The 72,089-nt window shown below is 42.9% G+C and overlaps 1 protein-coding gene and 1 pseudogene across 2 annotated transcripts; both read left to right on the forward strand.

Moving 5' to 3' along the window:
- The first annotated feature begins 802 nt into the window (after window positions 1-802).
- Window positions 803-18,331, forward strand: LOC143651400 (large ribosomal subunit protein eL8 pseudogene; annotated as a pseudogene).
- Window positions 18,332-35,170: 16,839 nt separating this feature from the next.
- BATF (basic leucine zipper ATF-like transcription factor) lies at window positions 35,171-56,490 on the forward strand. Of its 2 annotated transcripts, XM_077123096.1 has the most exons (4): window positions 35,171-35,456; window positions 36,044-36,148; window positions 37,753-37,857; window positions 55,947-56,490. In XM_077123096.1, exons 1-4 carry the CDS (start codon window positions 35,394-35,396, stop codon window positions 56,154-56,156), a joined length of 483 nt encoding a protein of 160 aa, XP_076979211.1. In that variant the 5' UTR covers window positions 35,171-35,393; the 3' UTR covers window positions 56,157-56,490. The 2 variants fall into 2 exon arrangements, with proteins under 2 accessions (XP_076979211.1, XP_076979212.1); XM_077123097.1 differs by lacking the exon at window positions 36,044-36,148.
- Window positions 56,491-72,089: the final 15,599 nt, after the last annotated feature.

Genomic DNA, 72,089 nt, shown 5'->3' on the forward strand with positions numbered 1-72,089 from the left:
GGACACCACCGTCCAGCCAAGTTGACACATGAGGTTAACCATCACATTCAGAGAGGTTCAGTAACCGGCCCAAGAGCACACAGCTAAGCAGTGTTGGAGCCAGAGTTTAATCTAATTGGTGTGGTGCCAGAGCCTCTGTTCTTTCCCCCTCTAGTTGGGTTAGATTGTTTTTACTAGTATTTTCTCCTATAATACTTTATCCTCCCCCCATCCCAGGCCTATTTGGTTATGAGTTAATGTACTGCTAGCTGCTGTAACAGATAAACTCTATATTACCATCGCGTTACACAATAGGTATGCAATAACCTTTGTGAGGGCATTTCCATTTGGTGGCAAGCTCCTTCCCTCTTGTGGTTCTGCCCCACTCTGGGGTGCTAGAATCCTCTGCGTTTAGCTGGTGAGTGAGGAAAAGACACAGAGGCTTGACAGGCCAGGCCTGGAAATAGCACTTATCAAATCCATCCACATACCACTGGCTTAAAGCTCAGTCACATGGTCATAGCTAACTGCCCGGGAATACAGGAAACCTACTCCAGCTCTCTATCCGGGAGGCAGAGGGAACAGGATTCGCGAGCCAGCTGTCAGCCATACCTGCTTTATGTCTTACACAGCCTTGAGGTCTCGGTTTAAATTTCTGTTCCTCCAGGAAGAAATCTTGACCCCGCGCACCTGAATTGGGCCCTGCTCCTCTCAGCCACCTTCTCTGTGCACAGAACGGTGCCTTTTGACTCATCTGCCCCCCACCTAGAGCTCCATCGCGCAGGGCTGGGCAGGATGGGTTCTGTTGGAACTCCCAGCCCTCATGCCGGGTCTGGCACACAGTAGGTGCTCACTAATCGCTAAAACTGTTCAATGAAGGATGCCTGGGGCACGCGGCAGAGAAAGTGGTTGGGAGTGGTCTCTCCGCTCCCCCCACCAACCGTTGAGCGGTTTCAGGACCCTGGGACTGCCTCGGCCCGGGCAGCTGGGAGCCCTCTGAGGTTGAGGTTGGGGGCCTCGGTTCTCCAAGAGTGGAACTGAGACACCGTGTGCGGTCCCAGGTCGTCTGGGCCTCCACACCTGGGCCCCTGAAACCGACCCGGATGGATGTCTTCTCCCCGAAGTCTGTTCCCGCGGGTGTGCCCACCACAGGCCCAGCTTCGAGTTTAGGAACCAACGGCAACGCTAACCTGATAAATGGCATCTGCTTGTTTATGATTTATATCCTGTCCGGGGCCCCCCAAATACTTTGTGGTAACTTACAAAATGAGCCCCAATAAGAGAAAAAAAGTTGAATAAAAGAGAAAATCAAGTCAAGGTTTTTGATATTCAATCACTGGCAATCTGACAGCTCCTGGGAGAATAAAATAAGTGTTTTTCCTGCGCAAGTGAAATTTGTATTTTGGGACAATTTAACAATTTAAAGAGATCGATTTAAACCAAGCAATTAATTAATGAAATTTAAAACAATTTAAATTGTTAAATTGCCTTAAATTTCATTAATTAATTGCTTGGTTTAAATCGATTTTAGTTAAATTGTTTTAAATTTCATTAATTAATTGCTTGGTTTAAATCGATCTCTTTTAGTCTTCCTTTTCCCCACTTACTACCTCCGTGTGGCTGGTATTCATGGGTTTTGGCCTGTAATTAAGATTAAGATTGGGTGGGGGCTGGGATCAGCTCCGGGCCTCTCTTTTTGGGGTTCCAAGACCCTCTTTGGACCCAACCTCTCTGTGCTCATCTGCTGCTTTTCTTCCCTGGCTGCAAATTCCCTCCCACAACCTGATATAAAGACGAAAGTGTATCCAGGAACAAAAAGATGTCCCTCCCCCACCCTACTCCCATAGCTGCAATTGTCCTTCTCTGAAAAACCCAATTTAACAAGAAGGAAGGGAAACTGGCCCACGATGGTGATGGGCAAGAGTCTAGTCTGGCCCCTCCTGGGTGGCAGCCTGGGCACGCCCTCAAAGGTGCAAGAGCCCCCACCGTCTGTCTCTGAAGTATGGCAACTGTACCCAGATACCCTGGGTTGGTGTACAGGTCCCACCGCTCATAATACCCTGGAGGGACAGCACGTTAAGTCAGGAATAGCTCACCAGGGGCGAGTGTTTCAGGCTACTGCTTTCGGGACCAACTGGTGGGCGGAGGTGCCCTGGGCCCAGGGGAGGGTGGGGAAAGGGGGGAGGTTCTTTGTGGAGAGGAGGCAGAGTTGGTCCCACAATGCCCCAGGGAAACCGAGTATCTGGGGGAGGACCACAGGCTTGCCGCTACCTTCTCCCTTCACCATGGCATGTAGTTTGCAGGCACCCTCCATAGCACCTTTTAGGTTGAGGGAACTAGGAGCCTACACTCCTTGTTCCTGGAGTGCAGGAGGACAGGAGAAAGCTGGGAGGCAGCGCTGAAGCAAGCCCGGGTCTGTGCAGCCGATGCAGCCTGTGCATCCAGGGGAGGAAGGAGGAGGGGGATTCCAGGCCCAGGAACACTGGGGCTTCAGAGAGATTTGTATTCCAGAAGCTTCCCTGGTCCGCACAGGCCAATTTTGTGCTGATTCTTTAAAAGGAATACAAAAAATTCTAGCCTCCCAAGGAGCAAGTTTTCAGTGAGTTGAGAAAGGAACCAAAGCCAATCGTAACTGGAGAAGGGGTTTCCCCCAAACTCTCCCTCTGTACACTCAGCAATTAACAAAGATGCTGAGAAAGTGCTGAGAGCTTGGCCCCAGAGGGAAGATGGTGCAGGTGTGGGGAAGGGGCCAGCTGGGGAGGGCACGTTTCTTCTCAGGCATTTATCAGCAGGCTGACAAGTCCACGGCCCCCTGCTCTCCAAAGCCCACCACCCCCCCCCAGCTTTGTCACACCCTGGGCTGCAAAAACCTGTTTGAAATCAACTTCTATATCCTATAGTGCAGGGCATCCCACATGAAAACAACAGAGATGTTTACCAGCATGGGGAAAACCCCCCATAATCCTATCACACCATCAAATCAACTGATTTTATTCCTGTGGGCTTCCTTCCCTCAATCTTTATAGTTTAATCAGAACTCGACTATACCCACAGTATTTGCTTTTCTTTTCTTTCTTACTGTTGCGTGATGCTGGGCAAGTCTCAGTTTCCCCATCTGTAAAACGAGATCCCTTTAGCCCACACCCTACCAAGTGGCATGAGCCTCCAATGAGATGGTGATGACATGACCTGGCACTTAGTAGGCACTCATTTTAGTTTCCTAGGCTGCTTAAGTAAATATCATGAAAAGGTTTGGCTTAAACAATGGGAATTTATTAGCCTGGAGTTTAGACAGGAAAATGCCCAAATCAGGGCATCATCAAGGCGACGCTGTCTTCCTGGAGACCGTGGTGCCCAGTGGCCTTGGCTTCTCTGGTCACATCGTCATGCGCATGGCAGCCTCTCCGGCCTCTTCCTTCTCCTGCAGGTTTCCTTGAATTCAGCTTCTGGCCGCTCCCTCTGTGGCCCTTCCCCTCTTCTCTGTCTGAATTTAATTATCTCCTAAAAGACTCCAGTAATAGGATTAAAACCCATCCTAATTGAGGCATCCCACACCTTAACTGAAGGAACGGACTAGAGTCAAGAATGTTTTTCTGGGCTACATACAACTTCAAACCACCACACTGCACACAAATGTTAGCTGGGATTATTATTTCTAGAAGCATTTCTCTGGGTTTCATTCTAAGTTCTTCTGTGCTGAATATTTCAACTCTGTAGAGATATTGTGATAAAAAAATTAGAACTGTTAATTTTGTTTGCCATCTGGTCACAGTGAAATATTTTATATAGTTGCCCTTTAAAGACTCACATCAGCAGGAGCACATGTGGTCCATTTTTCTGTAGCTTGAGGACCCAGTCCCTTCACATTCTCATTTCGACCCAAGAGTACGCTGCTGGGGTGCAGTGCCCTTGTTATAGCCGAAGCTTTCTCCAGCCAGCACGGACGGCAGCAGAACATGCCGATGTCAGCTTTCTCCAAATAGGGGTCCCATCTCATCTCCCAATTTCTGTGACGCTCTAGGAATTAAAACCAGAGGGTCCTGGGGAATCTCAGCTCAATGGCCCACTCACCGTGTACCCTTGGAGAAGTGATCCTTAGACAAAGTGCTTGGCCCTTTCTCTACCACACTGCAGAGAAGGACAGTGTTAGAAAATTAATTAGGGCATCTCTGCATTGTTGAATGAGGCTGTGTTGGGACATTTTCTGTTTGAAAGTGTGGTTTTGGTGAGCCCGAGTCTCCCATGATTGATGGCTTAATACAAGTGTTTGGCTGCCATTTCTGGTCTACCTAAGGGTTATTGGGACAATAGGTATGTCTGGGAAGCAAGCAGGAAAAAGACAGCTGTATAGAAATTAGAATTTCAGACTCATGAACATCTAGACAAGGTCCTCAATTCGCTCATCAGTGAAGTGAAGTCTGTGAAAATGGCCAGTGGTGGAGTCCAGTTAGCCTTGGCTCTAGGGAAGGCCCTGGTGAGGTCATTGGACCTTTGCGCCAAGGCGGGCACATGATGGAACTGCTCTCTGCCCCTCACGTTCTAGGTCCACCATTCACCAAGGGCACCACACTCAGAAATTTACAGCATCCACCAAACAACTCCATGATGGATATATACTGGTGATATCCTCATTTTCCAGGTGGGAAAACAAAGATGCAGACAGATTGACTACATTTGTCCAAAGTCAAACAGCTAGTAAGTGGTGAAGCTGTGATTCTATTCAGTCTCTCTGACACTAGATATCAGCCTACACCACTCTTTTTTTGCTTATAGGAAAACTTTCCTGATTTCATTGAACACAATTTCACATTAGGTCTGTGCATAGATGGACATAATGTTTGGTTCAAATCTCTACGTAAAAGTGTTTCATTTCATACTGTTCTTCCAAGTAGAGTTTCAAGGCCCATTCAAATACTGACACCTGACATTTGACATCTTGAGATTTTATCTACAGGCACAGAAAGTAGAGGCGCCATCAGCATACGAAGGCCCAATGGTGTGAGGTGGCTGTAGGAGGTGCTGTGTTATAGTCACTGCCTAGAAATCCTGAGGGACTTAATGATTGGTTTATTTTCTTTGTCTCAAATTTCATTTCATTTCTTCCTCTCCTCCCCCCTCCCCCCTCTCCCCTTCTCTTTCCTTTTCTTTTCCTTCTCCTTCCTCCTTTTTTCTTTTTCTCCATCTTTCATTCCTACTCCTTCTCCTCTTCCTCCTTCAACGCATCAAGATATTTGAAAGTACTCAGGATTCTGCTCATTTATCATCATACATTAAAGTAATAAAAGTCCGTAGATCTTCAGTCCCACCCCAATACAGATGGTTACATGGTACCTCGATAGGATTTATTTTATCATGATCATTTTAAGTTGGGCAATCATCCTCATACCAGCAAGAGAGGCTGCAGGCTTCAATTTCCCAGAGTTGTAGAACTTTGTTCCTACAATGCCAGTCAAGAGCTCCAGATGTAGCTGGGAGAACAGATATCACTTGGACCATCACATGCTGATAAGCTCCCAGGTATGTGAAACCACTGAAGATGGGAGCCTTTCTACTTTTGCAAAGTCCATGATACTGCCGGAAGTAACCAGATAATCCACTCTAGATCATTCTGCCAATGAGGTCACGAGAAGAAGATACTGCAGTGTACAGGCAAGTCGTGTCCTCAGAAGCCAGGCTCTTCACCAGTCCACAAGAGTGCATTTTTCACCTTGAAACAATGCACAATAAGACAACCAGAAAAGGAATCATGTAGCACAGACTTTACCTTCAAGGAAGCTCCAAGAAACCGGAAGTTGAAAAAAATAGATTCTTCAAATTTTAAGGATCTTTGAAGGCTTCCCAACAGCAATGAGTCATCTTCAGCCTGTAGATGAGGCAACTGAGGCTGGAGGACTGGGATCCTCTGGGCCACACAGCTGGCTACCGGCAGAGTCAAGACCAGGTCTTTGGTGACAGACTCTTAGTTGCTGGCTCACCCCACCACAGCACACCATCGCCCTTTCTATGCCAAAGCATGTGTGGTCGAGAAAGGTCTCACGGAGAAGCAATGGGATCTAGGCTTGAGGGATGGATGGGGTGGCTATTGGGGGCAGGGAGGGGGCAGACTTCCTAATGCCACTTTAGGCTCCTTTGTAGCTTTTCCAATTGAACTATTACCTCTTCGCAGAAGACCTTTGGCCCCTCTGCCTCTTACCCTGTTTCAGGGCTCCTGGCATGGTGCTGGCACAACAGGACAGTTGGGAAAATGGATGAGATTCATTCTTCCACATCCTCTCCAGAGAGCTGACTCCTTGATTTTGAATCATTTGCTTAGGTTTCCTTTCTGCCTTCCTTCTTCATGGCCTACAGATGACGCTTTTTAGAGGGTGTGTCCGGCCCACAATCCCCCATCTCTGAGAACTCTGCAGCAGCCCCAAAGGAAGGGGCCTTGGTAGCCATGTTTGTAAGACCAGATCCCTCACCTCCCACTGTCCCCGTGTGGCTGAGAGGCTCAGGGGTGGAGCCCTGACCCAAACTGGACCCATTTGAGTCTCACTCCTAGGAATTTGGAATTGCTACTTGGAGGGGGCTTCTCAGGCTCCGCTGATGGTTTGAACTGAGGTGATGTTCACTCAGGAAATGAGCAGCCTCCTTTCTCAGAGACATGGAGGGGGCTTGTGTGCACAGTAAGGGGGAGATGGAGCAGATGCCAAAGGGCAGCAGCGACAAGGAACCCCGAGACCCCAGAGAGAAACCCTACGAAACCAGCTGCTGCTATTCCAGCTTTTGTGCCTGAGGGGGCCCCTGCCCAGATGAGGCCATCACCTCGTTCGAAGGCCCCTCCTCCAGTCCCACAAGAAGGACAGTCTGTTGCCTGGAACCCTTATCATACTCTGATGTTATCGGGTTTCTGCAGAAGGAGCTCACTCAGCCAAGTGTTTGACAGAGCTACCAGGGGAAGTCCTTGGTTAAGCTTTGTGCTGGAGGAACCACAGTCCGGAAGGTGGGGGATGTTGTTGAAAGGAACTTTCTTCTCTTTCTTGGAGACCCTTGGCCTGGTGGGGTCGCAGTTTGACCAAAGCTTCAAAAGAAATGGGACTCTGGGGAAGATATTAGTTTTTTTATGCAAAAACTTTTTGCTAGAAGTCTTCATAGCACTGAAGACTGAATTGGAGAGAAGAGACCCCAGGGGTCACTTCAGCCCCAGGAATTGTGCTAGGTTCTGGGTTACAGACACCAAATAAGATAGCCTTGCTTTACCGTTAGTAAGTGAGAAGGACAGGTGAATATGATTTTGCTGCAATGCACTGTAAATGCTGTGACAGAGAAATGTGCAAGCAATGAGGGGCTCCCAGGAAGGGGAACCTAATCCAACCTGGGGGTGTCAGAAAATGTTTCCCAGAAGGGATGACAACTGAACAAAACTTAAAGGACGAGTAGGAGTTGGACAGGCCAGATGGGGTAGGGGCAATCCAGAGGAAATAGCAAGAATAGAAGGGCAGAGTTGAGAAAGAGCCTGGTGGATTCCGAGAAACACCAGTGGCCGAGGTCCCTGGAGTGTGAAGTTTGCAGTCAAGAAAGAAGAGTGGCCTCATCAGGAAGTTGGAACTTGTTCCTACAGAGCTGTGAGCTCCAAACTTCTTTGACTGTGCACTCCATCTATTAAATTTTTTTGACTGTGCAAAAAAAAAAATCTTTGAATATGTCTATACACATTTATATTATATACAGTCTATGTATAATTCTTTACAAAGCAGTATATAAATATTTATTTGCAAAATAGATATGTGCTCTTACACTAATATGCTAGACATTGTCATAGATTTATATTCTCCTTGCCTTGTTTTGGATAAAAATAAATATACAAAGGAACTCTAAGATAGTCTCCAACCCCACAGCACCTACTGGAGAACTCTGTAGAGACGAGGAGGAGTCCCTGGAGAGTGTGGGGCACGATGTCCTTCCTCAGAGTCAGCCAGATGTGCAAATGTGGCTTGGACTGTCCCAGCCACAGCTGACAACCTCTCTGCTGGGTGATTCAGACCCAGAAACCTCAGTAGCAGGCTCTGTGTTGCCTCAACCGGGACTTCTAGAAGCCCCTATGCCTGGTGATTCCCACTCTGAATTCCTGGATATGCCTGCAAACATGACAGCACCCTTTTTTTTTCTAAGTTAACTGGAACATGGGCCTTATGATTTGAGGGTTTTCAACAGAAAAATGTAGAATTCACCTAGGTTGCTATCTTCCTGTCACTTTTTTTCGGGTAAAGTGAGCTGAACTCTATCTGGATCACTGCTTGTCCTAGACACGGAACACAGCAGGAAATGGTCAAACTTGGTCTGGGACCGGGACAACTGGACCAGTGAATGGCTGAGGCATCCCACTGTTCAGAGGGAACTAAATTTCTCCAGTCATGTCAGGGGAGCTTCCTGGGGCTTTGACTCTCAATTGATGTCGATAGAGACTCGTGTCTACTGCCATTTTCTTTGCCTCTGGCCTGAGAGGAGGGACTTTTTGAGGCTCTGGGGCCCTGACTTGTCCTTGGGGTTGAGCTCCTCACAGAGAAAATGCATAATGAGGACTTAGCAATGGTGTCTCCTTGGGGTTCTTCAGAGGAATCTAGGAACAACAGTGACAACTAAGCAGTAACGATGCAGCTGACATTTATACAGTAGTTACCCAAGCACTGTGCTAAGCTCTTTATGGTTATCTCATGTAACTCTCAACAAACCCATGAGGGAATACTCTTATTATTCCCACCGTACAGATGAGGGAATGGGCTTGGAAAGGTTTACTAAACTGTCAAGAGTCACATAATAAGTGTAGAAGTGGTGTAGTTGGGTTTCTCATCTCCCAGGCTCCAGAAGTTCCATAGTGGGAAACAAAGGATTGGGCTTTGAAAACTCATCTTCCAGGTCTTTGAAAGTTGGCATTCTTTTTGATTTCGCTAACCAAGCCAAGACTAAACCAAAGTCAGAGAACAAGAACACCGAAGATGGCCCTGTGATATCCACTCAAAACTGCAGGGCACCTTCAAAGCCTGGTCCTTCTATGCTTTCTTGGCAGTACTTGTCAGGCCAGGAATGAGGTGGGAGAAGTCAGTTACGACTGGTTTATTTTATCTGTCAAAAGATAGTAAAAGGAGAAACTTCCAGTTCTTCTTAAATTGGAGGTTTTTTGTTGTTGAAGCTACTGTTTTTAGCTAGTATAAAAATAGTTCATATAAATGGTAATGACATTTCAAACTGTTATAAAGAGGATAAAGAAAAAAGTAAAAGACTTCTGCAGCTCCAGGCCTACCCCTAGACCCACTCCATAGAGGCAAATATTTTTAATCATGTCTGGGTTTTGCTCTTCTGGTGATTATATTCAGAATTCTCAAATATGTCTACATTTCTCTTCTCAATTTATCTACTTTAGATATTACTTAAAGATTACCCCTCAGCTTTGAAGATTGAGGAATTTACTTCTCCCCAGTTTTCGTCTTTTAATATATGTTACTTATATTCTTGTTTATTGGTAAACTTTTACATTTTAAACAATACTCTTAAATCTCTAATTATCGGCCTGTTATGTTTTATGACATTTCTTGATCACACAACGTAAGTTGAGGAAACTAAACACAGGTATCCTTCCCTCTACTTTGTAGTGGATGCTGTGGTGTGCTGCCCAAATCCCCTTCAGAACTGACATCCTCATTCCACCAACAGCCAGGAGTGTGGGCAGCTAACAGCTCTCAACAGAGTCTCTCTAGAAATTGCCCTTGGCTGAAGGGAGCTACCCTAAGATTATGCCACTTGCGGGGGCAACCCATATCCAACGACTGGTCTATATGGAGCTTTGCGTTGTAAAGGCCCTACCAGCCCATTGCCTCAATGGGGCAACTCTGAAGGGCCATATCTAGCTTGTGACTATGTCCTTGACATTGGTCACTGCAGCCCAACTTCTCCTCTCCTTCAGGGGTGCTTCTTCACCCCTCATAGGTAGTGTTTCTGAGAACACTCCCTGATAAGCCTGCTGGATCCAAGTCCTAAAATCTCAGAGTCTGTTTTCTGGGGAACTTGACTTAATATATGCTTCTCCATATTTTCTATTTCTATTCTCGACTTTGGTCAGCTAGACAATCATTTTTACTGTGCACTAATTTAAATATACATGTAATAAAAGAAAATAAATAAAATAGAATAATAATATAATAAATAAAAGAAAATAAATAAAATAATAAAAATAAAATAAATTAACAAAAGAAAATAATAAAATCAATGTTCGTGAAAAAAAAAAATCAATGTTCATGGTCCCAGCACCCATCTTTATCCTTAATATTATCCCATATTTGATTCTACCATTACTTTGATATTGTTTTTGTAATATTGCTATCTTCACACTCTATTTAGTCTTTTAAACATTATTGATATGTTGTCTCTAAAAGCAGCAGACAGAAATTGCAATACTTTTATTTTGTAAATATTCTTCACTGAAGAACTAAATGGTGAGGTTTTACTTGTAGAGAAGGAAATACAAATTAAATCTGAGACTCCCAAAACGGACCGTCCCAAGACGGTCCCAAAAAAAATGGTTTTTTTTTTTCCTTACAGTCTACATTCTAATGATTGATTAAAATTTTATCTCATTGTGGTTTGCTTAAAATTAGGTCTTAACTTTCTATACAATTTTTTGTTTTACTGGAGTTTTAAGTTGTCTTTATTTTACCTTGGTAACACTAGAAAATATGCCTTTTCTACTAAGAACATCTAGCTTTTAAAACCTTTTTAATTTAGAAAGATTTTCAAACCTATAAAAATGTTGAAAAAATAGATCAATGTGGTGATCTGGAGCCAGATAATCCAGAAACACATGTAGACATGAGCTCTTATAAATGGGACCTTTTGATGAGATTTCTTTGGTTAAGCTATGGCCCAGCTGAGTCAGAAAAGGTCTTAACACTGTTACTGAAGGCCTTATAGGGAAGGTCACAGAGAGAGTGAAATGCAGAGAGAGCAGCCAGAAGCCAGAAGTCAGCAGGACCAGGAAGAGAAAAGAGAAGGGAAGAGAAGCCAGGAGAGGCAGTCATGTGCACCGTCATGTGACAGAAAAGTCAAAGGCCAAGTATCGCCAGCAGCCAGCCCTAGAACACCACAAATGTTTTAAGATACTAGAACCATAAGCAATATAAGACAGTGATCTCTGAGAGAAGGGATAGGAATGAGGTTAAGGCTTCAGAAACTCTGGTTTTCTGCCTGGAGGCAATTTTTCGATTATAGAGCAAAGAAGAAAAATCCAAGCAGTAGATAGTCCCTAGAGGAATTAAGAAGACAAAGATTGCATATGGAGAGGTTGAGAAAGATGGAATTTGTGGGGAGAGTCCTATGCAGAGAAAGAGATCCAGAAAGTTACATGGCAGTTATCTTGAGCCTTTGGATGAACATTCATCTGTGTATTCATAGATTCAAACTGCACAAGACCAGATAGAGAACAATTGCCAGAGAATTATAGTGTGAACAATTCCCACAACCCTCAGAGGGCTGGGGTAAATTCAAATTCTGTTCAGCCAGAGGAAGGGGACCTGTTGAACACCTGGGGTATTCAGTAGGGATCCTAGAAAGCTCACCTCTTAGTGGTAGGGCTAAACTGGCCTAGAGTAAAGGCTATTCTAGATCCATAAAAATTAAAAACAAACCTAGAAAGGCTCAACTTCTAGGCTTAACATGTAACTTAATTTCTTGCCCTAATAAACTTCAAAAGGCTTTTAAGGAAGACAACAAAATCCTGACATTTAGCAACATGACATTCGCAATGTCCAGCATCAAATAACACTTTACCGGAATGTGAAGACGCAGGAACATAGGGCCCATAACCAGAGAAAATCATTCAATAGAAACAGACACACAAGTGACAGAGATGATACAGACACCAATATTATACACGTTACAAGTACACGGCGTGCAAACTCACTGCTCTCCTAGTCTCTACGTGGACATGACTCCCAGGGGTGTAAGCCTCCCTGGCATCGTGGACAGAAATTCTAGAATAAGCTGGGACTCAGCATCAAGGGATTGAGAAAACCTCGATTGAAAGGGGGACGAGGGAAATGGGACAAAATAAAGTGTCAGTGGCTGAAAGATTTTAAATAGAGTTGAGAGGTTATCCTGAAGGTTATTCTTACGTATTATATAGATAACCACTTTTTAGTTTAAGGCGTATTAGAGAGGCTAGAGGAAGGTGCCTGAAACGGTCAGCTGTGTTCCAATAGCCATGTTTCTTTAAGATGATTGTATAGCTTTCACAAAGTGACTGCATGATTGTGAAAACCTTGTTCTGATGCTCCTTTTATCTACAATATAGACAGATGAGTAAAAAATATGGATTAAAAACAAATAAATAATAGGGGGAACAATGTTAAAATAAATTGAGTAGAGGGAATACTAGTGGTCAATGAGAGGGAGGGGAAAGGGGTGTGGTATGTATAAGTTTTTTCTTTTTATTTCTTTTTCTGGAGTGATGTAAATGTTCTGAGTAATGATCATGGTGATGAATATACAACTATGTGATGATATTGTGAGCCATTGATTGCACACCAAATATGGAATGTTGATCGATTTTATTAATAAAAATTTTTAAATGTTATAAATACACTCAAGGATTTAAAAGAAGCATCAAAATAAGAGAAATGGAAGATTAAAAATGAACCAAATGTCAGAATAGGCAAATCTATAGTGATAGAAAGTAGATTAATGTTTACAAGGGCCAGGGGAAAAGGGGAGTGGGAACTGACTGCTAATGGGTATAAGGGTTATTTTTGGAATCATGAAAATGTTCTGGAATTAGATTGTGGTGATGGTTGTACAACTTCGTGAATTTACTAAAGCACACTGAATTTTACAGTTTAAAAGGTAAGAGTTTCATGGTATGTTAATTATAACTCAAAGAGAAAGAAATGAAATAAAAAATTCACTAGATGAGGTAAAAAGAGATTAGACACAAGGAAGGATCAGTAAATGTGAAGAAATAGTAATATAAACTATCCAAACAGAGAGAAAAGAGACTGAGAAGTAAAATTTCAGAAACTTGTGAGATGATATCAAGCTTCCAGACATATGTGTAATTTGAGTTCTAGAAGGAGAGGAGAGGTCAGGGCAGAAAAAATATTCAAGAAAATAATTGCCCCCAAATGTCAAGATTTGGTGGACGTTTTAAATCCACAGATCCAAGGAGCTTTAAACATAAAGAAAGCTACAGCAAGGCACATTATAATTAAACTTCTGAAAACCAGTAACAACAGAACATTCCTAATGCAGCAAGAGGAAACGAAACATAATAACATATAGGAGAACAAGGATCATAGACTTTTCACCACAAAAATTTATGCCAGTAAATAGTAAAGTGACATTTTTAAAAGTACTGAAAGACAAACCAAAACAAAATTTAAAAACAACCAAAAAAATGAAAGTAACTCCCAACCTAGAATTTTACATTCTGCAAGAATGTTTCAAAAGTGAAAGCAAAATTAATAGTTTTAGTACCAACAAAAGCAGAGAGAGTTACGACTAGTAGACAAGCCCTACAAGAAATGTTAAAGGAAGTTGTTCAGATGCAGTAAAAATGACAGCTGATGGAAACTTAGATCTACAGAAAATAATGAAGAGTGTTAGAAATGGTAAATGGGTGGGTAAATATTAAAGATTTTTTCTTATCGTTTAATTTCTTAAATAACTGTTTAAAGCAAAAATAATAACAATAAATTGTGGGGTTTATAAAAAACGTAGAAGTAATCTGTAAGACAACAACAGCGCAAAATGGAGGGGGATAGAAGAAGTCTGTTGTGAGTTTCTTACATTACATGTTAAGTAGTGTTCTAGTTTGCTAGCTGCTGGAATGCAATATACCAGAAATGGAATGGCTTTTTAAAAGGGGAATTTAATAAGTTGCTAGTTTACAGTTCTAAGGCTGAGAAAATGTCCCAATTAAAACAAGTCAATAGAAATGTCCAATCAAAGGCATCCAGGGAAAGGTACCTTGGTTCAAGAAGGGCAGTGAAGTTCAGGGTCTCTCTCTCAAGTGAGAAGGCACATGGTGAACACAGTCAGGGCTTCTCTCTCAGCTGGAAGGGCACATGGCGAACACGGCGTCACCTGCTAGCTTTCTCTCCTGGCTTCCTGTTTCATGAAGCTCCCCGGGAGGCGTTTTCCTTCTTCTTCTCCAAAGGTTGCTGGCTCGTGGACTCTCTGCACCTCATAGCTACATCGTTCTGCTTTCTCTGAATCTCTCATTCTCCAAAATGCTTCCTCTTTTATAGGACTTCAGAAACTAATCAAGACCCACTCAAATGGGTGGAGACATGTCATCCCCTAATCCAGTTTAACAACCATTCTTAACTAAATCACATCAACCAGGGAGATGATCTCATTACAGTTTCAAATATACAGTATCGAATAGGGATTATTCCACCTTTAAGAAATGAGATTTATATTAAAACATGGCTTTTCTTAGGGGGCATACTTCCTTTCAAACCAGCACAAGTAGTATAATGATAGGTCTATCTGTGATATTGTAAACCCTGGAAAAACCACTAAAAATAAAACAAACAGGTGTAGCTAATAAACCAATAGTGGAGATAAAATGAAATATTAATGAATTTCACTCCAAAAGAAGGCATAAAAGAGGAAAGAAGGAATAAAGAACAGATGGGATGAATAAAAAATAAATAGCAATACATAGAATGAACCCAACTATTTTGAAGATCACACTAAAATTTAAAGTCTAAGCACTGTGATTAAAAGCAGAGGCTGTCAAACTAGATACAAAAACAAGACCCAATATATACTGCCTATAAGAAGTGCACTTTAAATATAAAGATGCAGAAATATTCAAATCAAAAGGAGGAAAAAAAGAAATATCATGCAAACACTAAAGAAATGAGAGTTGGAGTGGCTGTAGTAATATCAGAAGTAGATTTTATGACAAGAAATATTAAAAATAAAAGAGCTATGTTTTCTAATGATGAGAAGGGTCAATTCATAATTCTACATTTGTTTGCCTATGTGCTAGTTTGAAACTGTTGTGTACCCCAGAAAAAGATGTTCTTTTCCTAATCCAGCCTTGTGGGACAGACCTATTATTTGGGTGGGATCTTTTTTATTAAGTTGTTTCCATGGAGATGTGACCCACTCAGTTGTGGGTGGAGCCTTTTGATTAGGTGGTTCCATGGACATTCAAGGTGGGTCTTAATCCACTTACTGGAGTCCGTTAAGACAAAAGCATTTTGGAAAAAGCTCAGAGCCGACACAGACAGAGACCTTTGGAAATGCAGAAAGAAAATGCCCCCAGGGAAGTTGTTTGAAACCAGAAGCCAAAGGACCAGGAGATACCAGTCACATGCCTTCTGATAAAGGTGTTCCAGATGCCATTGGCCTTTCTTTACCCAAGGTATCTTTCTCTGGATGCCTTAGTTTGGATATATTAATGGCCTTAGAACTCTAAGCTTGTAACTTAATAAATCCCCGGCACAAAAGCCAAACCATATGTGGTATATTGCCTTCTGGAAGCATTAACAAACTAAAACAGCCTAAACAACAGGGCTTCCAAACACCCAAAGCAAAAATTGATAGCTTTAAAAGAAAAAAAAATAGAAACAAAAACATAATTATAGTTGGAGACGGCAAATCTCTTCTCTTAGTAATTGACAATACAATTAGAAAGAAAAACAGTGAGGTTATGAAGGACCTGAAAAATGCTTTCAATCAACTTGACCTAATTGACATTTTTAAAACCCTACACTAAAAAAAGAACAGCAAAACACATATTCTTTTTGAGCACATGTGAAACATTCACTAAGATAGACCATTGCTGGATCAGAAAATGAAGTCTTAACAAATTTGGTATTGAAAACATGCAGAGTATGTTTTGTCACCATTTATGGAATTAAATTAGAAATCAAGGCAGAAAGAAATCTCAGAAATGTTGATTATTTGGAAAGTAAACTACATATTTCTAAATAACCCATAGGTCAAAGAAGAAATTATAAGTGATATTATAAAATGTTTTGAACTAAATACAAATTAAAACACAATATATCATAATTTATGGAATCCAGCTAAAGCAACGCTTAGGTGAAAATGCAATAATTTGCAAGGTTACCACAGAATATAAGAAAAGGAGAAAAGTCTAAAATCAATGGTCTGATTTTCTACCTTGAGAACTTAAAAAAGAAGGAAAAGAAAGAAAACCCAAAAAGTAGAAGAAAGGGAGTATTAAAGATAAAAGCAGAAATTAATGACATAGAAAACAAAGAATAGAGAATATCAATGAAATCAAACATCAGTGCTTTAAAAACCAATTTAACTTCTTTATCTCTAATTAGACCAAAAAAACAAAACAAAAACAAAAACAAAAAGAGTAGGTACAAATTACCAATATTAAGAATGAAAGAGGAAACACCAATATATATTCTACAGACATCTAAAAGATAATGAAGGAATATAAGGAACAATTTTATACTAATTTTTGAAAGGCACTAATTCCAAAGTGTTCTAGTTTGCTAGCTGCTAGAATGCAATATACCAGAAATGAATGGCTTTTAAAAGGGGGAATTTAGTAAGTTGCTAGTGTACAGTTCTAAGGCTGAGAAAATGTCCCAATTAAACAAGCCTATAGAAATGTCCAAAGGCATTCAGGGAAAGATACCTTAGTTCAAGACGGCCGATGAAGTTCAGGGTTACTCTCTCATGTGAGAAGGTTCATGGCGAATACAGTCAGGGCTTCTCTCTTAGCTGGAAGGGCACATTGCAAACATGGTATCATCTCCTAGCTTTTTCTAATGGTTTCTGGTTTCATGAAGCTCCCTGGGAGGCATTTTCCTTCTTCATCTCTAAAGGTCGCTGGCTCATGGACTCAATGCTTCATGGTGCTGCAGCATTCTCTGCTCTCTCCGAATCTCCCATTCTCCAAAATGTTGCTTCTTTTACGGACTCCAGAAACTTCTCAAAACCCACCCAAATGGGTGGAGATATGTCATCACCTAATCCAGTTTGACAACCACTCTTGATTAAATCACATCTCCAGGGAGATGATCTGATTACAATTTCAAACATACGGTATAGAATAGAGATTATTCTCCCCTTACAAAGTGGGATTTTGATTAAAACATGGCTTTTCTAGGGGACATACTTCCTTTCAAACCAGCACACAAAGCTAATGAGAAAAAACAGAAAATGGCATAGCCCAATTTCTATTAAAGATAGTGAATAGTCCAGATGGCATCACTGCTAAATATTCTTAAATATTAAAATAGAAATGATACCAATTTTATACAAACTCTTTCAGAAAATATAAGATAAAGGAACCCTTCCCAAATTATTTTATGAAGTCAGCATTACCTTTTTAGCAAAGCAAGACAAACACAATACAAAGGAAATTGCAAACTGATACATGTTATGAACATGGCACAAAATAGCCTCAACAAAAATACGAAAAAGTTGGTGTCAGTGGGAATGGCAGAGTAACTGACTCTGAAAAGTCATTCCCGAGAAAAGTATGAGAACACTGCCAAAAAAACAGTTAAAATAAACTTTTTCGTCTCTTGCCCCACCACCCAAGATTCCAAAAGGAAAGAAGGTGAGGGGAAAATGGTGGCCCTAGCCCCTGCTGTTCTAAAGAAGCAGGAAGCCAAGAAAGTGGTAAATCCCATTTGAGAAAAGGCCCAAGAATTTTGGCATTGGTCAGGATATCCAGCCCAAAAGGTACCTCACCTGCTTTGTCAAATGGTCCCACTACATCTGGCTGCAGTGGCAAAGGGCCATCATCTACAAGTGCCTGAAAGTGCCCCCTGCCATCAATCAGTTCACCCAGGCCTTGGACTACCAAAGAGCAACTCAACTATTTAAGCTAGCTCACAATTACAAACCAGAGACAAAGCAAGAGAAGAATCAGAGGCTGTTAACCCAGGCTGAGAACAAAGCTGCCAGTTAAGGGGATACCCCACTAAGACTTTTCCTGTGCTTTGAGCAGGGGTGAATACTGTCACCATGTTGGTGGAAAACAAGAAGTCCCAGCTGGTGGTGATCACACATGACATGGACCCCTTCAAGCTGGTTATCTTCCTGCCTACTGCAAAATGGGGGTCCTCTACTGCATTAACAAGAGGAAGACCAGGCTGGTATGCCTTGTCCCTAGGAAGACCTGCACTACTGCTGCTTTTACACAGGTCAATTCAGAAGGTAAAGGAGCACTAGCTCAGGTGGTGGAAGCTGTTAGGACCAGTTACAATGACAGATATGATGAGACCCGCCATCCCTGGGGAGGCAATGTCTTGGGTCCAAAATCTGTGTCAAGCTGGAGAAAGCAAAAGCTAGAGAACGTGCCACTAAACTGGATTAAATGTACACAGTTGACTTTTCTGTACATAAAAATAAAAGTTCTTCTTCTTCAAAAAAATTGTTTTCTGAACTCTGGAAATTAACTGATGGCTTGTAACAAACCAAGGAGCATTTGTTCAAGAAAAATGGTTAAATCTTGGTAAGGACAGTGACTTTTGTGGCATTTTAACTTGCTCTACTTTTACTTCTCTTTCCCCAGCTCTGTGGTAACCTTGCAAACCAACAGAGTTAAAGACATGGTAGCCATGAAACCAGCAATCTAGCAAGCTCTACTTGCAGGACTTGTCTTTATTTAATCTAGTTCGGACCTCACTCAGTGCAAGCAGCTTCTCCCCCAGGGGTGTTTGTTGAAAACCATCAGTGGCAATTGTTTAAAATCATAGCTGCCTGAGGTGGTGATAAGAGTTGATAAAAATGAGAGCCTGGCCAAGAAACGTAAAAGGAAAAGTTTTAGAATGAGATATAAAGGGCCTTTGAAAGCTCCAGTATGTTTCTTGGAAATCAGAAGGCTGTATGCATGCATAGGATTGTGTGCATATCCAGGGGTGTGCCCATGTCCAAGAAAGACTTGAGAAGGCCCTAAGCTCTCACCTCTGGTTGACCTTGCTGCTCCAGGTAAGCAAGACATGAAAGCTGAAACAGAATTGTAAATTGCCTACCTGAGCATTGAAGGCATGCCCAACACACACACAGCACCATGGAAAAGATTGGGAGACTTGCTATTTCCAGAGGAAATAGCAAGGAAACCACTGGCCAATCATGAAGTGACCATTAGCTAACCAGAGATTTCAGTGGCAATGTCTGAGAAGGAACAGAGACTTTATAGAATTAGTTCAAGAAACTCACAAAACAAACAACAGCAACCACAAATCCTGGGGTGGGTTTCCAATTTCCAGAATCACCACATTTTGTTATTTAAAATATTCAGTTTTCAACAACAACAAAAATTACAAGACATGCAAAGAAGCAAGAAAGCATGGTCCATATACTGGAATAGAAGCGATCAACAGAAAGTGTTCTTAAAGAAACCCAGATATTGGACTTACTAGACAAAGACTGTAATGAGCTATTTTAAATATTTTCAAATAAGCAAAGGAAACCATGTCCAAAGTACAAATGAAAAATGTGAGTACAATGATTCCTCAAATGGAGAATATCAATGAAGTGACAGAAAGTATAAAAAGGAACCAAATAGAAATTCTGGAGTTGAAAGGTATAACTACAATGAAAAATTCACTAGTGGGACTCCATGGCAAATTTGAGCTGGCTGAAAAAAGTAATCAGTGAACTTGAACGTATGTCAGTTGAGATGTTGAGATTTTCCAGTCTGAGGAATAGAAATTAAAAAGAAAGATAAAAATTAACAGAGGCTCAGAGAACTGTAGGACACCAGCCAACAAATGTATAATGGGAGTTCCAGAAGGAGTGGTGAGAGAGAAAGAGAATGAAACAATATTTGAAGAAATAATGGCTCTAAAACTTCCCAAATTTGATTAAAAAAAAAAAAACTTTAATCTACACATCCAAGAATTTCAACAAACTCCAAGTAGGATAATCACAGAGACACACCATAATCAAACTGTGGAGAGGCGAAACAAAGGAAACAATCTTGAAAACCACAAAAGAGAAGTGTCTTATCATGTACAAATGACCTCAATATGATTAATAGCTGATTTCTCATCAGAAACCATGGAGGATGCCATCCTGACCAAAAGGGGGAAAAGAGGTGTAACAAATAAGTTATCGGTGGCTGAGAGAGTTCAAGTTAAGTCGAGAGGCTACTCTGTAGGTTGCTCTTACACAAACTTCAGTTGGACATTGCTACCTATCATAACTTGTCAAACCACAACCAGAAGCACTCCAGCCAATCCTAAAGAACACCTACGGCAATATATAAGATTCTAAAAAGGTTCCATGCCTTAGGGCAACTTTCCAGAAACCTACAGCCTCCATATGGGTCCCTGGACCAGATAAGTCCTGAAACCTCGAGGTGCCAGCCTTTCCAGAACATCAGCTAGTTCCATCTCTCTACCCCTTATTATCGACAGCCCTTCCAACATGAAAAAGGTAGAATGGTCATAGTGCAATAACTTCTGAAGAGTGGGAGAAAGATCAAAGGTGATGGTGGAGTTATACAGAGAAGGAAGGGTTTAACAAACAAGCATGACTGCTGAATCATTATGTTGATATTTATATTAGTCTCCAGTATCTTAGAGTAGCTAGAAGTGAAAACCTAAAATAATGGAATTATAACCCGTACCAAACTCTGAAATCTGTTCTACAGCTAATTATTGTGTTGTGCTCTGAAATTTATTGCTTTTTTATATACATGTTATTTTTTCACACACAAAAAAAGAAAAAAGTGATGATAAAAATATATATAATTTGTTCTAGACTCCAATGTTCTGGAACAGCTAGAAGGAAAAATCTGAGATGATAGTATGGTAGCCCATGACAAACTCTGGGATCTTCCCTGTAACTACTTTTTGAAGAGGGCTTTGAAAACTATTGTTTTTTTTTTCTTTCTTTACTTAGTATGTATGTTATATTATACAACTAAAAAGATTAAAATGTAAAAGAAAAAAATATATAGGAGAATGGCAAAATAAGCACAGGAAAAAATGTTCAACATCATTATTCACCAGGCTAATGGAAACAAAAAGCATATAAGGTACTATTACACACTCAGTAGAATGACTAAAATTTTTTTAAAACACAAAATTTAGATATTGTCAAGGATATGGAAAATTGGAATTCTCATACATTGTTGGTGAGAGTGCAGAATGGTACAACCAGTTTGGAAAACATTTTTCTTATAAAAGAAAATATGATACGATCCAACAATTCCACTTCTATTTATTGGCCCAGCAGGGGGGAAAACATGCTCATGACAAGACTTATATGTGACTGTTCATAGCCACTTTATTCATAATAGCCACAAACTGGAAGCACTTCAAATGTCCATCAACAACTGAATGGATAAACAAATTGCAGTACTTCTATACAGTGGAATACTACTCAGCACTAAAAAGAAACAAATTAGTGATGCATCCATAAACATAGACGAAGCTCAAAACCATTCCTATGCTGAGCAAAGGAAACGAGACACAAAAGAGTAACACTATAAATCCCATGTATGTAAGTTCTAGAACATGAAAAAGTAGTTTATGGTAATAGAAATCAAATTGGTGGCTGCCTGGAATGAAGAATGCAAGAGGATGGGGGACTTGACTGCCAAAAGGGCAAAAGGAAACTTTTTCGGGCAACGAAAATGCTCAATGTATTTATTAGGGTATGATCTGAAGCATAGTTGCACAGTATAGACATTTGTCAGAACTCATCAAACTGAACACTTCAAATGTTTCTACTTTATGTAAATTATATCTCAAAGTTGATTAAAAAAAAAAAGAAACCATGGAGGTCAGAAAAATGACCTATGCAGCGTACTGAAAGAAGAAATTGTCAGTCAAGAATCTATATCCTCCCCAGCAAAAAAAGAGAATATTAAACTGGTATAAAAGCCACCCCTTTGGGGATAAAAGGGGTGGGGGGCTAAGAGAATTTTTGGAGTATGTGATGTGATGACCTCAAGGTCTTTTGGGTTTTTATTTTTATAAAAACCAGTTTTATTTGGGTTACATAAAATAAATGTAATAGCTAACAGGCACTATATGTTTACAAGACTTCAACAATTTGAAGCAATTTAAATATGTTCAGTCTTATGAGGTGGGTACTATTACTTCCTTACATAGATGAAGAAAATGAGGCATAGACTTTTGAGTATGCGATTCACCCAAGATTATATAGATACTAAGTGGCAAAGCCAGAACGTTGGTTTTCACATTCAAACCCATATCTGAGATGCTGTTCTTTCTCATTTTCCTCCCAGACCATGTTTGTCTCCCTAACCTTAAAAAAAGTTGAGCAGGGAAGGGAGAGGTACAGAAAAGTCATTTGGTTCAGGCCTCACATTCCCAAAGCACTTGAAATGTGGGCATTTGACATTATCTTCAAATGAGGGCATATATCCCACCAGAAATACTGAGAGAAGAGAGGGTTCACCCAGATGTTAGGCATCCATCAATAATTTGTATAAATCCCTTAATTATCTGGGCCTGCCACAACACAATGAATTTCAAATACATGATAGTTTTTTTAAATTAATTTAAAAAAACAACAAACAAAAACATTCTTAACATATGATCATTCCGTTCTACATATATAACTAGGAATTCACAATATCATCACATAGTTGCATATTCATCATCATCATCATTTCTTATAATATTTGCATCAATTCAGAAAAAGAAATGAAAAGACAACAGAAAAAGAAATAAAATGAAACAGAAAAAAAAGATTATACATACCATACCCCTAACCCCTCCTTTTCATTGATCACTAGCATTTCAAACTAAATTTATTTTAACATTTGTTCCTCCTCTTATTTATTTTTATTCCATATGTTCTACTCATCTGTTGACAAGGTAGATAAAAGGAGTATCAGACACAAGGTTTTCACAATCACACAGTCGCATTGTGAAAGCTATATCATTATTGGATCATCATCAAGAAACATGGCTACTGGAACACAGCTCTACATTTTCAGGCAGTTCCCTCCCGTCTTTCCATTACATCTTGAATAACAAGGTGATATCTACTTAATGCATAAGAATAACCTCCAGGATAACCTCTCGACTCTGTTTGGAATCTCTCAGCCGTTGACACTTTGTCTCATTTCACTCTTCCCCCTTTTGGTGGAGAAGGTTTTCTCAATCCCTTGATGCTGAGTCTCAGCCCATTCTAGGATTTCTGTCCCACATTGCCAGGAAGGTCCACACCCCTGGGAATCATGTCCTATGTAGAAAGGGAGAGGATGGTGAGTTTGTTTGTTGTGTTGGCTGGAGAGAGAGGCCACATCTGAGCAACAAAAGAGGCTCTCTTGGGGGTGACCCTTAGTCCTAAATTTTAAGTAGACTTGACCTATCCTTTGTGAGGTTAAGTTTCATATGAACAAACCCCAAGATTGGGGGCTCAGCCTATAGCTTTGGTTGTCCGCACTGCTTGTGAGAATATCAAGAATTCAATTTGGGGAAGTTGAATTTTCCCCTGTTCTCACCATTCCCCGAAGGGGACTTTGCAAATACTTTTCCATTCACTGATCAAATCACTCTGGGCTTCATCGGGGCATCACTCTGGACAAACCAACAAAATCTCATGTCCTACCCAAGGTTCCATGTACTTATGGTGTTCGACCAAGCTATCTACATAAGTTATATTAGGAAATGCACTAATCAAAACATAAATTTTATACCAAATAAACATTTTATTATTGCTTTAGTCTCACACATAAGTTGAAATTTTAAAATATTAATTACCCTCTATAAAATGCATGATAGTTGCACATATATTACTTGTTTTGATATATCTTCATTTTTTAATCTGGTAGGAAATCAAAAAGTGGGAGTGGCCTTTCTCTAAACTGTTGAGAAGTTTTGCTTCCTTTTTTTGCTTTCTAAAAGGAGCAGTAAGAGTGGGTCAGAAGCCACTCTGAAGTCTACTCTAGGAGGGGCCGGTAGCTCACCTATCAGCAGGGCCACTTCCATAGGCTAAAGTAGATAGAAAATCCAGGACCCAGAAGGTTCATGGAGGAAAACAGAGATCCAGAGGTTTCCTGAGATTCAAAATGGTTTGTGATGAAGCCACCAGGCCCGTGTCGACCAGATGAAGAGCTTTTGGGTGCAAATTTTTAAACCCAGTGGTTTTTACCCACAATAGTTTTGTGCCCCCCTCTCTCAGGACATTTGGCAATGCAAGACGGCATCTAGTGGGCAGAGGCCAGGCGTGTTGCCACATACACTACAATGCACAGAGCAGACCCACATTAAAGAATTATCTGTCCCAGATGTCAATGTTGCCACAGTTGAGAAAACCTGCTCTAACCCCTGGGCCCTCCCTTATGCTAGACAGCCGTGGTCACTCTAGAAGCTTCCTGCTGGTCTGTATCTGGGCTGGACCACTGGCCTTGACCACAGGGGGATTTCCCTGTCATCACCTGGCCACCCCCTCTGGCCCCTTTGATAGAGAACTCTGCCCTCAGGTAAATGTTTTCCCTACTTGTTTGGGAAACTTTGAGAAGAAATCCCCTTAGGCCATCTTGTAAGCAGTGAAAATATACCATAATGTGCTTTTTCCACCCAAAAAGAAAAAAAAAATCAAGGCAGCTAGGGGATTTTTAAAATTTTAGCTCAAATAACTAAAAAGTAGCAGTCAACCCTAAGACTTCAAAGGTGGCACATCCTGCAACTGGCCCTCAAAAGGGCGCACAGATGGAGCTCGGAAAAAAAGAGTGGGTTTAGTATTAATGAATCATTAATGGACTAGACAGGAGAGGGGGTGACAACTCAGGAAATCTGGCCAGGGGTAGGGGGCTGGCTGGAGGACTGTGAACGGCAGCTAATGGGAGTGCACACCCCACTCCCTCCCCACACCCCTTCTGCCCCAGCCATGACCAGCTTAGTGTGGCCCCCTTGGGGAACCCCAGGACATTTGCCTGCACTCTCAGGAGATTCTTTTCTTCTCTTCTTTCTTCTCCCTGGGTTCCGTCTTATTAACTACAGAATGGACCATTAAGGAATGTAAGGCTCTAGAAAAGTGAAACTGCCTCTCACAGGGCAGGGCTGTGGCTGACCACCCGGGTGAGAGTGAGTTAGGGAGCTAGCCAGGAGAGGGGAGGGCGCCTAATACTTTTTGACCTTTAATCCCCTCAGAGGGCCCCACTCGCTCTTGCTTGGCTTGCTTTTGGCGAGTTGGGCTCTACAGTGACTCAAACAGCACAAGTCCTAGCTCAAAGCAGGCGATGAGAGAATAAACTGGGAGCCAGTTAACCCCTCCCAGGCGTTGGAGTCTAGTTGGTGCTAATGGCCTCCATCCACCCTCAACTCCTCAGTGTCCTTGGGCAGGTGGAAAAGAATGAACAGAAAGATGAAAGAGAGCCCAGTGGGGTCTATTCCTGGTGGACCGGGAAGCTGACGTCACACACTACCCTCTACCGGAGAAATGGGCGTGGTGATTTCCCATATACAGCTCACTGCGTTACCCCCACTCAAGCCCCACCCTAGACCAACTCAATTGGAATATTTGATGGGGTCGGTGGGGCCCAGGCATGGGTTACTTCCGAAGTTCCCCAGGTGATTCTAATGGGCAGTCATGACTGGCAGACAGAGGGCTGTTAATAACCGGGAATGCGTCCTTCCTTCTTTTTTGGTCTTGGGAGATTCTGCAGCTCTTTCCAGGGAAGGAAGCCTGATTTGTGACATAATTCTCACGAAGGTCAGATACCTGTTTCTGGAGTCCTCCTGAGCATGGAGGTACACCCAGAATGAGGAGGTCTCTCCTGTGCCTGGTACCTCTGCTTTAACACATTTTCTCTATGAATTGATCCTACCGCCCCTTCTCTTGTCAAGCATCGGTCAGTTAGATCGCAAAGTCTTGGAAATGGGGTGATTCGGCCAGGGCCGAACTGAAGTTTATATTTGTTCTGGCATTGAGAACAGCAAAGGAACTGGTATGAATATAGAAAACTTTTTTTTTTTACTTAAAAAAATGCACACATATCTATTTTCAATTACCTAAGAAGCCCATTTACATACAACATAGTCTGCTAATTTTAAGTAAAAAATAAGCAGTAGGCACTGGTATTATGATAACAGAAAGTAAAACACTGAAATATGGGTTGGAAAATAACTGCCATCCAAAACTGGAGTTTCCCCAATTCTTCACTGCCTCTTCCTCAGTTCTACCCATCTCCCATCTCTCCGTAATCCAGCAACTAAAAGTTTATTGCCTGGCACGGCAGGGACCAGAGCCTCTTTTGGCAGGTGGGTGTTATACAGGTTGCCAAGTATGTCACCCTGATTATAAACCATTTCGGTCTATTCAGGAGAGTGGCTTGCCCCGAGGATCTCTGCTTGTCATGTTTAGTTAGCACAGCACAAGTTCATTTTTAAAAATTTAACAAAAACTCTTACTGTTTTCACCATGTTCCAAGCACTGTTCGAAGCGCTTTACAAATACTAACTCATTTGATCCTTATGACAACCCTATAAAATTGGTGACAGTATATTTCTCGTTTTATAGGTGTGGAAATCAAGGCTCAGAGAGATTAAGTAACTTGTAAGGTAAACCAGCTAGTAAGTGGAGAGCTGGGCTTCCAGGATGGCTTGGTTGCTGTCTGTTCTCTCAACCATAGGAAAAGAACCATGAACTAATGGGGCCTTTTTCTTTCATTTTGCCTATCTTAGATTCACAGAGTAGTCTCTGGTGTCTTCCTCTGCTCTACCATTCACTCCCACCACGTTTCCAGCAGGGGAAGCGGAAGCCCAGAGAAGAAAGGGCCCTTCCCACGGTTACAAAGACAACTGGGTGCAAAGCCAGTTTCATAGTGTTGCTTCTCAACTCCCTTTTGATCCCGTCTCAGATTGCTGACATCCAGCTAAAATGTTTCCTTGGAAATCAGTTTGGGAAGTTTGGTGGCTTTCAGAAAGGCCCACAGATTCTTTATGGCTCCTCCCTTCAAGAGGCGGAGCCTGGTTCCCCTCCCCTGTGTGTGAGCTGGGCTTAGTGTCTCACTACTCAGGAATAGAAAATAGCAGAAGTGATGGGAGACTTGGTCATAAAAGTCACTGTGACGTCCTGTCTTTCTCGATGCTCGCTCTGGGGGAAGCCAGCTGCCGTGCCAGGAGGACACTCAGGAAGTCTGGGGAGAGGCCCAGGCGGTAGGAGCTGAGGCCACTCACCCACAGCTTGGAAGCAGATCCTCCAGCCCCAGTCAAACCTTCAGATGATTGTGTCCCCAGCCAATTACTGGACTGCAACTTCAGGAGAGACCTTGAGCCAAACCACTCAGCAAAGCTCCCCCTGGATTCCAGATCCTCAACAGCTGTGGGAGATAATAATGCTGTTTAAAGTCAACAAGTTTTAGGATAGTTTGTTATGCAGCAATAGATGATTCTAGTACAAGAGGTTCTGCAGTCTTCTTACAATACTGTAATCACATCACGCAGTTGGGGTTGTCTTGTCTCCAAAGGAATCCAGCTATATTTCGTTTAAAATGGTTGGCAATTCATGTATTTTAATTTGCTTAAATTCATTGTATCCCACCCTGCCCTTTGTTAGTCCCAACTGGATCAGTTTTTTGAAATTGTTCCTTTCCTGCAAATATTTCTCTAAAATCTATACCCAAGTAAAACAGCTATATCTAAGTTCCACTGAAATGATTGATTGATTGCTACAATCACAAGCCTTCCAAGCCTAACAAAATAATTTAGGAGCAGGAAATTTGGAGGTCTGGCAGCCTGGAGCTGGGCAGCAGCTTGGCAGTTCTATGATCAGAATGCCTGAGTTCAAATCCTGGCTTTCTCTGGCCTTGAGCAAATTATCAAACTCTCTGTCTCAGTTGCATTATTTATAAATTGGAGAATCCACTTGTAATACCTACCCTGTCAAATTATTGGGAAGGTTAAAATGAGAGGCAGTAGGGCATAGTGCTTGTGCTGGTTTGAAACTGCTAGTACCCCAGAAAAAGCCATGCTCTTTCAATCCAAACTGGGGGGGAGGCAATCCAATCGTATTGTGGGTGGGACCTTTTGATTAGATGATTTCCATGCAGATGTGGTCCCGCCCACTCAAGGTGGGTCTTAATTCGTTTACTGGAATCCTTAAAAACCCTCACAGAGAGAAAGAGAGCCCAGAGCCTGCACAGGAGCAGATGCCTAGACACAGGTGTCTGGAGATGTGGAAGGAAAGCCCACCTAGCAGAAGCCAGAAGGACACACAGTTGCTGAGAGAGCATTTTGAAACCAGCCCAGGAGAGAAGGGCCAGCAGACATTGTCCCGTGCCTTCCCATGTGACAGAGGAACCTGGGTGCAGCCTTTCCCCCGAGAAGGTGTCCTTTCATTGGTGCCTTAATTTGGACATCTTCACGGCCTTAGAATTGTAACTTGTAATTTAATAAATCCCCTTTATAAAAGCCAATTCATTTCTGATATATGCTGCATTCCAGCAGCTTTAGAAAAGCAAAACAGTGTTTAAAAAGCATGGGCTCCAGAGCTAGACATCCTGGGTTTGAGTCCTCCATCCACCCGCTTTACTAGCTGTATGCCTTGGGACACGTATTTACCTTTCTGGGTCTCAGTAGTCCACAAAATTCCATAAAATAGGGGAAGAAATAGAGCTTATCTCATATGACCATTGTGAGAAATAAACGAGTGAATTCATACTCCTGGCATGTAGTAAGTGATACATAGCAGGGATACTGGTACAGTTGTGCTCGCTGTTCTCTATTCAATGGCCCCCCGACGCTCTTTGACTTGGTGATGTTTTCTACTTTGCCCCAGGGCCCTCTATAACCAGCAGCTGTCCTAATACAAGTGCTCGTTGTCAACCTCAGGGATTTAAATGTCCAGAAAATGTTACTTTAGCATTGTCCTTAGGCTTTGGGCTGAAGGTAGCTGAACTGATCGCTGTAGGACAACTGTTACTTGGAGAATTTGGGGAGTTACCCATAATAACCGCAGTGGAAGGCCTGAATCCCCAGGCTTGCCACCACTATTCAGATACTATGTTGGAAGTTGAATAAAAATATCGACAATGTAAAAAGTTTAAAATCATGCACAGCAATACTATGTATTGCTTAGCCATACATACAGGTGTAGATCCTGTGTAGAGAAATGCATAGCAATAATAAACACTATATTCTGGACAATGATCATGTGGGGTGGGGAGAGAATAGGATTAGGAAGAGGTATCCAAAGGCCTTCAGCTCTATCAATAATTTATTTCTTAAGCTTAATGGTGGCTATATATAGTATTTATTATTCTTTAATCTTAAAAAAATTTTAAAAGCTAATAATTAATACTATTGAAAGAGATCCACCTTTCCATCTACGAGCTGATTTTTGCATCTTTCTCCTCATTAGTCTTCATTAAATGTTAGATCGGTATATCGGTTGGGGATCACAGAAGCAGCAATCATTAATTCGACAAGTACTTATTGTTGAATGACAGAGTGTTCAAAGAGTTCAGCAATTCATCTGCACATTATAGCACTCAGGATGCTAAATTCTGACTATTTGGTCCTTTGACTACTTTCCCTTCTTTCTATAAGGGCGGCATCTCTGTCATTCATATTTATGATTTCTGCTATTTACCATGTGCTAAATAAATGTGGATTTAAACTGAAGAAATATAGATATAACAGGTTTTACCCTCAAAGAGCTTTCAAGCTCCTAGGGGTGAGAGAAGGCACATGCTAATGCAGGTCGTGATGAGAAGAGTTCTATGGGAATTCATATATCTATTCATTTGTCAACTATTTATTAGCCGTCCACTGGGTGCTAGGCACTGGGCATGTAATTGTAATCCAGAGGGAAGCAGTCCCTGGCTTCTAGATGTCCCACTTCTGACCACCTTCACCACTGCCTCACAGGTGTGTGCCCCTAACATCTTTAGCGTGGGTATGTTTCTACCCATTGAGTCCAGCTGACCTCGTGACTTGCTTTGGTCAATACCATGTGGCAGAAGCAACATAGCATGAGTTTTGAGGCTGGGCCTCAAGAGGCCATGAGTGATTCTGTTTGTATACTCGGAACCCTGCAACCACTATGTGAACAAGCCCAGGCGAGACTGTTGAGGGATGAGAGACCCTGTGGAGGACAGCTTGTCCTAGGAAGCTCATTCTAGGCAGTCAGTTGTCAGCCTGCCTACCCGATGATCCAGGGTACATGACTGGGCCAAGCTGCGATTAGCCTAGCCCAGCTTATACCAAAGAACTGGACACAGACTTATGAGCCAAATAAATGGTTGTTATTTTAAGCCTTTTAGGTTTTGGGTGGTTTGTTAGACAGTAAAAGCTAACTGATATCCTGTCTCTTTCAGAGAAAAAAAAATCAAAATATCCCTGGAGCTTAGAACATTGCCTACCACAGGGTAGGTACTCAATAAAAATTTGTTGAATAAGTTAACAAATTCATCAATGGACTTAACATTCCAGTGAGGGAGTTAGGAAAAAAATAAGTAAATAAACTAGTAAATAATCACAAAATTTGACAAGTGCTGCGCAGAAAACAAACAAGTGGCTGAGGGAGAGAATAACATTGTGGAGGAGGGAGCACCCTCCAGTGGTTTCCCAATTTATTTTGGAATAAAAACCGAAATCCTTGTCGTTGTCTATAGGGCCCTATATGATCTAGCCCCCTCCTGTCCCTCAGACCTCATTTCCTCCCACTCTTGCTCCCGCTTTGATCCAACTACACTAGCCTCCTTGCTCTTTCTGGAGCTCCCACTTAATCCTTGCTGCTTCCTTGCCTGGAATATTCTTTCCTTAGACACACATACTGGATGTCACCCTTCCAATGAACTCTTTCCTGACTACCCTCTAGAAATAGCAATCCAGTGACCCTCAGAATTCCCCATCCCCCTATCCTGCTTTATTTTTCTCCATAGCACTGGTCACCACCTGATGTATCATATATTAATACCTTTGTTTACCATCTGTCTCCTTCATGAACATATAAATGCCATGAGGAAGGAGTTTTATTCTGTTCAATTTACCCTGAGGACACCATCTTAGGGCAGAAATTCAGCTAGTGTTTACAAAATCCTTTAGGGGGCCATAAGGTATGGTCAATCCTAAGAGTAAGCAAGGCAAGCATTTGGCTTTGAACCATACTGGGGATAATAAGACAAGGCCTTTTAAAAAAGGAAGCCAAAATGCCTACTTAGATGTTGGGTTGCTCACTGAGAACTCTACAAATATGCTCATGGCAAAGTGTTGGGGATTGAGTTGTGTCCCCCCCCAAAAGGCATGTTCAGTCCCAACCCCTCATCCTATGGGTGTGAATCCATTTGTAAATAGGACCTTTGAAGATATTATTAGTTAAGGCATGCCCAAACTGAATGGCAGTGGGCCTTAATCCAATATGGCAGGAGTCCTTATAAGCAAAGGAATTTGGACACAGGAAAGAAGACACAAAATCCAGAAATCAGCAGAACCTGGAAGAAAGAAGAGATGCCACCATGTGCATTGCCACGTGACAGAAAATTCAGGCCTTCTAGTCTCTGAAACCATGAGCTGATACTTTCCTATTGTTAAGCCAGCCCATCCAATGGCATTTGTTTTAGCAATTGAGAAACTTAAAACAGTTTTTGGTACCATAAAGTGGGATGCAGCTATAGTGAATACCTAAAAATGTGGAAGTAGCTCTGGAATTGGGCAACGGGTAGGAGCTAGAAGATTTGTGAGGCACTTGATAGAGAAAGCCTAGATTGCTTTGAAAAGAGTGTCAGTAAAAATATGGACATTAAAGACACTTCTGATGAAGACTTAGAAAGAAATGATGAATACACTATTGGAAACTGGAGGAAAGATGATCCTTGTTATAAAGTGACAGAGAATTTGGTGAAATTGTGCTATGATATCGGATTGAAGGCAGAAGTTGTAAGTGTAGATAGAATTTGAATATTTAGCTGGGAGATTTCCAAGCTAAGAATGAAAGGTGAAAGAGAAGCTTGGATTGTTTTTGCAGCTTATAGTAAATAGTTAGAGGAAAGGGATAAGTAGATAATTAAACTCTTAAACACAGAGGAACCAGCAACTGATGATTGAAAAAATCTCAGCCTATCCAAAGAGTATGCTCTGAGACAAGGGCCAGAAGCAGTTCTACCAGGGACCTCCCTGAATTTTCGGGAAGCAACTGCCCTGAGAACAGGGTACCATTGAGGGTTTAACTGAACAATCCTTCCCTAAAGCCAGGTGTGGCTGAGCATGGATCGAGTCAGCCCTGTTAGTGGACATCAGGATTGGAAATGCAGTTATCCAGGAAGTGATACCAAACAAATGCAAGTTTTTTTGTCCAATTTGTCTAAAAACCAATCCATGACTTGGGACTTCAAAAAGAAAAAGAGTTTATCGCTACACGTGAAGCAGATCAGATGGCCTATTGACCCAAAAATCTGTCTCCAGAGCCTAAGGAATTCGGGGTTTTTATGGATTCAAACTAGGGAAGATGAAGTTGTTACAATATCAAGTATAAACAAGACTATGACTAAGATAGAATAGCATTACAGTAGTAAAGTATACTCAGAACTGAGACTAGTTGAGATTCAGTAATTTCAGGTATTAACTTCTGCCTTGTATTAGTTAGGGTTCTCTAGAGAAACAGAATCAACAGGGAACACTAGCAAATATAAAATTTATAAAAGTGTCTCACGTGACCGTGAGAACACAGAGTCTAAAATCCGCAGGGCAGACTGTGAAGCCAATGATTCCGATGCAGGTTCTGGACGAACTCCACAGGAGAGGCTCACCAGCCCAGACGGGAAGAGCCTGTCTCTTCTGAATCCTTCTTAAAAGGCTTCCAGTGATCAGATTAAGCATTACTCATTGCAGAAGACACTCCCCTTTGGCTGATTACAAATGTAATAAGCTGTGGATGTAGCTGACATGATCATGATTTAATTCTGTGAAATGTTCTCATCACAACAGACAGGCCAGCACTTGCCCAACCAGACAAACAGATACCACCACCTGGCCAAGTTGACACATGGACCTAACCATGACATGCCTATTCTACCAAATACAAAGAAAAAACATCGATATATTGATTCAGAAATCATAATCCTTAATTAATTCTTAGTTTCTTGGTTACAGAAGGATCTGTGGAAAGGTCTATTGTCTGGTGGTTTGGATTCCCTGTAACTGCACACAAAACCAGCAAGGTTTTTGCAAAATTTGTATGAACAGGAGCAACGCCTGGAAGGCACAGAGAAGGAATGAACTGAAGGAAGAATGACTTTGAGAGCAGAATTATTCAAGCTGAGGTCTGGACTGAAGTCCTCCTGGGTCAAGAAAACAGGCCTGCCTGTTGTGTGGAAAGGGCAGGTCTTCCCTTGTGCTCGGAGGTGGGGCCCTCGTGCCCCATTGTTCAGAGAGAGTGACACCACCCAAAGATTCAAGATGGCGGCGCTCGTGCCTCAGCCTTCAGGGAAAGCTTAGCTGATACCACCATGCTGATACTCTGAGAGGGTGGGGTCTACACCCCAGTTTTGGGGAGATCATAGCCTCTGCTCAAGCACTGGAGGACAAAAAATTAAGTCACAGATGACTCTCGGATCTTGAGATCTATTGGAGTTTGCCCTGCTGGGTTTCAGACTTGTTTGGGACCTGTGATCCCTGTTCTCTTTCCAATTTCTCCCTTCTGAAACAGAAACATTTATACTCTGCCTTTCTCACCATTGTGTATTGGAAGTAGATACTTGCTTTCTAGTCCATCTAGGAATTTTGCCCTAGGACAGACCACACTCATAACTGATTTTGATGAGACTTTGTACTTAGTATTGTTCTAAAATGGCTTAAGACTTTTGGGATGTTGTGATGGAATTAATGTACTTTGCATGTGGGAAGAACATATCTTTTTGGGGTCCAGAGGGCAGACCCTTGGAGATTGAATCATGTCCCCGACAGAAGGCATGTTCATAATCCATCCCTTGGTCTTGTGGGTATGAGCCCATTTGTAAATGAGAACTTTGAAGATGGGGTTAAGGTACACCCAATCTGAATAACAGTGGGCCTTAATCCAAGACGGCTGAAGTCCTTATAAGCAAAGAGAATTGGATAGGGAAGGAAGTCATGGGGAACAGCCGGAAGTTTTAAGTCAACAGAACACAGGAAAAAAAGAAGATGCTGTCACGTACATTGCCATGTGATGGAAAAGCCAAGGAACCCCCAAAGATTGCCAGCCAGTTATCTTCTAGCTTCTGAAACCATAAGCCAATAAATTCCCTTTGTTAAGCCAACCCATTGTATGGTATTTGTTTTAGCATCTAAGAAACTAAAACACAAGGCTAGAGAGTAAGAGTCTTCTTCGATGCATACTTTGCTGTTTGCTTGGGGCATTCTAATCCATGTTACGATTTGTTTTGTTGTTACAAGATCCCTCAGAGGTAGATGAGATCAGCTTTATCATCCCCATTCACAGATGAAGATCATGAGGGTCAGAGAGCTTAAGTGAGTCGCCAAGACCACAGACAGTGTTAAGTGGTAGATCTAGAATTTAAATCCTGGTTGGTCTGACTCCAAGTACAGTGCTTGTTTCATTCATTGTTTTATTGTTTGATCGATCTGGCCTCCACCTGGTGACATTCTTGTATCATAAAGATTCAAGCCATTCTTGAGCTATTGAAAGAGCCTCAAGTACGAGGCATCTTTCCTCTAAAGGGTGGCACAGGTGACGGACAGGCTTTCAGAGCATCGATTCTAGAGCCTCCCCTGTGGTTTTCAGATCTGTCAAAGGCCTTTTCTGTTTGATAGTCAGGAAAGGACAGTGCCCTTGGGCCACTTTATCCCCAGACACCCCAAAGGCAGGCTGTACTGAAAGTGGGTAAGGCAGATGCTTTAGTTGAAAAACAGAAAGAAATCCTAGTCACTTTATTTTTCTTTATTTTGGTTTAAAAATCAAGTCGTGTGACAATGGAAACTCTTTCCCTGTTGTCCTCCCCTTTCTGCCCGTGTTGAGGAAAGTCTGACTTGCTAATTCTGGCTGGGGTTTTTCCCTCCCTGGCTGTTTTTCTCTTTTATCTTTATCAATTGAATAGGGCTGCACTACCTTTCAAACTGTCGGAAGGTATCTGGGGTTTTGTGTGTGCGTGTGTGTGTGTGTGTTTCTTTCACATAATTCTGTAGGTCTTTTCCCAGATATGTATTTTCTCTCAAATTAACTTCTAACTTGTTTGAGTTTCCGCCCATGTGACTTCCAGCGTGAGTTACCAGAAACCACAAGAGAGAGAGAGCAAGCGAGCCCCAAAGCAAGCGACATGTCACTGTGGGGAGCAGTGCCTCTGCACCCTCCAGTGAAGAGGACACAGGGGTCGGAGGTGGCTACAGGGCAGGCAGAGGGACCTTTGGAGGGTGGTGGGTTGGTGGCCTGGGAGCAGTCAGGAAGGGAGACCAGGTGGTGACAAGAGAACCGAGAGCGTCTGGGGCTGCTAGGGCCAGAAGATTACAGCCATGCCTCACAGCTCCGACAGCAGCGACTCCAGCTTCAGCCGTTCTCCTCCCCCTGGCAAACAGGTAGAGTCCTCCTTTCTCTCTCCTGCCTTCTCCTGGGGTTGGGAGGGGCAGGGAAAGTGGCAGTCTCCCTTGTCCTGAGCGAGGAGGGGGCTTGTTGCCAGAACACTCTATTAGACTTAAGATAGGGTGTTTGCAAATAAGCCATGCATATTGGCAGAGAGCCTTATCCTGCTGTCCACTGTGCCAAAGCCTCCTTACCTATTCCTTCCCCGATGGTGCCCATCACCTCCTCCTCACCGTGGTTCCTACCCCATGAGGCTTTCTAGGAAGCAAAGAGGAGAATGAGCATCAAAAAAACCCTGTTCTTTCAGATGAAAGAGTCTACCTTTCTCCAAATGAAAATCGATTCCTTAGTGAGAGGAGCAGACTTAAATGGGGCTGCTGGCATGCACAGCCCAAATCCTAGTTGAAGAGTTCCCAGGAGACAGCCCATAGGGGAAGAGAGAAGAGGTGGGGTGGGGGTGAAGGCCAGTTAGAAGGAGGAGGATCCTAGTCTAGCACAAAGGACCTGCTGGGGCACTGTCTTGTTGCTAGCACAGCCAAGGTGGAGGATTCTGGAGCCATGGTCAATGCCTCTTTCCCAGTAGCATCTGGAAAGGAGAAAGGAACTCAGTCAGGAGGTGGTTCTGGAGACTCCCTGGAGACAGTCACTAGCAGCTCAACTCAGCCATGGGGAAGCCAGAGAGATTGAGGTAGGGATTCTAGGTACAATGGAACCTAGATTGTGACTTATCAGTCTAAAGTTTTCTGCTAGAGGGTTTCCAACAGATGGGGCACCAGCTTGCCTCACAGCTTCTGGGGCTGTCTCTTCATCATACTCCTTGACGTCCTTCTCTATAGGAAGACCTCCTTTTTCTCATCCAATACATCAGTGGCTTAAAATCTTCTTCTTCACCTTTGCAGTTTAAAGACTATTCATTCCTTAGCATAGATATCTAAGAGGGCTTTCAAAATGCTGCAGCTAAAATAAAAGAATATAAACATCTGATACAGCATCTATCTAATGATAGAGTAGCAGGTTGAAAGAAATCCTAGTGGAGACCAGTAGAGGGCAGACAGTCCAGCCCTCCACTCAGATGGTATTAAAGTGGCTCTGACTGCCTGGTGGTCAGAACTCTTCCTAAGAAGGAAATTACTCATGGCTTTCATGGTAATCTGATTCCCCAGGCCCCTTAAAGGAAGAACCCTTCCTTCCTATCTAACCCAATGCTGTCCAAATGCAATGGCCTAGAAGTATTGGACAATCAGCCAGATGCATGCTCTGTGAGCATGGACTGTTTCCCCAGGAGTGATGCCCTCCAGCCTGTGGGGAGGATGCGAGAGGGAATGGGACAGGAAGGGTTTCTGTGCAGAAGGGTTTCACACAGACTTCCACACTTCTCCACCATCATCTGGGGGGAAGCTGGAGCTAACCTCTCTACATGTACAGAGGATATGCCCATTTATGGGGCGTAATTAGAGGAGCACCCCAAAGACCCCTTGTCCTCCCAAGTGCATATCTGCTACCTGCCATGGCTAGGAAATCTCCATCGTTAAACTCATCCTTCTTGGCACTGTACTCAGGGTCATGGGGAATGTAGAGGTCCTGGATATAACGCAGGGAAGGCAGATCTGGGATGGGGACCTCACCCCAGGGATGCAGGAGAAGGTCACATTGGGGACAAACCAGTGAAGCAGCCGGTGGGGGAATGGGTGTGTGTCTGGGAATGGTGCCAGGCTCAAAACAAGAAGATGTAATTCCCAAATTACTGTGAGCTCTTGGGTAAGCTTATTGAGCCTCAGTTTCCTCACATAAACTGGGAATAACAATACCAACTTTGCAGAACTGGAGAATTAAACCTGAACACCTCTGAAAAAGCAATTGCACAGAGGCTGGTGCATTGTAGCTACTCAAAAGATTTGAAAAAAAAAAAAAAAAGGCAACAAGGAGGTCCTGCATCAAAAAGTGAGAGGGTAGGGGTACAGCAGTTTCAAAGAGGAGGAGGTGATAAAAACACATTTTGTCACCTTAACTGTTTTTGCCTAAATGCAGCTCCATTGAAGCTTCAAGGTCTCTTGTGGTCTTCCTGTAGCTTTTGGCCAAAATAATTCATACAGACCAGAGGGAGCATAATGGGGTGTGGGGAAGAGTTCTCATTTGGGTGCATGTGTTTTTTTGTAAAAAGAGGTGGATGGATGGGTTGGAGAGATGAAGACATGGAAGGGTGGATGGACAGATATAAAATACCATGAGAACCTGCTTTAACACAGAAGAGAGGAATGAGCCCATCCAGTTCTCGTCATCTGTGCTTCCCAGGACCCTTCCGATGATGTGAGAAAAGTTCAGAGAAGGGAAAAAAATCGCATTGCTGCCCAGAAGAGCCGACAGAGGCAGACACAGAAAGCAGACACCCTGCACTTGGTGAGTGTTCAGACTTTTTCTTCAATCCTCTTGAGCCTTAGCCTTTGCTCCCCAACATCCACTGACTCTTGGGCCATAGTCTTGGTTCTGCCTGTGTGAGGCTGTGGAGGTGGGGAGGGTTTGTGGAGGATGAGGAGGGTTTGTGGAGTTGGAAAGGGGAGGGGAGACTCTCCTATGAGTGTATTGAGAAGTTTTTGCCACAAGGAGAGGACTTGGTGGCTGAACGGAGAGGAATGAACTATTCTGCTTGACCCTCAGGAAGGCGCAAAGGCTAGATGGGTTGAGCACGGGAAGCCCACAGGCTGGGTGCAAGATGGAACAAGCAGAGACCTTCTCGGAGATGGGGCAGCCAGAGAGGGCACCAGGCCTTTTAAGCCACAGAAAGCAGAAGACAAGACTTGTCTTTAGGAGAAGTTTAGAAGGCATTAAGTGCTCTGGGGGAGCCAGTCATCCTGCATTGCTGGGATCACACATCATCCTGTCCCTTGGGGGGCAGTGGGGCAGCCGCCGTGGGCTCTGCATTTGGAACAAGGTGGTCTACAGTGTGCTGCACATTATTCCTCCTTTTCTGAACATCATTAGAATTTTATTTTGAAGTTTCTACCTGTAATGATATCCCAAGGGGCCTATGAGAGTTGCAGTTTCAAGTCCACTTATCTAGGATGGCCACCAAACTTTCCAGAAAAGACCCAAACTTGTGGCTTGAGGAGGCCAGGGACCTGACCTGCATTCCACCAGCAGCCCAGGGCCGTAGTCAATGAATCTGAGCCCAGCTGTGGGCTCCATAAAGCAATGCTTCCCCCTAGTTTCCCTACCATCTCACCCTTCTCTTCACTCGGCCACCTAACATGGTTCTTGTTCAACAGACTCGCACTCCACTGGTTCCTTCTTCTTCCATCTCCTCATCCTTTCCTCTAGCAATGCCATTGTCCTTCCTCTTGAAATATTCCCCTCCCTCTAGGTCCTAGAGATTCATCTCAGTGGTAAAAATGCAACTCTGCTGTAAAAACAGCCAGTTAGAATAGCTATATTAACCTTATCAGGAACAAATGACATTTTAGAAAAAAAAGATGCTATCCTCTGAATGCCCTAGACTCTAACTCCTCTGAAGGAAACAGAGAGCACATTGCAGTGACATCTCTGGACGTTTGTGTTTATTTGAACTGTCCTCAGCATATGCTTCCTTGCACTCTAACATAGTTTTAAGTTCATAAATATTTGTGGAATTGAAAAAAGAATGAATGAACACCAATCTGAACCTCTCTTTGGTAACTTGCAATCAATAGTCTAAACGTTAAGTTCTTGGTGGCCCTGCTATTTATGTATTCTTGGTGATTTCGTTATGGCTTAGGATCGCACAACACTCTGGTTTTAATTTGTGGTTTGAAAATCTCTGATCACTAATATTGTCTCTGAGTCTGATCCAATATTCTTTAGAGCAAACAAAAAAATAAAATTTTAAAGGAAAATATTTCCTTTTACTTCAGGTACGGAATGCTTTGAGACTGGCAGACTAGCTTGAAAGCAGCCAGAATGAGATATACCAGAAACAGAACAGCTTTTAAAAAGGGGAATTTATTAAGTTGCAAGTTTACAGTTCTAAAGCTGTGAAAATGTCCAAATTAAAACAAAGCTAATGAAAATGTCCAATCTAAGGCATCCAGGTAAAGATATCTTGGTTCAAGAAGGCCGAAGATGTTCAGGGTTCCTCTCTCAGCTGGAAAGGCACATGGCGAGATCTGCTAGCTTTCTATTCAATGGCTTCCCTGGGGTTCTCTCAGTTCTGTTGGCTCTGTTGGTTCTGGCGGCTCTTGTGGCTCTTTCCAAATGGTTCTCTCTTAAAGGACTCCAGTAAGTGACCCCACTTTGAATGGGTGGAGACACACCTCCATGGGAACCATCTAATCAAAAGTTACCGTCCACAATTGGGTGGGTCACATCTCCATGGAAACAATCAAAAAGCTCCCACCCAGCAATACTGAATAAAGATCAAAGTACTTGGCTTTTCTGGGGTCCACAACAGATTCTAACTGGCACAGTGACCAACCTCAGAGATGCTCTTGATCTCTCTTAGACTCAGTTTCTATCTATAAAATGGGAAATGACAGTGACTGCATCAAAGAGATAGTGCATCTGAAGAACTCGATGCAGTGTTTGGTACATAACCAACATTCAGAGAACTTTAAGTATAATAATTGTTATTATTATTTAAGAAGCAAGATAAATCATCACAACTGAGAGTGCACCTATTTTCTTTCTTAATCACAGAATATCAGGGTTGAAAGATTCTTAAAGTCTGGAAAGTTCAGAAACACTTGATGCTTGCGATTCCTCCAGAACATCACCAGCATAAAATAGTCCCTAACTTCTGTCTGGTCACTTCCCGTGATGACGACCTCCCTCCTTCCCAATGTTTTAAACTGCCCTATCTTGAGCTGAGTACCTGGTCTTTGATGGACCCCTTGAAGGCATGGCCATGAGGTTGACATATATGTCTCTTTGGTCTGGCCAGGTTTTCAACTCTGACTCAGTTAACTCCTTCTGTAAGAGAAGAGTCAAAACCAAAGATTTAGCCCATTTGATTGTTCTTTTGTTGTGTCTCTCTGGCAATGATCTCTGGGGCTTGAGGTCTCTGTGCCCCAGTCGTGTACTCAGCGATCCACACCTCCACACCCAGCCTCTGTCTCTCAACTGTTCCCATCTTCCCCCCACCGAATACAAACTCCTCCCCCACACTTTCTTTTGCGTACCATAGTGTTGACCTTCACTTTTTGCCCACTGAGTCACATCAGAGTTTACAAATCAAGCCTGGCAATTGTGGTCAATGCAACTTGGATCTCTTGGCTTCAGGTAGATGCTTTTGGCAGCCACATGCAAACCTGCCATCATCATATCAGAGAGTTTGGCTGTGGTCTGAAATGTTCATTTCCTCTCAGATGATAATCACTTATCTTTTCCATCCATTATCCCTTTAATTATGTTTGTGATTCAGGTATAAAATTTTCTGGTTTACCACCAGAGTTCTTAGGGTTGAGTGCTTGGTTTGCCCTTAACTCTTTTCTATTCTTGGTTCCACATGCTGGGGTTCTGGAACCATTCTCTGGCCCTGGGACATTGTGCAGGGACTTATCTCCCAGTTCTTAAAGTTCAGGGGTTAGAGGCTACTGAGAGTACAGTATCAAATAAGGAACATACTTCTTGGTAGTGTTCTAGCCTCGTATATGCTGGTGTAGTGTTTTGTCACTATTCTCTCTCATAAAATACCCAAACAATTTTCTCAAAAATAAATCATCTTGTTTCTCCAGCGGGAGTGTAGGATGCTTACTATTTAATATTATGAGCATTTTTCCTATAAATGGCTTACCCCAAAATTCCATCTACTGCTTTTAAAATGGCAGAGCAAGGAAGGAACCTCTTCACATTTGAGTTCCAGTGGCATTCCAATGTCATAACATACCTAGTACTGACTCACCCTCACATAAACTGGATCACGTGGTTCTTTTCATAATTGTGAATTCAGTAAACTGAGTTCACATTCTGTTTTACTTCTCCTTTGGTTGGCTATTTCTCACAAACACCTTTTTACCTGCAGACAACTGTAGGGTCTGTTAGCAGAGTAAAGCCCCGGATTAAGAAGGAGAAAGGCATGTCTAGACCCGTTCATTTCCAAAAGATGTGAGTATCTTATAAGTGGATCCAAGATTACCAGCTGAAAAACTACTAAAAATAATAAATGAATCCAGCTAGCTTTCAGAATTAATACAAAAAATAATAACCTTCTTATATGCTAACCATGCCAATTAGAAAATTTAATGGAGGGAAAGATCCTACTTATAGTATCAAGAATAGCAACAAATGGAAGGAAGGATATCCAGAAATAAATTTAACAGAAAATTTGAAGGGCCTAATTAAAAAAAAAAAACCTTTAAAATTATCCTAAGTGGTTTTAAAAAAGACTTAAATAAATGGAAAAATATACCTGATGTAAAGATAGCAATTTCCCTTAAATTAATCTAAAAATTGAATGTGATTCCAATGGAAAGTCAATAGGATTTTCTGGGAGTTGGGGAGAACTAGATTGGCTTGGTTCCCAGTGAAAAAGAAGAATGTGAGAATTACCAGGAAAATTCTAAAGAAGAAGTTTAATATGTGAAGATTAGCTGAATCTGAATAAGATATTAAAGTGAATTAAAAATATAGAAAGCAAAACAATTTGGAAAAGACAGAACATTGGACAGAATAGAAAAAGAAATAGATCCAAGTACAAAATCAAATTTTAAGACCCAAATCACATATCAGGACCCAAACACAAATGCAAAATGCGTAGGATGACATTTCTAGTCATTGAGGAAAAGCTGAATTAGTCAATATGGAGTATAAACAGCCTGCTAGACATTTGGAGACGGGGGAGCTGAATCCTTTATTTCTTAGACAATACATACAAGGATTAAATGTAAAAAAAAAAACCTAAAGATATTTGAAAAAAACATAAGGATTAAAAATTTTATCTCAGAATGAAGAAATCCTTTCAAATAAAATATAAAACTCTGATTCCATAAAGGGATAGGTTGATATACATTACATTTCTACTTAAAAAGTGAAGTTTTCTATATACCCCCCAAATACTAATATGTAAAATCAAAGGCAATTAACAAACTGGGGAAAATATCTGCAACACAATGACCAAAAAAAAGCATGTTTACTTAATGGATGAGAGTACTTACAAATAAGAAAATAATGAACAACCCAATAAAAAAAAAGAGCAATGATGATGAGAAGGCAATTTATAGAAAGAGAAAAATAAATGGCAAATAGATATGTGAAAAGATGTGAGACCTCCTTTAGGAAAATGCTCATTAAAGCAACAGTGAGAGGTTTCCAGATTAGCAAAGATGTAAGATATTGCTAATGCACAACGTGGCCAAGGCATCATCATGCACTACCAAAGGGAGTTTAAGTCAGTACAACCCCTTTAGAGGGCAATTTGACCATGTGCACTCCAGTTATAAGTGCATATCCCCTGTGACAGCCATTTTGCTTCTAGGAATCTATTCACAAATATATCCATAGAATATACAATTATGAACACGTAAAGATATTCATTGCCACATTATTACAGTAAAGAGTGAAAGTAAGCTAAATATCCATCGGTTAGGGATTGACTGAATGAATTATAGTTCATTCATTCAGTGGTATACTATGGAGCTGTTAAAAAAATGAGTTACATCTGACTGGGCTAATCTGGAAAGATTATCAAGTTTCTATACTCTTAAGTAAAAAAGGCAATCAATATGGTAAGCAGTTTGCTCCCATTTGCTTTTAATAAAAGTAAAAAGGTACATGTACGTGCATAAATGTATAAACATAAATTTTCAATTTGGTTGCCTAAAAAATTGTTAATGACATTTATATACAGGAAGGAGGGCTGGAGGTCTACAGCAGGAAGGAGATATTTTGCTTTTTGTTTATTTTTTCTTTTCTTTTTTTTTTTTTACTTTTTTCTATAGTCTGGATTTTTTTTTGTCATGTGCTCTTATTCTGATAATAAAGATATTTAAATTCTCAACATTGATCTTTTGTTATACATGCATTAGGGTGATTTCTTTTCTAATTATGACACCAAACCTTGACCAGTCTTCCCTTGTGACCTTTTATCCCTTAGCATCCTACATAAATATCTCAGTTCTTGGGGGGAACTGATTGTCATTCGGAATCTGAGTGACCCTAAGGCCCTCCGTATGAGATAAATACAGTATACGGAAAGGCAAATCGCTTCCTTTTGTGCGACCACCCTGGGCTGGCTGCAGTGGCTCTCTGGTACCTTGCAGCAAGACAGATCTTGAGTCAGTGTCAGGGCCTTTGGGAAAGAGCATGAAAATCAATTGTGAAGTTTCATTGACAGAAAAGCTGAAAGTAGAGAAGATGAGGTTATGGGTGGGGATCTGGAGGAGCTGTGCTTTTGACAAGTCATATCTGGTCTCAAAGATGGAACTAGAAGCCAGTTAGAGTAACAGGGCCAAATTCGAAACTGGAAATTTGGGTATTCCCTTAGATGGGGGTGGGAAGGGTGTCCGCTTGGGGATTTCAGTTTTTTAAAAAGAGGTTTATATTTAATATCCAGGGTATATTTTTAATAACATATATGATAGGCATGGGTGTAAGTAATGCATGAAATGAGGCTTTGCGCTAAATGCTATGAAAAACAAGATATTTAAAATAGGAGTAAAATTGCATAATAGAGGAAAAGGAGCTTAGCAAAGACCCTAGTTTCCTGGGCCTCCTTAGAATGGCATGTTGCTCTTGGCTTTTGGTGAGGCTTGGAAGAGAAGGCTGCTTATGGTCCTTTTACACTCCTGGAGTTCTTTTCCTCTCTCTGGGAGACCTAATTAATCCATGCCATAAGGTTTATTGGCACGGAGACATCATAGGTCAAAAAAAGAAAGGAATACTCAGGCCAGTTCCACCTGAAAGAAGTTCAGGGTAAGATAAATGGACCACCAGTAGAAAAGAGACACTTCTCTTACACCCCTATTACTATGATCTGCTTTTCAAAAGGTTATTAAATGAGCATACTAGGCTTTGTATTAAGCACTCTACATACAGTATCTCAAGCTACAAATAACCCTTTTTTATAAATCCATATTAGGTTATGTAACTTGTCCACAGTGAAAGTTACAAGCTGTGCGTCTAACTTCATTTTTCTAACTACTATACTTTCACTGCCTCTTCCTTTGAATTCCCCTAAAGATGAACCCATTTTCCCTAGCCTATATCCTTATTGCGTATCTTCCTGAATTTATTCTCCTGCAATCTAAGCAACATACTTCAAACTTCATTTTCCCTCCATTATAAGGCCTGGTCAAGAAAGTAAAAATGTCCCTACGCAATGTATCAAGAGTGTCATTTGAAATCAATTTTGTAGAAGGCTCTATAGCAATAAATATGAATTTTTTCCATGAGGGTGCCCTTTAACCCAGAAATTCCACTTACAAGTGTTTGGAGGGATTAAAGGATCCACAAGGATACTTAATGTATCATTATTTGTAAACAGCAAACACTATCAATGCTATAAAATTGGACAGGTGACCAGCAACAAACAATTAAGTATATTATGACAGTCATACAATAGAATTTTATACTGGCAATAAAAATAACAATCTAGATCTGTGTTAATCAACACGCAAAGGCATCAGTGACATAGCCCTGGGTGAAAAAATCAAGTTACAGAGAGTCTGCATAATACTGTTAATGTAAAATTTGTGGGTTTGTCATCTTAACATGCATAAAGAAACGTCTGGAAGTATGGTCACCAAAATACTGCTAATGTTTATTTCTGAGTGGTTGGGTTTTAGGGTAATTTACCTTTTTCATATACTTTTCCGTATTTCTTTTTTATGATGATGAAAGTGTATCATTTAAAAAATCAGAATAAAAAATTTGCCTATTTTCATTTAGGGAGGAAAAACATGTCAAGGTCATTCACCGCCCCTAACTGCTTGTCCTATGATGATGGGTCAGAAAGATGCGGGTTTTGACATTATAAATGATGCCTGTCCAAATGGGACTACAAATCCCAGGTCAGGAGCTGATGGTTATCCATTCAACCAATGTCTGCATGACATCGCCCTCAGCAGCACCCAGACTTCTTTCCCTTGAGAAGAATGGGAGAGACTTGTCAAAGAGCTCCTGTCCAAGCTGCTTGGGAAATTTCTTCATCTCCTCTGTAGCACTCAGTCTGGCCCCTTATTTTCTAGTAGGCAGGGGTTGGGTCCACAGGACAGAGTTCCCTTGAGAGTGTGGGAGATCTATAGAGGGTCTGGTCGTGGGTGCACATTGTGGCTTATGGAGAGGGTAGTGGTCACACTACCTTGTTTATATAATCACAGAATGAAGAGGGAACTCAGAGACCTCCTAGGCCTGTCGTTTGACCCCTGAGGACACTGATGTCTTTCTCGAGGCCATCAGAGAGCATGAGCCTTTTGCCTTCCCACTGGTCGGCTTTCATTCTGTGCCACTTTGCGGAACAGAGCCTTGCCACGCAGGTGGTCTTGCTCACACGTGTCCTTTCATAAAGAGTAAATCCAGAAGTGGGCCCCTAACCGGGATATCTGATCAAGCTGGACACTCTTCATTTCCAGCAACCTGAGCACGCAGCAAGAGACCAAAAAGAAAGAGTCCAAGGTCGAGAGGGCCCCAAGTTTAAATGTTGCTTTATAAAAAAAAGGTTTAAAAAATTATAATCTAAAAAAAAAAGTTATAATCTAAAAATTAAAAGGACAGTGACAGATTAGAGAAACTAATTGCATCAAATTAAATACATGCAGATTTAATATTTATGCTATAGAAAAATCATCTTTTGGAGAAAAACATCAAGACTCCAGTAGATAAGTGGGCAGAAGTTATGAACAGAAAGCATGCATAACATTTTTCTCACCCAAATGAAAAATAACCTAATTTTCTATTCTGATTGTAAAAATGATACACACTAAAGAAGGGTTTCTGGATCTCGGCACTGTCGCTATTTGGGGCCAATTAATTTTTTGTTGTGGAGTCTGTCCTGTGCATTGTAAAATATTTAACACATCCCTGGCCTCTACCTAGTAGATGCCAGTAGTACCACCCATTTCCCATCCCACCTCCCAGACCTTGCCGAGTGTCCCCGGGGCAGGGGAAGGAGGGACAAATCACTCTGCAGCTGAAGAAACAGAGCACTCAGGTAACAGATACATAGAACGTTGTTCTTTCTCCTTGGTAAATGATAACTGGTAACATTAATATTAACTTAGCAAACTTTCATAAAGCTACCTGGCAAAAATCAATTATTTAAAATTGTAACACCTATGTGCCAATGAGGTTTTAGTAAAATTAATATATGCATTCACAGCTTGGTGACATTGTAAGTCTGCACAACACTTTTACAGCAATACATAGCAAGGACTGGAAGTCTAGTTGTACTCTTTGCCCTAGTAATCTCATTCCTGGGAATTTCTTCTAGGAAATAATTGAACGAAACCAAACAACAACATAGATCAAGATGTTCATTGCAGCATTATTCTCAACAGCAACTGTCTTGTTAACAACCAAAATGTCCAATATTAAATGTCCAATATTTTAAGTCAGTCATAGATCAACAATTTGATAACATAGCCATTAAAAATAATAATTATGGTGACCATGTAGATGTAACAAAGTTATGAAAGAAAGCAAAATGCAAATTGTATAGGCATTGTGATTCAGATCTTGTAAAAATAAGCACGTGTGTTTGTTAACGAGAACAACATGGAATCGTGTATAAAAGAAAACACTTGTGTTGGGGGACTAGGATCATGGGCGTTTTTAATTTTCAAAAATATCTTTAATGTTCTGGTGCCTGCCCATGCAAAAATATATGTATACATATATATATCTTTAATGCAGTTAGATTGTATATTTTTTATTTGAAAAAACATGAAAATAATCAAACAAAGAGTTCAGTGAACTCTGAAGGAAATCAAGGGCAAAGACAGAAAACATATCATTCAGCTAGAATCAGGGGTAAGTTTTGGGTAGGGTGGTCTTGTAATTTATCCTGCAAATGGGAAGACGTTTGAGAGCGAAAGGAGCAACATTAAAAATTATAGTAGAACGACAGTCGTGACCAGGGACAGTTCCAGTAAACTGGGACTTCTGGTCATCCTAGATGTCGGGGACCCAAATAGGGTGACCTGAAGCTCTCATGAAAATTCAACAGTAGTGACAAAGTTCAGACCTAGGCAAAGAGGACCAAAAATAAATTTCCTGCAGCCAAGGACCCTGCAACTAAAATATTTTCTGGATTCTCAGCTCGTTCAAGAGTATGCCTTATTGCTAGGGTAGAGGGAACATAGAAATTATCAAAGGAAATGGTCATACCCCTAGTATTTGAGCTAATGTCGCAGAAATGATGATTAATTCAGCCTCCTATATGCCAGGTATAGTTTGTTCTAAGCACTGAACAAGACAGACTGAGTCCCTGATTTCATGGATTTTATATTCAATTAAGAGTCAGATTGGAAAATAAGACAAATAAATGAACACTAATTTCAGAGAGTTAAGAGTGCTGCAAAGAAAATCGAATGGTGGAAGGTGTTTAAGAGACAGAGGCTAAGGGTGAGGACAGTGATCGGGGAAGGCCTTTCCAAAGCCCAGACACTGAACCCAAACATGAATCAAAGAGGAGGAGACTGAGGAAGAGTATTCACAGCAGGGCCTTGAGGCTGGACTGAGTTTGCTAGCCAGGTTAGAAAGGCACCAGCTGGGGCTGGAGACCATGAAGGAGTGAGGAGCGCTTACTGAGGAAGGCAGCTATGCTGCAGGGAGCAGGATATGGATTGGGGGCAAAAAAAAAAAAATTAATTCAAATGCTGGCTGGGTGGTTTATCTGAACCTAAATGTTCTGACCTATCAAGTGGGAAATAATAGCACCTCACTGGGTTGTTTGACAGTTTAAATGAAAGCGCAAACTTAAGAACAAAGCGATATTGCACTGGGGAGAGAGTTAGATATATTCATTGGTTTAATGCACAGAGCCTGGAACTTTCCTATAAATCAATCAGAGGAGGGTATCAGATTTATTATCATGTATTTTCAACATATGCCCATCTTTCCAGTTATTTTTACAAAACTTTAAGAATAGAGACTTTCCCTGGCTTGACCTTTTATCAAAGCTGATCAGGTCTCCTTCATTTGGTATGGACAGGAAAGGTCAAGTTCAAGCTGGTGAAATTACATGCTTGTTGAAACCATGGAATTCTAACACTTCTGTCTGATAGCTTCAGTTTTGAGAACAAACCTGGGCCTTTAAAAAAATAAATCCCTTGTGGAGAGGTGTATGGGAACTCTCTGTTTCTGCCTCACTTTTCTGTAAACCTACAACTATTTAAAAAAATTAAGAATAAATACATAAATCCCTTAGACTCATTTATAACTGTCTGAAGTTACACAGAAGTAGAACTATGAGTATTAAAGTGGTTGGTTAATTGCTCCCTTAGAAGTCTCATAAACATCACAAATTTACTTAGTGGGCTCTTTCTTCATACATGGGTCTCAGATTTCGGTAAATTATTACATATTCCAAGTTGACAATCAAGCGACCTGATTTTATTGAATAATAAAATCCCTGCCAGTCACTGTCCTGGGCACTGAGGACACAGTGTGCCCTTATAGAGCTCAACAAAAATGAAGGGTAACTAATTTGATAGTTATGATGAGATTCGAGTAGATCTCCTATCTCTCGCTTTTCCATCATAAGAATGAACTGTGCTGGGCTGTTTGAAATTGCTTTCACCAAATATAATATGAACGAAAGCATTTGATTTCAGAACTTTTTTTAAACTTATAAATGTGCTCCCATCTTTTTTAAAAAAAGGTTCCTCCCCTATATTAATAACAGAGGAATGAGCTTTGAATGGGATTCTCAACGTGGCTGCACATTATGCTCACCTGGAAAGTATTTTTAAAATGTTGATGCCTTCTACAGGGCAGCCTATTTTGGCGTGTATGATACAGCCAAAGGCATGCTCCCTGACCCCAAGAATACACACATTGGGATGAGCTGGATGATTGCCCAGACAGTGACAGCTGCCGCTGGTGTGGTCTCCTACCCCTTCGACACAGTGAGGCGACGGATGATGATGCAGTCTGGACACAAAGGAGCTGACATCATGTGTAGTGGCACTGTCGATTGCTGGGGGAATGTTTTCAAGGATGACGGTGGCAAAACCTTCTTCAAGGGTGCTTGGTTGAATGTTCTCAGAGGTATGGGTGGAGCCATTGTGCTGGTCCTGTATAACGAACTGAAGAAAGTCATCTAAGTGTGTCTGTCTTAACTAGAAATGGGAACAAAGAATCATGTAGAATCCTTACTTAACCATTATGGACCATTGACCTTCGAGAAATTGTTTTTACCCAAGCAGATCAAATCTGTAGAGGGCTAGGGAAAGCTCTAGAAAAGGGGATCATTGTGATTACATTGGACAATTGACTCTGCTGATTCCATGTTTTGATTACTGGGGGTGGGTAGGGAATACTGACCATCCTTGTGGGTCCCTGGGTAAGGCAGCTCAGCCACACAGACCTAGAAACCCTCGAGTCCAAACGCTTGTAGTACCTTCCGTTGTGTTTAAGTATTTATTTAAAAAGAAATCATGTCTCCTATTTGTACTTAAGCACTATCTCCTTTTGCACAGCTGGATGTTTGTAATTATGTTTTATGTTGGGCGTTCTGCTGCAAAATAATAAATGAGCAGGACACTCTTAGAAAAAAAAAAATCTTGATGCCTGAGTCCCACCCCAAAACAGTTAAATATGGAATTTGGGAGGTTAAGTCCCAGCATCAAGGCATTTTAAAGCTGCTCAGGTGATTTCAATGTGCAGGCAGTGTTGAGTACCAGTGAGCCCTGGAACTTGAAACCTGACATATGCATGTAGTAACGTATTTGGAGTGAATTTGGGGCACTTACGTGGGACCTACTCAGACAACGTCCCAAGGCCCAGTGACTTAAGATTATTACTTGTTTTGTTGTTTGTTTTTCAAAATTGGGCTTGCTAGGGGTAACCTTTCTAACTTGAGGTATCTGTCAGGATTGCATTCAGCTATATGTAACAGAAAAACCATCCACAGGAGGCTTCAACAAATAGTGGTTTCTATTTTTCACGTAACAAGAAGTTCCTCAGTGGATAGAATCAAGACCGGTACAAAGATGACATCAAAGAACCAGTCTCCTTCTCTCTTGCTGTGCGGCCATCAAGGCTGCAAGTGATTGCTGAAACTCCAGGCATCAGTTTGTGCTGAAGGAGGATGGCCTTTGTCTTTGAGAGGCTTTGTAATTTCAGCTGGGAATGGGAAGCCCCACCCCACATACGGCTTACAGCTCACTGGTCTGTCACGTGACCAATCTGACCTTCTGTCACATGGCCTCACCTAGCTGCAAGGGAAGCTAGGTGTTTGAATGGGTCTTTCCCCAGTCTGTCTAGAGGAAGGCAAAGAAGGAGTATGGAGTGGATGCCAAGTGAGCCAACCTATACTGTCTCTCACATTTGAGTTCAATAAAATTAATCTGAAATTTTTCCTGAAAACCAAGGAAGAGGTGACAATCTTCTGACCTTTAACTCCAGATAGGGCCCCAAAGGCGTGGCTGATGAGGCTGAAGATGTGTTGATGATGAACACACTTATGGTCCCAGAGCTTCAGTTTCAAGGCCTGAAAGTAAAGATTTCTTCAGAATCAGAAGGGCACATTTATTCAGTGCAAATACTTGTGGTTTGGTGATTTCTTTTCTCTCCTTGTTGGGTGAGATGGGGCTGATTGTTGTGGAAATTGTGGAAGAGATACCTTTCAGAGTGCAGACTTTTCAGATTGCAGGCTCCACGCTAGGACTGTGTTTGGAGGACAGGGTTAATAACTGCTGGAGAGTGGATCTAAATCTGGGTATAAGGGATAAGTTTTGCGCACCACTCTCTGAAGTGTGGGCAGAAGCTAAAAGGTCACAAATAAATGACTTCACATTCTGTTGGGGAGGAAACACACAGGGACTATTTTCACCCTTCTGGAAACTGCGATTAGAAAATTCAAGGAGAAGGTCAAGGCCCCAGAGCAGAGTTGGCAGAGAAAACCAAACCCTGTTCAGAATGACTGGAGAATCCCTGCCAGAGCCTCCGGCCAGAGCCCAGCTTGGAAATGCCACCCCTTCCCAGGCCTTCGTCCCAACGGGTCTCAAGGGGTAAGGGAACTTCCTGGGGATTCCCCATCATTCAAGAGCTCTTTGAGTGACCCCCTCGTTGGCCCCTCCAGTAGGGGATTTCCCAGAATGTTCCCACACCCCCGTGAAGCCTCCTCCTTAGCCACCCCCAAGCTACTTGTGGTTCATTATAGGGGTGACATCAGGTGACCCCACAGGTGAGAGTGAATTGTGAAAAACGGTATCTAAATTTGCATGAGGTGGAAAAAGAGGGAAGATGAAATTGGAAAGCCAACAGGGCTGTGAGGCCTCACAAAGAGCTAATTACCGATATGAGGTCAAACAGACTTCAAAGGCAAGGGAATGGGGGGCACAGATCCTGAAGCTAGCCTGCCTTGCTTCAAGTACTGATGCTTTGTGATCTTGAGCAAGTTATTTGACTTCTCTGTGCCTCAGTTTCCTCTTCTGTAAAACGGGGTGGATAAAATTAGCTATCACATGGGATTGTTGTGAAGATAAAATAAAATGATATTCATAGAGTAATTTAAAGTGATTGGCACACAGTAAGCACTCAATGTTGGCTGTTATTAAATTAAGCTAGGCTTTTATCTTTAAAATGCGGTTTCTACTAATCTTCCTCACATAAATTGAGTCTACACATACATTCACAACAGGTGGGAGTTAGAGACCCTAGTTAACTAACACACTCTGGTAGTCAAGTTGAAAACTGAATTATTTGAGAGTTGGAGGAGGCTTGAGGATCTTTTAATCCTGCGGTTTTTAACATTAGCTGCAAGCAGAATTCCCTGGGGATTCTTTAACACCCCAATGCCCAGGCCACACTCCAGGCTAATTTTGTCAGAATCGGTGAGGTGAGACCCAGCCCCTGTCCATTGGAGAAACATTGCTTTGGTCCAGTCTTCCTGTTTTAAAGTGAGATGACTGGGGCTCAGAGAGGGAGAGTAACTCAGCAAGGGTCACCCAGCCAGGACCTGAAGCAGGACCTCTGATAAAACAAGTCTCTTGAGTGGAATCTTGTATCCCTTTCTCCCAGCAGCTACTGCCACCAGCCTGTGTTCACGTGGGGGGAGATGTGGGCTAGGTTTCTCCCACGGTGTCAGTTGGCCCCATCTGTTGAATGGGGATGATGGTAACACCTGGCCTTCTGTGTCCACTTCGGAGTGTTATTATGATGATCCTGGCAAGACGTGAACAGTAGAAAGCGGGCTGCACAGACGCGCGAAGACAGGCTCCACCGCCTCCCCTCCGCAACAGCAGAAGACATGGGTGGTGGAAGCTGCAATTGACTTCCCAAACCTTCCTTTCCTCTTCCCCCTCCTTGGGCTGTAGGGTGTCCAGCCCCCCCCCCCCCCCGGGCAGTTAGGGATGTGACCCTTGTACCTCCGGATAAACAGCTGCTCCCATGGCTGCTAGGCCAGTTGTCCCTCCAGCTGTGTGAGCCATTTCCGGGGGCCTGGCTGCCTTGGAAGCAGCACTGAGTAGACTGAGCAATGGCAGGCGTGGAGGGGGGCCGGGGGCGGTGGGAGAGGGACGAGGGCCCCAGATCAGCCACTTCCTCCCACAAGGGAAGTCAAACCCTTTCTCTTGTAAGTGTCTGGCTAGCTGCGTGGCCTCCCGGGCTGGCAGGGCTGGGTTCTCTGGCCCCCCCCCCGCCCCCCCCCCCCCCCAGCAGTCTTGCTTCCCAAGGTAAAGACAAGTTTCCTGTCACAGGTGGTTTTCTGGTTAAAGGCGGCAGCGGTTACAGCCCGCCTCCTAGAGCTCTGGGATCTGTAAGCCGGACAGGGGAGGGGGAGGTGAGAAAGCTAGAGAAAGCAGCAGCCTGCTTCGAGCCCCGGGAGGAAGGATCTACTGTCACTTCCCGAAAGCTGGGCCTGCCCCTAGGCGGGGAGAAGGTCAGAGCGGTCCTTGCGGCCCGCCTACCCCGGCCCCTCCCTCCAGCCTCGGGGTTTGCCCAGGCTGTTCGGAGTACAGAGTTTACAGTAAATGTCGCCACGGGTGGAAACTCTCAGAAGGGGTGAGGAAAAGGCTAGGGGAAGGGGAGAGGACTCCCGGCCTCCAGTTCCCGTCTTACCAACAGCCCCCAGTTTCATCCTGTTGCTTTATCTCACTTTTCGGTAAAGAGGGGATGCCCTCTCTCAGGGATGTGCCAGGAAACAGCCAGATGGCAAATGAATGAGCCGGCCACATGCAGAAGAAGCCAGGACCTCTGCCGCCATCGTCACGGCCGTAGCTCTTGGGATCCCCCCATTTGAGAGATGGGGGTTTCATTTGTGCTTGATGCAGGCACATTTTCTAGCTCAGAGCCACATTCAGCAAAAGCCCGGCTGAGGGGCTTTTATCTGTCCTTTACAAACAGATGGAAGCTGGCTGAATGGGTCAGGCCACAGCCCTATACATTCTACCCCTTGAAAAATAGTAACTCCTCTGGGGTGCATGGGTTTGGGTACCTGACAAATCCCATTAACCTGCTGCTCATGTTCCTGATGGATTATTGTAAATAATATTGTAAATATTGATGGCAAATTGTAAATGTTGAGTTATTTTACGTCCTCTCACTGCCCACCATCTTTCTGAGTCAACTTCTAGTGCCAACAGTTGACATCATCACTCAGTCACTCCACAAACATTTGAGTTCACAGTCTGTGCCAGGCACTGAGCACTTAACCAATGAGGCATTTAAGCAAGCGAGTGCTCGAAAAATGAAAGCAAGTTTAACATCATTTTCATATAATGTTTTCAAACTTGTGTGATTATTAGGATGACCTGCAGTACTTGTTAAAAATTCAGATTACCACCTCCAATTGTAAGATTCATCAGACATCTCCCTACATTTTCCTCTAACTCTTTTATGGTCTTAGACCTAATGTTTAGACTTCACTACCAATTCCAAATCTGTTGAATTCAAATCTCTAGGAAAAGGGCCTGAAACTATATTTGTAACAAGCCCCCAGATTAATTCTAATGATACGTCAAGTTTGGGAAATCTGATCTAAACAAAACATTAGAAAAATAAGGCCTAGACTCCAAATATTAAGTTGTGTTTGGATATTAAGAACAAAGATTAAGAACTGAAATGGAATTTATTTGCAATTTAGGTGTCATTTGTCCTTCCTCTGTGGGCACCAATGACTAGCAAAGGTCTGTTTGATTGAATCGAGGAATACGAACTTTAAAATCACACTGGATTCGATTCCTGGTGCCTGCCCATGTGGAAAAAAACAATCACATTGGAAATGCTTCTCCTGGGCATTCTGAAGGTGGAATTGTTTTACAGTATATGCTAATTACCATTGTTGATGAATTAATGATGTGATCAGTAATCTGTGCTCCATACTCGGAGTTTTTCCAATTAGTGTGTATCTCATGGTTCCCCAAAGCAGCAGGAGAAAGGTGTTTCTGAAAAAGGAAAGCATACGTTGGGTAACGCCCAGCAGGCGGTAAATAGGCCCTTGGGTAAGCAGAATGGAGAAAGTTGGAACGCTGCGTGGAATTTTTTTTTTTACTTTTACTTTTACGTTTGAAGTAGTCTCAAACTTACCGAACAGTTGCAAAAATAATACAAAATCCATAGAGAGAACCCCAATCTACCCCCAACCCAGATACCCAGATCCACCAACTTTCAACATTTTGCCACATTTGCTGTATCATTCTATCTATTTGTCTGTCCGTCTATCTATTTATTTTCTACACATGTGAGAATAGATTGTATACATGATGCACTTCGAACCACTTAAATCTTCCGTGTGCATTTTTTTAAGAACAAGGATATTCATGTGTAAGTCAAAACTGTGGCGGACCTTTTAATATTTATAAAGGCTCTAAGTGTTTTAGAATCTGGGTGAAGATAAAACAGATAACCATGGGCTCCATTTGCAAAACTAAATGAAAATACTGGGCACATATGGAGAACACACCATATAACGTAGAGTGAAATTAGCATAAGATGTTCTAACCAACTGCTGTCCATTTTTTTCTGGTTCTGACCTGCCAACCAGTTTCCCTTGACATACTCGTGCCACTCCCAAACCACGTACACATTCACAGAGACCCAGGAGCACACTCACATACAAACTGACAGATGCATTCACACATCCATTAGGTCGAACCTTATGAAATTGCCATTTTACAAGTCAGCACAAAGAGCGATTTTGTACGGTCCAACCTGATATCTATGATTGCATATGCACATGCACGTGTGCATACATAAATGCACCCTTGCACGTACACAAATATATATGCACGTGTACACATGTTCACAGAGGCAGAAAAATCTCCCGATGCCCTTCTCCATGGCTGTGCTAATCCTCCTGCCCCCTCCCCTTGCTTCCTGCCCTGACGTTAATCTCCAATACCTCCCCCTCCCCCTCACAGGAGAGCGAAGACCTGGAGAAACAGAACGCAGTTCTGCGCAAGGAAATCAAGCAGCTCACAGAGGAGATGAAGTACTTCACGTCGGTGCTGAGCAGCCACGAGCCCCTGTGCTCCGTCCTGGCCGCCAGCACGCCCTCGCCCCCCGAGGTGGTGTACAGCGCCCACGCCTTCCACCAGCCTCACGTCAGCTCCCCACGCTTCCAACCCTGAGCCTCTGAGCCAAGTGGAGTCCCCCAACCCCAGCTGGCCTCAGGAGGGACCTCAGAAGGGGCACACAGACTGTGGCCAGGAGGCCCTCGTCCCCCAGAGCTCTCTCTCCACCTGGAGACCCAGAGGCGGAGGCTGGACAAGGATTGAACACAAGGACTATTGTGGCTGGAAGTGTGAGGCCTTCCCAGCATGTGGCAGCCCGGCCAGGGGTGCCGGACACCCACGTGGCTGGGAGTCCACCCCAGAGGAGGAGTTAGCATGACACCCAAGTCCCATGGTATGGAGGGAGGAGGGCCGGGAAGGGTTATTTTTCTAAATAAATGTTTTAAAAGAAGCTGGTTTCATGGGACAGTTTCCCTCTTTTGCACTGTTTCCCTCAGTGCAAAAAGGTCCAGTTCTATGGGGTTGGGACCTTCTTTGGTCCTTGGCCATGAGCACCCTGAAAGAACTGTCTAGACTCTGCTAACATCTTTTCTTTTCCATGGTTTATTAGCCTACTTGGGGAAATTGATTTTTAGCCCTTGCATCTTCAATCCTCGCTGTAGGCATCCTCTTTACTTTCCTTCCCAGTGACCTCCCGGCAACCTCCCTCCTTGCATTCCTCATTGCCTCATGCTCCTTGGATTTTCAGCAGCTGGTTCTCTAGACAGGGAGCAGGGCCAGAGTAAGGGGCCGTTCGGTGAAGTGTAAGTCAAGTCGACATTCTCATCTCCTCTCACACAACTACAGTAACCCGCCACCTGTCTCCCTCCAGGCAACCAGCCCTTGATGATGCTGAATGCCTGGGGCCATGCAGAGTGGCTGGTAATGGGGTGCCAGCACCTCACCTTGAGGGGGGCGCTCTCCAGGGGCCACACGTAGCATGCATAGTTCTGTGGGGACTTTCCTGCCAATGGATCTACATGCTCCCCTGAAAACTCTACCTCCCTCTAGAAGCAGTAATAAAGTGTACACCACTTTGCCTGTTTCCATGAAACTCTGCAGGCTGCCATTTTAAGCCCAGTTTGGGGGCAGCAGTGGCTCAAGGTAGCCCACAATTGTCTTCAGAGCTTCAGAGTCATCAGTTTGGATCAAACCTGAAACCATTGTGCTCCAGTTCTGCTCTAACACCCAGTTGTTCCTCAGAGATCCCCAGACCCACCACTTGCTGGTCTGTGTGCCTCAACCTCCTAACCCACTGCCGCTGTCTCCACCAAAGCCATGGTGGGGCTGCCCACACAGGGCCTCTGCTGAGCCAGCTTGGGACATAAGCATTGCCTTGTGGGGTGTCTGTCTCAGCCCCTGTCAGCAGCCACCCTTGGTCTCATTCCTTCATCCTTCATAGAGTCTGCCACTGCCCACTGCCTCTCTGCTGGCTGCCATCTTGAAATGTGGGGACCATAGGGGAAGGGAGAGTCACCTATATTGTCACCACCTGCTCCATCTGCCATCCCACAGCTCTGCTTGGTTGGAGACTCTGGACCTCCTTTCACTAATATCTCTCCTACTCTTCTAGGATTATGCCATAATTATTAATCTCCAAACAAGTATGGAAAACCCATGTCTCAGCAGGTGGTTGTCTGACCTCCTTGGGGCCTATTTATTAGAGGGGTCCAAGCCAAGAGCCTCTGAAGGCACATTGCAACTGCTGGGACTCTCCTCGCTGAAGCTGCTGCCCATGATGCTGGGATGTAGGAACTAAGCTGAGCCCAGTAAATCACAGCCTGTTGGAGACAGAGTCCAGAACACCTTCCCTCAACATCAGCATTTCTTACAATGTAGAAACTGGCATTATAACTTTTGGTCTCTGTTTCCGTTTTCCAGCTACTAAAACAATGCTTAAACAATGGGAATTTATTGACTCCCAGGATCTGAGGTTAGGAGAAATCTCAAATTGAGGTTCCAGCAAGGCAAATGTTCTCTTCCTGAAACCTAGCGTTCTGGGGCTGACTGCCGGTGGTCTTTGGTTTTTGGCTTCTCTGTCACATGGCAATGCACACGGTGGTATCTTCTTTCTCTTCTGGATTCTGTTGACTTCCAGCTTCTAGCTGCTCCCCGCGTCTTCTCCTCTCTGTGCCCAATTTCCTTTGCCTATAAGGATTTCAGCCATATTGGATGAAGGCCCACCCTAATTCTGTGTGGGCATGTTTTAACTAATAACATCTGCAAAGGTCCTATTTACAAATGGGTTCACACCCACAGGACCAGGGGGTTGGGATATGGACATGCCTTTTCTGGGGGACATGATTCAATCTCCAGTGGTCTCCCAACAAAACTTGCTAACTGGTACCCAGAAGCTTGTGTGGGGGGATGTGGCCAGGAGGATGTCTCGTGTCTATTTCCTGGTGTTTTGGTAGCTGGTGCTTTGTCTAGCTCTTTCCCACCCCTCTGTTAACAGGGCAAAGAAGCTAATCATTTCAGAGGCGGCATGCATTGAGTAGAATTTGTGCTTCTTTCACAGTTCTTCGACTCAGCACCTTGGCCCCTGCTTTCTCTGCAGCTAGCTCTGCCAGGGCCTGGGCCCTCATGGGAGGTGGGGGCAGGCTTCCTTCCAATCAGAGATTCTTCTCCCCACCCCTGGTCTAGCTGTAATTTCCCCTGAGAAACCCCCACAGATGGCACATGACCGGTACGGGGCATCTTCTAAATGATGTTCAGGGGGCAGAACTGGAAACGCAGAGCTCACGTGCACTGTCCCCATCCCTCAGCAAGGACTTCTCTTCCCCTTTCATTCTCCACTTTCTAATGACCTGGCCAGTTCCACTTCTCCTTTCCGATCTGCTTGGTAGAGGCAGCAGAGGGTCGAGCCTAGAGGAAGTGTCAGTGCTGATTTCATCCCCAGCTAGGGAAATCTGTGAGGCAGCCATGAATAGATTTGAACTTCCAGAGTTTCTACCCTGCTCTGCCATGAATTTCCCCTCAACTGGGACCTGTCCCAGCTTCCTTCCCAAGGCAGACCTGGCTCCCCCAGGCCAGAGGGCCAGAAGACCCAAACTCAGATGCCTGCAGGACTCGGGCTGGCAATGCGAATGCAAGAAGCTCTCTGGACATGGGGCAATTGGGAGTGGTGGAAAGTGTGGCAAACTGAGAAGTACATGCTTCCCTGCCGAAAGTGGACAGCTGCTCCTCAGATCTAATCCATGCTGCTACACGGAAATCCAGATCCACGGCTGCCTGGTCCAGTTTGTCCAGAAAAGCCCAGACCAGAATTTCTACATGAAATCTCTCAAGTTTTAAAAACATTTGAAGACCAAACAATATATGTTTGTAGATCAGATCTTCCATCAACATTTTCAGGGCCTGGGGCAAGAGTACAGAGGCTGGGCTGGCCACGGTGGCTCCGCAGGCAGAGTTCTCGCCTGCCATGCCAGAGACCCGGGTTCGATTCCCAGGGCCTGCCCATGCAAAAAAAAAAAAAAAAAAAAAAAAAAAGAGTACAGAGGCTACTTCCCATAGATTTAAATATCTAAATGTCATAGATCAAGCTTACAAACTGTTGAACAAAATTTGCTCTCTTCTTCTATTATGAAGATAACCAAATCTTTATAATAACTGAAAGGCCAGATTTATGGGTCAGAGTTTTGCAGATAAACAGAACCAATAGAATATGCTTATGCATAGGTGTATATATTTATATGTGTGTGCATGTGCTTTTTAAGGAATTGTGGGAGGTAGCGGGTCTGAAACCCATAGGGCAGACCAGCAGGCTGGAAACTCAGGTAAGAGGTAATGGTGCAGTCTTGAAGCAGAATTTCTTCTTCTCCAGGAATCTTCAATTTTTGTCCTTAAAGTTTTCAACCGTTTGGATGAGACCCGCGCATATCACTGAGGATAATCTCCTTTACTTAGTCCACTGATCTGGATGTCAATCACTTCTACAAAATATCTTCAGGGCGACCTCTAGGACAGTGATTGACCAAACAGCTGGACACCATCGCCTGGTCAAGTTGATACATAAAATTAACCCTCCCACCCTGTTTTGAATTTCAAATTCTTAGACTCTTCAGAATTTTGCCTCAAAACAAGGTAGCTCAGGGAAAAACAGCCCTCCACCTGCAGCCTGCCGCTTTCTCTCCATTTCCGTGCCTTAGTGACCCCACGTTCGCGCTGGTGGGACACACTAACCTGCAAGACAAGGCTCCATCTGCACCTTTCCCCAACAGACAGCTGTCCCTCGGCCACCTCCCAGGTCGGAGATACACACGCCACATCCTTGGTCCACCCTTGGGGGAGAAAGACTTGGGAGGAAGACCTGCAGTTCCTGGAACCAGCTCAGGGTCATTTAGGCAGGAGATTCTGGTGTCCTGGATACACAGGGCATGGCCTAAAAGGAGACAGAGGGCTCTGGGAAGACATGTCCCCCCCACATCCTGAAGAATTCTTACATCATGGGAAGGAACAAGAGGAGCTCCAGGGCTGCTGCCTCTAACGGGAAGCCCAGGGCAGGGGCCTCTGAGGGCGGCACTGCAGAAGTCTGCCAGTTTGTAACTGTTCTAGGTCAGCAACGTCTCCTTCGAAAGCCCAGGTTACGGGAAGGCCGGAAGGCCCCGGGTAGCAAGAAATGGGTACGAGACAGCATCTTCGGTGTTTGTCACCTCGGCATGAGAGATCCTGGGGAGTATTTGTTTCCACACCTGCTCTCTTTGGTGTTTCTCTCTTATTAGCAGCGTTATTCCCAGAGTTAGTGTCAAAACAAATTACGGGAAAACCAGAATTTCAGTCTACAGACTGAGAAGTGTGGGTGGGGAGAGACAGGGAGGTAAAGTCAATTCAAAGGTCACAGGGTTGCCGTCTGCTGGACCAAAACTTACCAGCAATGTTTATTAATACCTCCAGCTAATGCTGCAGTTGTGGCTGTGGCTTTTTGGGGAAGGAGGTGAGACAGCCGGGTGCCCCACTTCTTTTTGGGACGCACGGGCTGTCCCGACTCCCCTGCCCCTGCCTCCTTCTTCCCCACAGATTTCAGTGCCCCAAAGCTGCTCAGGAATTCCAAAGGGGACAAAAAGGCTAGTGAACTAAGACCAGCACTAAGATGGTAAATACATAATCTTTTATCTCCATCAGAGGAGACTGGAATTTTAAGAGGCCCCTAAGAGAGAATATTGCTTGACCCAAAGGAATGAATTCTGATGGTGACCTTTTATTCTAATGCAACAGATATCAATTTAATGAGCATTTACTGAGTCATTTCCACATGCCAGACAATGCTGGGCTAATGTGGCATAGTAGAATGAGCTTGGGCTTTTTAAAAAATATTTTATGTGTGTGTGTGTGAAATAAAACATTATACTAAAAGAGCAATAAATTTCAAAGCACATTGTAACAAACAATTATAGAACAGATTTCAGAGTTTGATATGGGTTACTGTTGCACAATTTTAGTTTTCTCCTTCTCGCTGTTCCAAAACCCTGGAGACTAAAAGAATTATCAACATGATGTAGTAGTCATACTCATTTGTTAAATCCTAACTACTTTATTATAATTCCTCTACTTTGATCCTTCTCCCAATTTTTAGGGGTATTTGGGCTCTGTCCTCTCTAACATTTTCATGTTGGAAAGGGGTGTCAATTATATGGAACAGGGGGGATGGACCTAGTTGATGCTGTGGAGAGGCTGGGCCCTCTGGGTTTCAGGACTTATCTGGCCGAGGAACCCATCTGGAGGTTGAAGGTTTCTGAAATGTAATCTTAGTGCGGGAAACTTTTGTAGAACCTCAGATACAACCCTAAGTGTTCTTTAGGGTTAACAGAAATGGTTTAGGCTGGGGTTTGGCAGACCGTGATAATCAGCAATATCTAGCTGACACTTCCTTAAGAGTAGCCTCCAGAATAGCCTCTCAACTCTTATCTCTGATTGAAGCCTGACCTCTTTTTTCTGTTTCTTTAAACGGTTGTTGTATGTAGCAAATGAGCTTGGACTTTGAAGGAACAGAACCAGTATTCTTTGTAATTTATGAACTACAACCATAAAAGAGTTGTCACTTAATATTTTCCTCATTCTTTTTTTTTCTCTTTTTAAAATTAATTAACATTAATTTTGATGGTGACATTTTAGGCTTTGTGGCAAGTGTGTAGGGGAGAGATTTAGTGGGATGATGGGTTACTGCATTGGCCTGGTGTGGGTTCCCGGGATGCGGGGGATAGGGGTAGGAAGAGAACATAAAGAGTTCCCTTGTTTGATAACTCCTTGGTATGTGGTTTGATTTCAGGGAGATAGAGTGAATATCTGATCCTGGTTTGAACAATCTCTTAGCTGGTAGAGATAAGGAGTTTCCCTTAGCAGCATTCACTAAGAAATTTGCATAGACAAATTCTATTGCTATGCTAGAGGTTTGTCTAGCTTCTTCTGGAAGATTCCTGTAGAGAGTGCCGAGCTCATCACTGTGCCTGGAAACCAAGCTTTGGAGCAAGGCAGAGACCAATAATTGTCATCCCAAAGCCATTTGCCTCCTTTTCCTTTCTGACAGAACTTCGTATTATCCTAGATGCACTTAAAAAACTGTGTTTCCCAGCTTCCCTTGCCACTGGGGCTGGCCATGTGACTCAGTTAAGCCAATGAAATACAGGCGGGAATTGTTTGGTGGGGATAGGTTATCAGGTAGGGCTGTCTCAGCTGGCACAGGTTTTCTTCTTTCTGCCTGTCAGATGGATGCTGTACTTAAGATGAGGCACCATTTCAGGATCATGAGACAACCATAAATATGAAGGAAGAAACAAGATTCTGAGTCTCTGCTAATACTACAGAGATATGACATAAGCTCTGGACAGCCAGCCTCTGGACTTCTTTTATTTGAAAGGGGAAAAGAGCTTATTTGGTTAAACCGCTGTGAGTTGGGTTTTCTGCTAAGTGATGCTTAACCTAATTCTGTCTGATACAGAAACCAAGAGAACAAACCACCAAACAAGGAATTTGAACCATTCCCTTAGCTCAGTGGATCTCAACCAGGGGTGATTTTACTCTGGATAGGGCATTTGACGATGCCAGAAGACATTGTTGGCTGTCACGACTGGGGAGAGGTGTTACTGGCATCTCCTGGGTAGAGGCCAGGGATGCTGCTAAACATCCCCATGGACCGGACAGTTTCCCACAGCAAAGAGGGTTGCCCAACCCCTAAGGGCAGTAGCACTGAGGTTGAGAAACCCTGCAGCTGGCCTTAGAGCTTCCAGAGGACTAGACCTTTATCTTGGCACCCTTGTCCATCCCTCCTCTTTTGGAAATAAATCCTGTCTGCCAGCCAGGTTGGAAAACTCATATCCTTAATCTCACTTTGTAGTTTCCTTTTGCTAAGCCTTTGCTCATATGCTCTTTCCTCTGCCTAAAACCCCTTTCTCTCTCTCTGTTTTTTCTTTCTTTTTCTTTTTTTGGTGGTTCTTCATTTAAAAATCTTCATTTTAAATCCATTTCCCTCATGCTATAATTAGCAAGAGGTGATTCTGATATAAGTGGCATGAGAAGCATGAATTTATACCACATTCATTTTTAGAAATCTTACCCATTTTTCATGCTCCAAATTAATTACCATGGTACCTTCCTAGAACACAGGATGGTTGTAGGTGCTACTTGGGCAAAAATTATTTACTTTATTGGTGTACATATATCGTAATAAGCTTAGTGAGATCTGAGGATTTATTATAGTGATATACATGTTCCTTTACAAATGAATTTACTTTCATAAAAATATAAATTGATTTAAAGAGAAAAATATCCTAAAAGCTGTAGTAATTTAAGAAATACCACTCTAGTCAATGTACACAGTATGTAAATATTGGCTTTGTTTTCTATGTTGTCCCTTTTTAGTGGACATAGAAGAGAAGGAACAGATACTTCATGATTCCATTATATACTCTGGTAAAGCCTCCAGTGTTTTGGAGCAGCTAGAAGGAAAAATCAGAAATGAGGGCATGGTAGCCCATGACAAACTCTGGGATCTGTTCTGTAGCTGCTTGTTGAAGTAGCAGTGCTTTGAAAAGTATTGCTTTTTTCTTTCTTTCCTTTGCATATATTTGTTATATTTTACAACCACCACCACCACAACAACAAAAGGTAAAAAGAACTGTCGGAAGCTATAGTAGTATTAGATAAAATAAATTCCTGAAATAAAAAATTTGAAAAGGTTTAGTAACTTACGTCACTACTATAGCGAAATTGATATTTGAATAACTTTCTACTTGATATTTTGAGAACGTACCCAGTTTTGATAGTTAATTAAGTGGTATTTAAGATAGTATTTAATATTTTGAATCTGAGAAACTCTGATATCTGTTAAAAAAAAAAAAAGCAGAAAGAAAAAAAAAAAGAAGAGGAGAAAGAAGGGGGTAAAAGAGGGCTGAATAAAACCTCCATATTGGCCAAAACCAAGATCAGCTACACTTTCCTTTTGTTTAAAAATGCACATATTTAGATTTATAAAGTTAGGTAAATATAGGGTAAAAATAGGAGCAGCCGTGCAATTTTACACTTTTGGTTTTTTCCAGAAAACATCACCATCCTCCAGGTCTGAAAAGCAAATCTCATGTCTCATCTTGTGGCATCTTGAAATACCGACAATAAACCTTTCAAGCCATCTTGCTACTTGCAGCCATAAACATGGGTTTCCCATTTCTAAAGATCACCTCTTCATATTTGAGGCATTGGAGTAAGGATATTAGGTTGAGAGTCAGATCGGTACAAGGTCAACCTCATGTCATGATTACATCTTCTCTAACCAAAGTGAAGCGATTAATTTGCATAAAATGCTTATCAACTACCTAAGGGCACCCCAAGCAGCACATGTGGGGTTAAGAGTTACTAGAGGTGACTATGAAGATAAAGATCCAACTCCTTGGTAGGACCTTTGAGACCTTGCACCATCTGCCCCAAGCTCATCTCACACCATTCTCACACTTTTCCTCTGCATGGACTTCTGTCCCTTTCCCAGTTGTCTGTGCTCCCCCTGAGCTCAGAGCCTTGCTCATGCTATTCGGTCTTAACTGAAACACTCTTTTCCCTGTATTCCCCGTCCATTCAGTTAACTCCTGCTTTTTTTTTCAAATATCAGTTTAGGGGAGGTTTGCCTGATTCCCAGACTAGGTCAGATCTCCACTATTTTATCTTTCCATAGCACCACATACCCTTGGTTCAGAGCCACTAACACAGCCACTAACCACATTTATGTGTGGTTATTTTGTTAGCATTTGTCTCCATTACTAAATCATAAGTTCCATGAGGACAGGGATTGCATCTGTTTTACCCATCTTTGTATTTGCAACCCTAAAGCACAGTGGCAGAGAGCCTGTCACAGTATAAGAATACAATAAATATTTGTTGAATGAATTAATGAATGAATGAAGCACAGTACCCATCATCTAGGAATGGACAATCTAGGGCAATCCTTGTTCAGACAATGCAATACAAACAACAAAATAAATACAACCAATATATGGACGGTAGGAATCAATCAGAGCCTTTAAGAACAAGAATCAAGGGAAGGGACTCATTCCCATGGAGATGATAGAAATGGGAGCAGGAGCTGCAGTTGGGTTTGAAGGAGGTAGGGAAGTGAGCCACGTCTCCTGAGTCACACTGTCTTCTAGATTTTAGTCTTGTGTCCTGTGCCAGTTTGAAAGGATGTATGCACCCTAGAAAAGGCAGCCATTTCTTCTATTCTCTATTCAGTACTGTATGTTTGAAACTTTAATTATATCATCTCCCTGGAGATGTGGCTCAATCAAGAGTGGTTGCTAAGCTGGATTAGTGTGGAGACATGTCTCCACCCATTCTAGGTGGGTCTTGATTACTTTACTCAAATCCTATAAAAAGACGAAACGTTTTGGAGAAAGAAGGAGGTTCAGAGAGAGCAGAGAATGATGCAGCGCCACAAAACAGAGAGTCCACCAACCAGCACTTTGCAGATGAAAAAGGAAAACACCTCCCAGGGAGCTTCATGAAACAGAAGACAGAAGAGAAAGCTGGCAGATGATGTTGTGTTCACGATGTGCCTTTCCAGATAAGAGAGAAACTCTGACTGTGTTTGCCATGTGCCCTTCTAACTTGAGAGAGAAACCCTGAACTTCATCGGCCTTCTTGAACCAAGGTATTTTTCCCTGGATGCCTTAATTGGACATTTCTACAGACTTGTTTTAACTGGGACATTTTCTTGGCCTTAGAACTGTAAACTAACAACTTATTAAATTCCCCTTTTTAAGAGCCATTCTGTTTCTGGTATATTGCATTTTGGCAGCTAGCAAACAAGAACATGTCCAGACGTCAGCTACCAGACAGAGGCAAAGACCAAGATCAGAATGAAAGGATAACAGAGTCCTGAACAGGGCTCTGTGAACGGTTGATTTGCCTTTGTCCACTGTTATCAGCTTCTATACTATTCCACGACAATGTACAATGGAAGTTCACTTGCCTGCCTGCCTGGCTGTCCATACCCTGACTCCCTATGCAAATACAGCCCATAAACCAATTCTCTGAACCAAAGAGGACAAGAACACATTCCCAAGGAGCCTCCCCAATTAGAGCCTTAAATATGACAACGCTCATGTTGGTTTCTCCTGAGGACATTAAGAGATGATGATAAAGATGAGATACTCACCCACATTGTGGAACAAAGCCACCAGAGGTGACTAAGGGTCAGTCAGATGGCTGCCTGAACAGGCCATTCACTCACCCATGAGTGAGAGTAGAGACTGTTTCTGTCTTGTTCATTGCTGCATCCCTAATGCCCAGCAGAGTAGAAACTTGGTATTTGTAGGTGAAATGAGTGAATGATGGAAGTTCTTGTTGTATTTTCAAGGTGTGTCTATTTCAGGTTGAAAAAAGAGTATGGACTTCTCTTTTCTTGCGAGAGTGCCTTCTCTGCATGTGGACTCAATACATTTTCTGCCTGCTCATTCTTTGGACTATGCCCTTGAATTTTTTCTCATGGCATGGCCATGAGAAACTAAAATCAAATCCAGCAACATATAGTGGTGAGCCAGCCAGGAGGCACTTCTCTCCAATTATCTGGACTGCTAAGTCATGGCTATTGACTGGGAGGCTTGCCCATGTGCTTTCACTTTTTCTTCTCTCTTGGCTCATTATTATCCTCTCCTATGTCCTCATGTAATTCTGTGTCTCTAAGAATCTGAGGACTCTGATTTGGCTTTTCCAGGACATAAATTCAGTCTACCCTGAGTCCTTGGCCCTCTCCTTGGAGGCGGCAGAAGCCCATCTCCATGCTGTGCAGATCCAAGGAGACTAGGGTGGCAGGTGATACGCCCTTGAGACCTGACTGGGGGATTCTCCCCATGTCGATCAGGAGTCCAATGGAAGCCATACCAGCTCCCCTGCTTTTCTCTCTCTCTCTCCTCAGCTGCACCAGACTTCCCACACTCTCCCTTCTTCCCCTCTGAGGACCCAGACTTTTCCACCTGCTGAATCTGTTCCTCTTTTCACCTCTCTGACAGAAGTCCTCTCCCCTGCCTCCATGAGAGTTTTCTTCTTTCCTCTGTCTGGCTTTCAGTGCCTTCTGAGACATTCCACCTTTTATAACATAGGATTCTGGGCTAAGGATTCTTGTACAAAATAAGGTATTCTCTTTAACATTCTAGGAAGTCACCTCTGGTCTATGCTCATGGGGATTTAGTCTTTTCCAATGGGAGTGTCTCCCCTTCAGGCCTTGATCATTTAGTCACTGTTGAGACCCATTGTGGATGAATAGAAATCCTCCCTTCTTCTAGAGCATGCTCCATGTTTAGTCCTCAGGAAGCAGGAAACTGGAGAACAAAGGTGTTCCTGGAAGCATAGCTCCAGGCATCTCTCAGGCAAGTATAGTGTTTGAGTCCCCAGCTCCTCAAGAGCATCTTCCTAGAATTTTTCTGGGCAAAGGCAGGGTTAAAAGCCCTGACCTGTGTTTGGGAACCCCCTCGAGGTGGAGGTCCAGACATCTCTCAGGAAAGTATAGGGTTTGAGTCCCCAACTCCTCGAGAGCATTGTCCTGGGATTCTTCCAGGCAGGGGCAGGGTTAAAGTCCCTGACCAGTGTCCTAAACAACTCTATTTCTTTTTCCAGAGAAAATGGGAAATGTCAACAGTATCCTCCTAAAGAACTAGAATCATTTCCCTACAGAAGGCCACATAGCCTCAATTTAAGCTAAAAGATTGGGAAGCATAGCCCTCCAGTGGGACTCTCAATTGCAATCTGTAAAAGACAGGAAAAGTAATTGGAAATTTCCTATGTCCAAATGTTTATAGCTCCTATCAAGATAAGAACCTGAGAAGGACTTGCTGCTTGTGTTATGTCTATGTCTCAAGTTTCATTAGAGGAATCTTCTTAATGATTCCCTCTTACAACATGTTTGCTAAAAGGCATGAGAAAATGTACCACCAAGCTGGTTAATTGTAATAAGCTAAGGGAGATCACGTAGAAGAAAGAGGAAAACCCAGCTCTGTTCTAGGGGAGGCTAGTGGAAGCCCTAAAAAATACACTAATTTAAGCCTGGATTCCTGGGAAGGTCAGATTTTGCTGGACACTGATTTCATCAGCCGGTTTGCCCATGACATCTGGAGAAAGCTGCAAAAGCTCTCCTTGGGCCTGCAGACTCTCACTAATAACTTGTTAGAAACTATTTTTTCTGTCTTTACTAATCAAGACAAGGCTAAGGAGAAGGAGATGGCAAGGATAAGTAAGCAAAAGAAGAGAGAACAGTCTCAGCCTATTGCAGTCGCTGTTAAAAATGCCCTGTCCCCTCGAGGTCACCCAAATTGTGACTCCAATTCTCAAGGGCCTTGCAATTGTGGTCAGAGGGCCACCGACAAAGAGGGCGCCGGGAAGCTCAAGGTGACCCTCAACCTCAGGACCCACCAGGGCCTCGCCCCAGATGCCACCAGCGTGAGCTTTGGGCCCAGACACTGCACTGTCTCCCAAAGAGGGGACGGGGCAGCCCCTTGAACTCTGCTCATGGCAAGGGAAGAAGACTGAGGGTGCGTGAGGCTGTTTATGGCTCTGCTGATTTCACATCTATCAACCTAGAGGAACCCCAGGTGACACCTAACACTTGATTATTGATTTTTTTTTTTTTACCAATGACATATTTCAAGTTTATTCTCGAATGTTGGTTCACATCAGTGGGACCATACAGTATTTGTCCTTTAGTTTTTGGCTGGACTCACTCAGCATAATATTCTCTAGGTCTATCCATGTTATTACATGTTTCATAAGTTTATCTTGTCTTAAAGCTGCATAATATTCCATCGTATGTATATACCACAGTTTGTTTAGCCATTCTTCTGTTGATGGACATTTTGGCTGTTTCCATCTCTTTGCAATTGTACATAACGCTGCTATAAACATTGGTGTGCCAATGTCCGTTTGTGTCTTTGCCCTTAAGTCCTTTGAGTAGATACCTAGCAATGGTATTGCTGGGTCGTATGGCAATTCTATATTCAGCTTTTTGAGGAACCGCCAAACTGCCTTCCACAGTGGTTGCACCATTTGACATTCCCAGATTATTGATTTTTTAATTAAATAATAGAGCCAGTTACTTTGTTCTGCCACACTGGACCTACCTCCACCCGGACTTGCCTAGTTAAGGGAGTTGATGGTAAAGCCAAAACTAGGACCTTCACTACCCTTCTCCTTGATAGGCTTAAGGATATTCTAGTATCTCATCAATTCCTCATTGTCCCTGTATGCCCCACCTCCGTTCTAGGGAGGGATCCTCTTCACTCCCTGGGGTCCACCTTAAGACTAGTAAACCCAGCTAATATTAACCCATGTTTGCCCCAAGGCCTCTCAGCATCCCAAAGGAGATCCTTGAACAGATAAACCCATTCATTATGGAATGAAGGCATCCTGGAGCGAGCCCCCCCACCCCCACCCAGTCACCCCTGTCTACGTTCAACTTTTCAGTCCTAGATCTTTAAAATGCATATTTTTTTTGGTATCCCTCTTCACCCTGACTCTCAATGTCCATTTGATTTTGAACAGTAGGGACTTAAGGATAAGATTTCTGTGCTGCTCACTTAGTGCTGCCTCAAGGGTTTCAAAATAGTCCCCATATCTTTAAGAACGCCTTAGCAGCAGGCCTTACTGATCTCCAACTGCCTCCAAGTACAGTCCTGCAATATGTTAATTTTGTCAGTGAACACCATCCTGGTATGGAAGTAAATCTTGTTTGTAGGACAGTGCTGACTATAGCCCCAGATGGATATAGAAAGTGTTTAGAAAGTATTACAATAATTAACAAGATTTTATATCCTTCTGTTAAGCTAAATTTATGTAAGTGAAATGTTACCCATATATTTGGAGATTTGTATAAAATTCCTAAAGACTTGACAGTATTTTCACTGTCCATGTTATATCCTGATACTTACTGATCTACAAAATGTTAAACAGCAGTATGATGTCGTTAGTCATAGTTTTAGTCTTAGAAAAATTACAGATCATAAGGAAACCAAATTTACTTGTCAGTTATACTCCTTTGCTCTAAAGCTTCCAAAATTTAAATTTTCTGTAGAGCACTCTCTCAGGAAGTCATTCTAGAAGTTTTTCTTATGCAAATTTCAGCCAGATGTGGCAAACTGCCACAGGACGACAAGCCCCAACCAATAGTGTTCCTAAAAACTCCCTGAGCTCTATCTGGCTCCTTCTTCCATTCAAACTCTGTGCTGAATTCTCATCCAGTTTGTTTCTTCCAGACGCGAAGCCTTTCACGGCGAACTTCTCCTCACCAGAGGCAATGCTCCTATTCCCCTCACTCAGCCAGCCGCCCTCAATAGCACATCCAGAAACTTCTGTGTTCCCACATGTCAGGCTTGTGACCACTGACAGCTACAGAAGATGGACCATCGGCCCAAATTCCTTTAAAGGTGCTGGAAATCTCTGATGGGGAAATGAGGTAGGTTTAAAATGAGAGCGGTGGCTGGATAAGCAAAGGGCAAGTTCCCAGAAGCAGTCAGGCCTCGAGGAGAAAGTTCTCTGAGAAGAACAACAGACTGTATCTGTGGGTCAAATGACCCCCGCCTGGGTGAGTCATCCACTGGAGAAGGTAAAATCAACCGAGCCACCCAAATGTGCTCTCTACCACCAGGCATGGCCCTGGAGAAAAGGGAGGGTAGGAGAAAGCCCCAAACGAGGAAGGGGTGTGGGGGTGCGGTAGTAAGTGAAGCTGACCTATGAAGGCAGATTGCCCTACTTCGCCAGGGCCACTTTGCCTCTCACCTCTATTTTCTTGTGAGAGTGCCTACATGCGCTTTCTCTGCACATGTACTCAATAAACTATCTTCTGCCTGCTTAGAACAACGACAATAACAGCAGGTAGTGGGAAGCCTTCAACTCCAATTGTGAAGCTCTAGCCAGAGAATTCCTGTGACTGACAACTGTCCTGCTTCCTGCCTTCTTCAGAGCCTCATTCTCCAGCCTTCCTTTGGATTCCATGAGCCAAATAATATCCTTGCAGCAAATTCATTTCCTGCTGAAGTCAGCCAGAGCAAGTTTCTATCATAAATCAGAAAATTCAGGAATGATGAACCACACTGAACCATACCTAGGTTTCCCAGATGGGGGCCACTGGTTCTTGATTCTCAGGGACTGACAGGAAGAGACTGCTTTCTGGGAGGGCTCTGGGATGCCCCGTGCTCCATCAGAAACTGGGAGCTCAGCCAGGGCTGCACCAGCCTCTGGAGTGCCTGACCTGGGCGAGATCCATCACCGCTCTGGCAGGCACCCCAGATTATGATCTGAAAATCGCCACTGGGAGTTGCAGCTCAGCTTGCAGGCTGCTCTTTGCACCCCCTTCAGTGCATTCTGCATGGAATCTAGCCAGCCTGCTCAGGGGCAGCATTCAACCTGGAGGCCATGCATGGGCCAGTCAGAATAGACCTTGCAGCTGGAGCGGGGTCAAGAGGTCCTCCTGCACCTCGCTGTCCTCCCAGCTGTCCTTGCCTAGCAGAGGGCTTGGCACACAGCAGGTGATTAACATATATTGGG

The sequence above is a fragment of the Tamandua tetradactyla genome, chromosome 12 (genome assembly GCF_023851605.1).
Source record: "Tamandua tetradactyla isolate mTamTet1 chromosome 12, mTamTet1.pri, whole genome shotgun sequence".
Taxonomy (NCBI): domain Eukaryota; kingdom Metazoa; phylum Chordata; class Mammalia; order Pilosa; family Myrmecophagidae; genus Tamandua; species Tamandua tetradactyla.

Coding starts and splice junctions, on each gene's coding strand:
- BATF (XM_077123096.1), top strand. CDS start 35,394: ATGCCTCACAGCTCCGACAGCAGCGACTCCAGCTTCAGCCGTTCTCCT. Junction 36,149..37,752: donor GGGAAGCCAGAGAGATTGAG/GTAGGGATTCTA, acceptor TGTGCTTCCCAG/GACCCTTCCGATGATGTGAG. Junction 37,858..55,946: donor AAGCAGACACCCTGCACTTG/GTGAGTGTTCAG, acceptor TCCCCCTCACAG/GAGAGCGAAGACCTGGAGAA.